This window comes from Platalea leucorodia (assembly GCF_965183815.1).
Source record: "Platalea leucorodia genome assembly, chromosome: 1".
Classification (NCBI taxonomy): Eukaryota; Metazoa; Chordata; class Aves; order Pelecaniformes; family Threskiornithidae; genus Platalea; species Platalea leucorodia.
In genome coordinates, this window is record NC_138823.1 from 38,595,653 (window position 1) to 38,656,821 (window position 61,169).

Genomic DNA, 61,169 nt, shown 5'->3' on the forward strand with positions numbered 1-61,169 from the left:
CTGTCAAATTACTCGCATCACGTGCTGTGGTATTTATACTGCCTCCATCTTCTGTGCCAGCTTTAGGGGGAACAGATGATACCCAGAGCAGCACAAACCCCGCTGGTACAAAATTAACTTGCTTTTGAAGAATTTTGATTCAGCAGCACTTTGTACCAGGTGGCTGCAGCACTTTTGATCCAATACTGCCAGGCGCCAGGTCAGATTTGCAGTACTGAGTACTCGGAGCTGTGTGCCCAGAGCTTGCTCTGATCATGTCATGAGTTTTTCTTTCTCAGCAGCTTTAATCTTCTCAGCCCCTTTCAGATGGATAGCCTTCCAAAAACAACATCAAATAAACTTCCCCTGCTAGTTATGCTGATGTGTGGCTTTATTGGTGACGTGTGTGCATTTTGGGGATAGAGAATAGTATCGTTTATTGTCTGATTCCCTAGAGTACTATAATTGATGCTTACATTTATCCCAAAATAGAAGGTGGCTGTTACATTCATTTGTTCCAAAGAAAATTGGTCTAGTGAATAACAATGCAATGTTATACAAATTATATAAGAATATAATAATGACAAATTATGTAATATCCTAGCATTTGAATCTGTTATCTCAGTATGCTCTTTTTATGATGAAATAAAACCAAGTTTATTCATGAGCAGCTTCCTTACAAAAATTTTACTTCAAGTGCTCTATCAGCTAATTGTTTAGGAGCTCTTCAAGAAATTCCCTAACCATTGATCGTGATGCTACAATTTATTAGCTACCTGTTGTTGATTCTGAAGTAACAGTCTTTAGTGGGCTGTTTTCGTAGAATAAATGAAGTTGATGAAAGAGGCTTAATTGTCCAGATTTTAATGGAGATAAATATAGAAGACACACTGGAAGCTACAACAGGAGGGTTCTTCTGGAGGCCTTTTAAAATCACCTGCTAAAGGGTGGTGCAGGTAACAAGTGATAAGTACTGCTAGCTGATAATAAAAATGGTTATTCACTGCTCTCGTGGTCTCTGTTTAGTTTGATTTGGAAAGGTTTACGCTGCAAAACTGCCACTGAAACCTCTCAGTGTGGTTCTCTCAGCAGAGAGGTACCTGCTCTTCCTAACATTGCTCAAATTTCCACTGGCAGCACCAAAATTTCCCTTTGAAGATGGCTGCATAGAGGGAACAATTCCCAGGGGATTGGTTTCCCAGTTCAGCCATACACCAGCAGGGCAAGAAAAGCCCCAGCTATGGCAGATGCTCCTGTTAGTGATGCTGTAAGTATCATCTCCAGTGTTGTTCTTGCTTTCTTACTCAAGGCCCTTAACCCAAAATGTAGAAATGTAGTGCGATTTGCTGTCACTGAAAGTGCTTCTGGTAATTCACCCCCAAAGTAGGACGTTTGTCACTGGTGAAAGGCCTGGTGTTAGTTTTAAGCATGATTTGACTCAGGCATATTTGGTAGTGTGTTGCTCTAGTGCTCAATTTAGGGACAATGAGACGAGATTAACTCATGAATATTTGCATCTGAGGTAGTTGTTCTCATTATATTGATAAAGAGTGCTTCTGGATGTAGCCAGGAGTGAACAGTTTCAAGAACTCTAGGAAGCGAGCAGGAAGAATTGAGGATGATTGCTTTCCAGAACAGCTAGCCCCTAAAACTACAAAACAAGTTATACTCTTCCTAACAGCACAGACAGCTGAGAGAGACTAAACAACATAGGCTGGAAATATTACAAAGCGCAGTGAGCGCAGCCATCTTTTACATCTTTCCACCTGAAAACCAGATGGAACAGAGTTTGCTGGGTACAAGATAGCTGAGTTCTAGCACCACCTCTTGGCTCCCACCTGTACGTATGGGACGATTCAAGCTAAATAAATGAATAATGGGGAATCAGGAAGCTTAGCCTTTTTGGCTAAAGATCATTCCATTCTTCTCCTCGGACAGATGTTATTTCCTCAGCTAAAGGCACAAAGCAAGCAATCTACCAGCCTTTCAAAGCAGTGCTGGAATTTTTGGTATTTCCAGTGGAAACCTGAGCTGTGGGCGATCACCTGCATTGTTTATGTTGTAGAAGAATCAGGACTTCTACAGTCAATTATAAAATCGATTCCTTCCTTTTCCAGTGTAAGGGCAGCAATGTCAAATGCAAAGATATCTTTCCTAGGAAAAGCAGAATCTCCCCAGTTTTACGGATGGGTTGTATAACTGAAGTTCTCTTTTTCCTATCACAGTCACGTTACATGTTAGGATCTGTTATGGGCCTTGTTTATTTTTAATGCAGATGTCATTCACAGACAGAGCACTTCTCAATCAATCTTTGTTGAGACAGATTTACGAAAGAAAATTCTATATTATTCTATTAAAATTCTATTCTATTAAACACAAAGCCTGTCACTGGATCACAAAGTCCATAAGCTGCAGACCACGTCCCATCAGAGCCTCTGCGCACAGAGCTGCGTGATCAGGCCCTAGTACGTGGAGCAGAGGGCAGAGAGCACTGTTGGACTGAAGGCTCAATCAAATGAATGACAGGTCCATGCCGTATTCGTGAAGTATGGAAGCACTGTAATAGTTGTTACTTCTTCAGCACTTAGAAAGTTAAGCACAGTTAAAGACACAGCTAGTTTATGGCTAGTAAGTGAAGCATCTGTTAGTTCCCAAGGGAAAATGAACTCAGTATGAGTACAGTGAGGAGATACAGTCTGAGACTGGCATCCTGGATAGCAGCATGATACTGATGCTGTGCCTGGCAAACTGGAGAAGGCCAGTGCCCCATCAGAAACAGTGCTATCAAAATATCAAAATATTACTTTATTTCTCCAAAACCACCAGGAGTTATACATGCCATGAGTTCATAACAACCTAGTTCATTCACTGTCAGAAGAGACAAGCCACTGCAAGATGTACTTCAGTTTAGATTCTTGAAAACATCTTAGTCTGTCTCAAGGTACATCCTAGCCATAACTGAAGGCTGAAGGATAAGTAGACTGTCTGGTTTTGGTAATAAACAGAGATTGGTTATCACTAGGTGACAATGAGCGTGAAAAGATTCACCAGACTCTTGTCTGCGACTCATCTGCAGTTGGCATTGTTCATGTCCAATTCTTAGAAGACAAAAGTCAAACTGAATAGGATCTCTGTGATACTGTGGTGGAAATACACACAGATGGAAAACTTATTCCTTGTGGCTCCAGTCATAATGACAGATAGCATGTAAAGACAGTTAAGCTACGGCATTCGTTCTTTGGAGCATGAGGCAGCTCTACCTCAAGCTCTGTGTAGTATCTCAAGCAGAATCATGCAGAGAGACAAGGTTGCACTTCAGGATGGTGTTCCAGATTTGAAATCCGGCCTTGATCCCAAACTCGGACTTCGTTTACATTGTCTACAAAAGAAAAGTCAAATAACGCCTTTTTTTCCATCAGCTGATTTTGAGTCTGCTTGGTGTTGACTTTAATGGATTTTTGAAGGGATTATCATGTAGCTCATTTTTTGAAATGAAGACCTGTTCTGAGGGGCCAAAACTGGGATATTTACCCCTTAGATAGGTATCTAGGATGTGTTGTTTATTAGAAGTTTGTCCTCACATGTCGCTAAGCAGCTGAAGGAGGGAGGATAGTCCTGTGCCTGCGGCAAGAGACACAGTTCCCAGCTACAACAAAAAAAACATACGCCACAATTCCTTCACTCTCAGAATGGTTTAATATCTCCTTTCCTTGCTCCCTGAAGGACCTACTTGAGTGTTTCTTGGGTCTAGAAAGAGCTGTGCTGGAAATGTGGGTTGGTTGTGAAATGCACAATATTCCTTCTTGCTCATTTCTTTAATTTGAGGTTTGTTAATAGAAATAGCAAAAGGATCCAGAAAGAAATTCCACCTCTTAGGCACAGTCACTGTAGTAGCGAAATTGGAGGGTGTCTTGAATGACACATATGTACCTACTGTCATTGTTCTTGCTGACATGATAAAGACATGATGGTGCAGTTCAATCACCTATCGGTGTGTAGAAGCCAGTTCACTTACCGCTGCCCTTCTCTTCCAGTTCACCAGTTTCCTGTTATTGGCATCTCCTTTCCATTCCTGTTCTGCAACAGTCAGCCAGCCTCCATCACACAGCTCTGCCAAAAGCTCTGCCAAGACAAATAGGAAGAAAGTGTGTGCTTTTCAGTTTGGGGCCAAAACAAGTTTAATGACAGTCAGTGTCAAAACCTTAGATTTCAGAATGCACAATTTCATTCCCTCTGAGTCAAAACCAGTACCTTTTCCCCCTCAGGATCATCAACACAGGTCGGACAAGCGAGGGACTGAGATGTACTCCCCACATTACACCCAGGGACCCTATTCCTTCTCCTACTAGCAGAGCGAGAGGCCTTTCTTAGTCTGAAGCCTAACAGCAATTCAGACTAAGCTCTCAGTGCTTTTGTGTCAACCCTTTTACTAGATGTGTTCCCGGGTTCCTCTGAATCCATCTCTCATGGTAGAGGCCTTGCTGAGCAGACTTCCTGGGGTGGCATCTCATGGAGGTTCAGATGAGCTGCCTGGTTGAGCCAAGGATTTTTAAAACCTTCCCTGAGCACAAGATGCTTGTAGAAAACTGAAGAGAGACAACCTCAGGGAGTTTATTATTATTCACGCTGCTGTCTTACAGCAACACCTAAAGGTCAATGGCACTCACTGTTAACACCTTAAATTTGGCTGCTCTAAAATTATTTTTCACACAGCCTTCACTAAGGGAACTGAAAAAGCCTTATAGGGACATTCCCAACCTTTGTATGCCCATATATGTGACTGCCTCAGAAGAGACACTATCAACTCAAGTATTGCTTAAAATTAGACTTTATTTACTGATTACAGTTCTGATGTTATTTTTTAAGTTTAAAAAAGGTTTGGCCCTTCTGATAGCAGCTGTCTTCTCCTGTTTGAAAGCATCCTAGGAGGAGCTGTGAACTTGTAGCTCTTTGAGGTCACCCTATGCCTCTCTGCTTTAGTTGTTCACTCCTAAAATCTCATCCTTCCTCTGTCATTTGGTAAAAACTTCATCCGGATGAGCCAGGTTACGTCAGAGATGGGTGCTGAAGAGCTCTTGGCATTTACCCAGATGGTTTTAGCCAAGTTGCAGTTTAACTGTCGATCCAAGGGCATGTACAGCAGAGCACAGTGAGAGAGCGCTGAGCTACTGCTGCTCCGAACCCATGTGCCTGTTCTTGCAAAGAAAAGCGAGGAGCCACCAGCTCTCAGCAAGACTCTTACATGAGATGCGGCATTGCATTGCCAGAGCGGCATGACGCAAGCTTGGGTAGTCCAAGCATCTCTGCACCCATTACATGAGGTAGGCTTGCCCATAACACACCCATCTTGCAGCCTTGCTTGGATCCAGTATCCATACACGTGTCCTGGTGCTAGTTTTAGCCCAGTCTGTGGGCCTTGATTCTGGATGGTGTTGGACTATCTCAGTACAGAATGCATTTTACTGCTAAACAAAATTAGTTACATATGGCTATTCATTAACTTCATTAAATTCAGAGGTAGAATTTGCAAAGCAGTTTGAGATCTGTTTCTTATCAAGTGGCCTGATGTCAGGCCGCTGACACCGCTGTTTCCTGGTAAAGGAGAAATCAAAAACTTACTGCCCAGGAATATTCATAGTCCGTCTTTCTTGATTTTCATATTCACTAGCCTGGAACAGAGATAGCAGATACACCTGCTTCTAAGTTTATTGGAAGCTCCTAGTTGTAGACAAACAGCTACAATACCTCCATTGCCACTCATCTTTGCTCTCCCAGCATCAGGAGTTAAGAATAAAGACAGTATTTTCTTCCAGACTGAAATCTTCCTCTTTTGCTAAAAGAATAATACATGATGATGTGTGTGCGGCAGTGCCATCCGTAACCCTTGTCATTACATCCATAATGATGACAAAGCAGAAGAGAGATGAAGGAAACCAGTAACTAAATTCGTTAAGTATATACTTTGCAATAACAGTAACCCCTAGTGAGAATGGGAATGGTTGAGAAATCTGGAAATTTTGTCCAGTGGAGACTGATCATTTCTTCCATTTACTGGCTGGCATGATTTGTATTTTTATTCTGTACTTCAATTCCTTCACTCAGTCTTTCTTCTTGGCTATATCAAAACCCACTCCAGTGCTTCCAGACACTGCAGCCCTGAATTAGAGGAACCAGACAAAAAGTCCTGCCAAATTCCTGAGAGTAAGCTGTAGTTTTGTATCAGCATTGTCTTCTCCTCATAAAAATGAAGCGTTTTCAAACAAAACTCCATTGGCCTCTGGCTTAGAGAAATGTTTGTTGATCCTGTACATCAGAGATGCTGATGAAAACCACCTTCATGTTCCCAGCTAATTCAATACTACTATTTACTCTAATGTACTGCTTGAATTGCAGTAGCACTTAGGATTCCTAGTCACAGACTAGAGCGTCGCTGTGCTAGACACCAGGCAGGAACGGAACAAAAAAGAAAGTCCCTTCCCGAAAGAATTTGCAGTCTTTGGCATGAGTATGGTCATTATAAAGATAACAATCTTTTTTTCCAAGAAACGCCTCATCTTGTTCATTATCCCTTGCAATTAGTCTCATGGGGCTCCACTTCCAGCAACACGCACCTGTTGATAAGTGCAGCCTAGTCGGAGCTTAGAGCGACTTTGATTCTTCCATTTTTTAATGAACAAATGGTGCATTAGAGATGTTTGCTCCTTCAAATATGCAGACATCTGAATTTCTAATTGTTTAGCATTAGTCATAACTTAAGTAGGACAGAGCAGATTCTATATATAGCCCGTTGCCCAGCCATTCAAGACAGATAGTGTGTTTGTATTTCTTCCCATATTTCCTCACTTGAAAGGAGTGAGGAGGCAGTTGCAACATCTCTAGCCTCAGGTATTCCAAAATTGTGCTGCCCCCATCTCCTTCTCCCCCAGATATTGAGATTGTTTTCAGAATCATGAGATTTTTAAAGAAGATGACATTCTCAGCTCTTCTGGTGTTTATTTGGGGGTTCTCAGCCCTGACAGTATAGCTGGGTGATGTCTTTAAGCTTGAAGGCTGAACTTTTTTCTTTAGCAATAGTTGAGGTTGTAACAGGATTCCAGGAGCAGGAGTTGCCCTTGGTATCACAAGCCTCCTTTAAATTGCACTGATCATTTTCCCTCTCAGTTTTCATTTCTCAGTCTCATTCTTATGTTGTATATGCTCTTACATGTGAGTGTATCATGTGTCTTACCTTACGAAGGAAATCCTTGTTCACAACAAACACACATGGTGGATGTTTTGCCGCTGACTGAGGATTTTGCTTTCGGCAAATTCCAACTGCAACTTTTCTCCCATTATCTTCTCCTCCAGTGGGACAGCAGCGGGCTGGCCGCTGAAAAAACGTAGTCCAGCAATTTGCTCAAATCGCTTCTGCCTGGATGCTGGAAAATGCCACACCAGCCCAGCTGTGCTCAGATGTTTCTCTTGATTTTCATAGTGACGCCCAGATCCATCACCCCAGCAGCATGGTTTCTCCACGCTTGTGACATGGCTACAACTTTAGAGCTGAATGAACTAAATATTGCTGCTGACGCTAATGGCTAATGGCAGGCCTGGTGCTGCATGTGATGAGAGCAAGGCAAGGTCCCTGACGTCAAGCGTGTGTTCGACGGCTGAAGCCATCACTGGCTCAGTGGCCCTTTCAGTTGGGATGTCCTAGCTCGACAGACATGCTCTCATCTGCTCCTGGCTTTCGGTGGATGGTTCCTCACGGACTCCATGGATCAAGCCTGCAAGCAGCCGTCTGCAATACGGTCACAGCGTTGTGAGCTCCCCTCTGTGCCCCTCTCAGCGCCGAGTAAAGGGACAGCTCTGGGCTCTAACCTCCCAGGGGCAGGGACGTGCCTGGGGAGAGGCAATGTGGGCATTCCCACCTGCCCTTCCCTGCAGGCCTGCCCTGGTCTCCCCTACCTCCCCTTGGCCGGTGGCTTGGCCCGTGTGCCCGATGCCTGCCCTCCTCTGGTTCAGCATCCCCCCTCCTGCTCAGCCGAGCCCATACCCTGCTGCCCGTACAGGTTGTGTGCGTCCTTGTCTCTGCCACTGCGAACCAGGGTGAACCTGGCGATTTCAGTGGGTTGTTCCAGATGTGCGCGAGATGCAAACCCAAACCCTTGTTCTTGGCCCGGTGTGTGCCAAAGACAGATAGATCGGGTGCTCAGCTAACCTGCAAAATTTCTCACATGGCCAAATGTACCCAGACACCAAGACAACCAGGAATACCGATTGCTCGGTGCTCTCAGGGAGTGCTTGTTTGGTGGATTTCCTTGTTGCTACCAATAATTGTGAGATTAGGTCCCACAGCATTATCATTAACGGAATAGAGGGCTTGCACACATACCCATGCAGCCTTCTCCAGCCCTTATTCAAGAGCAAGAATAGCAACTGACAAGTCTTGTGAGGTAAATATAAAGGTCAGCTGTTGCCTCCCTGGATGAGGGCTGTCAGGAGGAGAGAGGCGCAGCCCTTGCTGCCTGCACGCTTGTCCCAGCCTGCGTCTGCAACTTTCCTTCGCTGCTCAGAAGGAGAAAGCGAGGCCATGAAGCCTCCAAAAGTGCTTTTTGATGATGTTCAAGAGGGTACGGGTGCAGCTCCTTTCCGCGTTACACGTGCTGGTGGGAATACCCCACCGGGTGCGCGGGGCTTTGGGCACAGGGAAGGTTCTTGCTGGGACAGAAGGTCCATGACTGAGATTCCTGAGCGGCGTGTGCTGGCCTCTGCTCAGCTGGGGGTCAGGCTTTGGGAGGAAAACCGTCCCTGCAAATCCGCCCGTGTGTGACCCGCTGTGAACGGCTGTGTTCTTCCCAGACACGGTGGAACCGAGAGGATATTCCCAAGGAATTTTTCCTTCTGCTGGGACCCCCAGCCCATAAAATTGTGTCTTGTGGGCAGCCGCCTGGGATCAGGAGCATAAACGTTGTCATGAATGCAAATAGTCCTCTGGTTGAGCTTATGAACTTGGTCTCAGAAAATGCAAGATTCAGTCCTGCCTCGTACACAAATCCTTGAGGGATACTGGATAAACCTCTTCACCATCTCGTGTTGTTTTTCCCCGCTGGAAAGTTTGGGAAGTTAAGGTGCTTTCCTCTCTCTCTCACAGGACCGTAGGAAAACCAGTTATAAGTTATAGGTGGAGATCTGATACGATGGTGAGATGTACCATAGAAAATCCCTGTGACATGAGCATGTGAGTCCCGTCCTGGGGTGAGGTCATTGAAAAATTGAAAGAGAAATTAGAACTGAATGGGATAATTTTGAAGACTTCTGGGGTCAGAAGAAAGGGCAGATAGCTGAGCTCCTTGTCAGTTTTGTTCTTTGTCCTGACCTAGAAGGTACTCTTTTGTATTTAATTGATTTATTTTTATTGATTTTTATAACTCACTTTAATTGAACTTCTCTATGATTAGTCTGGCAAATTCAGTCTGCTGAGGCATAATAGGCGAATGTATTTTGTTCTTAAAATGACTTATCACCTTCAGGTGCAGTAAGATACTGTGAATTTTTTTCTTTTTCTCTGGATTGCTCCAGAATCCATAGCATCTATGACCATCAGATTTAGATGTCTTAGTATCAGGAGTACCAAAGGGTGAAATGGAAATATAATGTATAGATGTGCCAGTGTATGACCGCTGGCACCTCAGAGTGGGCGAGATGCACTGAGTTCACCTGAAATAGTCACAGAATGTAAGATCGCATGTTAGAGAGCTGATCCCAGGGACCGAGTAACGATGGTGATCACATTAAGTGGTTATGCGAGATGACGTGGAAGTGTTTGCTGAACGCAACAGTACCAGAAATCCTTACCGCTTTCTGACAAAAGCCGGAGTGGTAATGGAATATTGCACCACGGTAGAAAGCTGATCTACATCTAGTGTGTGTTCTTCCATGTTTGCAGTTGGACATCTTCAAAAATACCTGCGGTAAGAGCCATGCCCTCAGTTTAACGTCATCACTCCTGTATTGCTGTTTTTAGAACTGCATGATCTCTCTGCTATGGTCAATCAGTGAGGAGGGGATTCTTCTCGCCTCACATTAGCTAGCTAAAAATTCAGTGAGTAGGCTAAGGTAGCTGTTTGCACTCCCTTTATAGACAAAGGAACGAGGTGAGCTTCTCCAGAAGCCTGAAGGTACTATTTTGTGAGGGGATGTATCATGCTCTGGGCATGCTCTTACTTTCCATTAGCTTCAGCAGAGTAGCTATAATTGCCTTTCAGTAGGTGCCTGAGTTTGAGATCACTAAGGCTAAAGGGCACGTGCACCCAGCCCAAGTCAACAGAGAGGAGATGGGCCTCGCTAACGCTTTTTATTTCTAGACAACGTTATTTTGTGATTCACTGCAAAAATTATACTTGTCCCTGGTGTTTGCAGAATGAGTCAAATATACAGACTTTTCTTATAAAGGGTATGCTAATCTCAAACTATATCACTAAACATAAAACTCTAACCCAGATATACCTGATATCTGCCTTGTCTCTCTCTTTCACCCCTCTGGTGAGAATCCAGGGTTTCTTCTGTTGTAATCTCCTTCAGGAGTAACAGCTGAGATTTCGCCCAGAAACTACTGACTCTTTGGAGAAAGGACTGCTGTGTTCCTGGGCAGCCAGTTCTGCATTTGAAGTGCTCAGGGAACTACTTTTTGTTTTGTGTATCTATCTGTGATATTTTATATTCCTCATTATCAGGACCTCCAAATGTCTCACAGTCTTCCCTGCATTTAAATTGTTGCAAGCCCTCTCACACATCACTCAGGATCTACAGGGAAAGTGGGGTAACATGACCGTGCTGGATTAGAAACAAGCATGTGTGAGGCGCTGCAGACGCTGCTCAGAGCCAGGGGTCAGGACAACGGGGAGAAGAACCTGGCAGGTTGTACAGCTCTTGTGAAGATCGCAGGAGCTCTCCTAGCCCACTCCGATGCTCTTATTTGCTACCCCTGTAACTCTTCAAGGGACGAAACCGTCTGCCTAAAGGGACCTAAATAATACTGTAAATGATGAAAAACAAAATAATCTGAGCCAATTCTCACTGGCATCAATCTTTTGGAGAGATGCAGCTCTATGTCTTATTCAGATCTCACCCACGACACTAAAAAAATGTATTTGGATCAGAATGCTGCCTTCTTTACATTTATGATCACATTATTTTAAGAGGTTTCGTGTCTTTAAAAGGTGTATGAAACCTAAAAATGGAGACACCGTGATAAAACCCACCCCGGAGCACATCTGGAGGGTTTGAGTTTAATAAGTGCCTCTTGCATTTTCCATCAACTGATTGAACTTAGCTCCTGTTTCTTTGAACCTCTTGTTCTTCTCACTGCAAGCTGTGCTGACATGCTTTAAAAGCATACAAATAGCTTCTGCTGTGACTATCTACACAATATATTCAGTTCTGTTTTCGTTGTAATATGCATTTCAGTTCATGAATGCCTGAGCTAACAGAGGTAATGCAGAGAGAAATCTCTGGTATTACTACTTGTTTTTCCATTTGTTTCTTTATGATGCACAAGATCTGATTCTTTGGCACTTCATCAACAGCATCCAAGGCTGGAGGTAGGTATAACAAAAATTAAAATGTATAGCATCCCTAAGGAGATGCTCAGAATTGGGCTGTGGCCAACCTCATATATTACATTGTTTGAACTTTGTTATTTTATTAAGAAAATGGATTTCAGATTCATCACTGGTTTAGCATCGATAGCATATGACCACCTCCCGTGGTCTGCTGAAACTCCTCACTGTGGTGGGAGGCATGCAAGTGCCTGACCCCAAGGATTTACAGTCTAGGCAGGATAAAACCAGTAGGTTTTCAGTACAATTTTCCAATTTAAAGTGAAGGACATGACATACATGATTCATGTTGCAACCGAGGCAGTGGAGAGGCAGGCCTGAGATGCGGTGGCAAAGCTGATGGGATGCAAAACCTGAACAACGCACATTACACATGGAATGGGTGTTGGGCAGAAGTTGTCTCTATAGGCAGCGCTACCTCCTGGAAGAGGAGATCTGAGGGTAAGCAACCCAGCTGGAGACATCGGTGGAACACGGTCTGGAGCCTGCGAGCATAATGGAGGCGGGAGAGCAGTTCAGAGGGAGCTCAACATGGGATTAGGACGCCCTGGAGGGCAGGGCTTTAGCTGAGGTGGGCAAACAGGGAAACACATGGCCATGGGGGTGAAGAGGTGAGGAAGATCGGCTAGTTGTGTCGAGGAGGGGGGAAAAAAAAAAAGAAAAAAGACCGGTTGCTACCTCCACGCAAGAAGTGGGAAGACAATGGAGAGAAGCGAGGGCCAGAAGGCGGGAGTGGGAGCCGGCAGCGCGGCGGCAGGGCCGGGGGGAGCGGGGGGCGGCCCGGGCGGGCGGAGCGGCGCGCCGGGCTGCGGTCCCCGCCCGGCCGATGCTCCCGGGGCGGCCCCGGCGGCGGCACCCCCGGCCCCGGGGGAAGCTCACCGAGGGCTTTCCGCCCCCTTTCCCGGCGGCGGGGCCCCGGGCAGCCCCTGCGACCTGACGGTGTCAGCGGTGCCGCCGGTCCCTCCCGGCCCCGGCCCCGGCCCCGGCCCCGGCCCCGGCCCTGCCCCGCGGGGCTCGGCCGCGCTCCTCTCCGCTTTGCAGGGGGAAGCGCTGCCCCGCCCCGGGCTGGCCCCGGGTGCGGAGCAAAGACGGGATCCACGCAAAACCCGCGTCCCGCGGAGCCTCCCGCGCCGGCCGGCCGCGGCGGGGAGCGAGGTCCGGGGAGCTCCGGGGGTGGGGGAAGGACGCCGCCCGGGACGGCAGCCCTGGTCCCGGGTGGGTCGCGTCCCTCCCCGCGGGCCGGTCCGCGAGTGGAAAGTTTCCCCCGGAGTGACCTCTCATAGTACGCGCCCGCTAGGAAATCTCATTCAAGTATTTTTGTCAATGGGGTGGGGGGGGCACCCTGCTCCCCGGCCCCCGGCCCGGCTGACGTCACCGCAGAGGCGATAAATATCTGTTGATATAATTGGACGTGAGATTTGGGGTTGCGATAGCGAAACTCGGCCCATCGCCGCTCCGACGGGCCCCCATGATTTATTCAGCAGTGGATCGGGGCACGCAATCGGGCTGTCAGGAGAGCGTCAGCTTATTAGGCAAGTTCTGCGTGATTCCAGGAGAGGGTCTAAGCTATAAAAATCCCGCGCCCCGGCTCTGATTAGGACCAAATCTGATCCCAAGTTCGCCAGGAGCCGGCTCCGAGGGAGAGCGAGAGGAAGGGACGCCGGGCACCGCCGAGCCCCGCCGCCTGCCCTGCCGCCGCCGCCGCCGCCCCAGGTAGGTGCGGGGCCGCGCCCGGGCGCGGAGCGGGCTGCGGTGCTGTGCGGTGCGGTGCGGGGGGCTGAGCCCGGTGTCCGGCGGGAGGCGGGGAGCTCCCCCGGCCGGGCGGGGAGCGGGGGAGCCGGGCGCTCGCACCCCGCAGCTCCTGGGGACGGCCGCCCCGCCGCAGGCACCCCACGCACCCTCCCGCCCCCCGGGTGGGATAAGAGGCGCGGGGCTGCGCACGGTGGTGGGGCTCCGCAGGGGCTCAGGCCGGTCCCGTCCCCGGGCTGTTCGGCGGGGGGCGGCCGCCCCGACGGCGGGGAGCGGCCGGGCCGGGGCTGGGCGCGGAGCGGCGCGGTTCAGCAGCGGGGCCGCGGCGGCGGGCTGCGCCCCCTCCCCGGCCCCGCGCTGCCCTCCCCGCCGCCGCGGCTCGGCTGTGTAACCCCCACCTCCCCCGCCACCCCCCGTCTGCCCCCGCAGGTTTGGGCCCCGACCATGAAGATCCCGCTGCTGGTCTCCACGGGAATCCTGCTGGTCGCCCTCCTGCCCTGCCAGGAGTGCAGAGCCCTCAGCAAGAGCCCGGTAGCCGCCCGCGGGGCTCTGCACCCGCCAGATTTCTTGCAGCAGCAGCGGCAGCGGCAGCAGCAGCAGCAGCAAACTCTGCCCGTCCTGCTCCGCATGGGAGAAGAGTATTTCCTGCGCCTGGGCAACCTCAACAAGAGACCCGCTGGCTCTTTCTCCGCCTCCTCCGGCAGCACCAGCCACCTACAGCCCGCAGCCGCCGCCAGCAACTTTGTCCGGGCGGCGGTGCAACAGCTGGAGCAGCTGCCCGAGCGCTCGCCGGGGAGCCCCGCGGAGGCCGACGCCGAGGGCGAGGCCGTGGAGAGGGAGAAGCGGTCCGAGGAGCCCCCTATTTCCCTGGATCTGACTTTCCACCTCCTGCGAGAAGTCTTGGAGATGGCCCGAGCCGAGCAGTTGGCGCAGCAAGCTCACAGCAACAGGAAACTGATGGAGATAATCGGGAAGTGAAGCGGCCCCTCCCCGCCTTGCCAAAGAGATTCCGCAGTTAGCACAAGAATAATTACACCGTCCGATGTACCATAGTGCTGCTCTGATGTCATCTCTTTATTTTTATATAGCTTTAAACCTAGAAGGGTGTACTCCGAACAGCCTCTGTCCCTTGACTAGCATGCACAACCGTGTACCAAGTGCAGAAACACGAGTGTCGTCCGTAACCTCCCCTACCTTTATTTATTTCTCCATTTCCCAGTTATTCTAGTGCCATCGCTACGTAGGGATGTGTGAGCATTGGAAGCAATGGTGCCAAGAAGACAGGTAACTTTTCTGCTGGGGGCAGGGAGGTGGGAGGGGGAATCTCTGTAAGCTACTTTAAAGCCACTTTTTTCCTGTAAACATTTTCACAATAAAACATCTTTTCAGCGCTCGGTCGATTTTGTTGTGTAAGAGAATGTTTAATATTTATATTTTTAATAAAAGCTGCAAAGTAACCATGGCTGGATAGACTTTCTTGCCTAGGTGCCTGAGGGCTGCTCCCCCTCCCTCAGCGCTACCGGGGCGGGGGGGGGGGCACCCCCGGCCGCAGACACCCAGAGCCGCCGGGACCCCTAAATCACCCCGGGGGATGTTTTTCCCCTCCCCGCCCCGTCTTTTTCCCCTCCTGGCCCCGGGGACCCCCCTCCCTGTCCCTGCAGGCTCTCCCGGAGCCGTGCCCCGACCTCTTTTGTCTTTTCTTTCTGGCTCTGCTCGTCCTCCCCGCACCCCAAAAAGGGCAGGGTCCTCCCCGCTTCGGCTGCCCCCGGCCCAGCGGCGGTGGCCAAGCCAGGTCCCTCCCGGGTTGCTGGGGAGGTGGCTGGTGGTGCCTGTGGAGAAACTTCCCGGGAGGAACTGGGGGGAAATCCTCCAGGGCGAGCGGGAGAAAATAGGAAATCCCTCACCCCAAACCACATCCCAGGGAAAAGCTGCTCCAGCAGCCAGAGGCGATGCGGTGGCAGTACTGGTGTGGAGTGGCGCTCGCTCTGGGCTGAGTCTCAAAGCTTTGTCCAGACCTCACCTACTCAGCCCTCCAAAACTTCTCCCGCCGGAGCGTTTTCCAGGGGAAACGGAGACAAATGAGGGTTGATGTGACTCAGCCCTGCAGCGAGGGCTGCCCGGGAGCGGGGCTGACCCCTCACAGCCTGCTAACGGGGCGCTGCGCCGTGTCTGCACTGCCCGCTCACCCGTCCTGCTGGCGCGCGGCACAGCCCCACGGCCTGGCACGGTCCCCTGCCGAAACGGTGTGCTTAGGGCCTGGCTCCGGCGTCCTGGAGAGATCCACACTTAACCCTAGCACGGAGCTTGACACCTGGTCCCCCGTGGCACCGAGCACTCCCGGCAACCCACCAGTCTCTCTTAAACACTACTGAGTGCTGACACCCTGTCCCCAGTGACAAAACTTGCAGAGTGTCACCTTCGGTACATCTTGCAGAGCTTCTTTTAAGACACAAATTTGATTTCATTAGACAGCTCCACATCTGCCGGGCACACAAAGAGGACATTCGTCATTTGCCTTTTCTACAGCGCACCACAGGGCCTTCAAATTAAACCTTGAATTATTATCGGTGACCACCTCACTGCATCCTGGTTTCATGCAAGAACATGCCCCTTTTCCTACACGCACTGGTGACTGAGAAGACGTAGACACAGATTATGGCTGGACAGAGGCGGGCAGCGCTCTAGCATCTGCCCCACACGCTCAGAGCTGCGTCTCACATCCACACGCAGGGGGTGGCCAGTGCTTTTGGCGTGTGCATCTTCCTCCTCCCGGCCGCCGGGCACCTTCCCTACAAATAACCTGTTGTTGTGGCTTAGCAGGAAGGGCGAGTGCAAAGGAAGGGATGGCAGCTTCCCTCTCCCCTCCCGCGTTCAGCCTCTGCAGCCGGGGAGGCACCGGTACCGTGGGGACCAGGAGTGGCTGCAGGGAGGTGCTCAGACACAACCCCGACTTGGGGCTGCCAAGGGCGCGATAGTGTCACCGAAGTCACCAGCACCGACGAGCTGGGACGCAGGAGGGTACTGAGGAGAAACACTGTCTTGGCAGAGGATGCTTCTAGTGAATATCTTACCAGCATTTTAGCTAACAACATTGGTGAAGCATTTACACCTACACGGGGACACGCCAAAAAGTGAATAACAAAACATTAGCGGTGCTCAGCCTACAGCTGTAGTGATGCTATTTTCCCCTTGGAAACAAGAAATTATTGGAAAACACTCTGACTACGATACAGTATAGCAATATGTCCCCACGCTCCCATCCCTTTTAGGACTCTGTCATCTCAAGGGCTGGGTACGATGTGGAGGTCAACTGAGTTCCTGGGAATGAAACCTGCTCGGATGTCCCTTTCCAGGCCAGTTTCTTTGTTGATTGCAGCTAGGCTGCCTGCGCTCGCGGTCCCTCCGAGGAGAAGCACACCAGAAGCCAGCCGGAGTGAGTCATCATTCATTCAGTGAGTTCAACCAGGAGAAGGAGAAGACATGACGAGCCGGCTCGTCACCCCTCTCGTTGCTCACGGGAGTTTCCTCCACTCGTCCTTGAGGGGATGGTTCAGAACCAGTCTGTAAAGGAAGGAAAGGTTGACAAATGGAAGAGGAAAAGACGAATTGCATTAAAATCTGTAAGACTTCACAACACGCAGAAAACCAGAATGAAGTGGGAAAGAGGGGGAAAGGCAGGGAGCATGAACATTTGGGGAGGCCAGCCAGACTTCTAACGCCAGAGAAGTCGGAGGGACTTTTGCCATGGACAACGGCGGAGGCAGGGTTATGCCGGGTGAGCGTCTCGCACCTGTGCAAAGGGCTTAGTCCTGACTTGGACCTCTGGAATATCACCGAAGGTGATAACTGCCTGTTTAGAAGCGATCCTGAGCCAGCTTGGCTTGTGTAGCCGGGCCTCCAGATTGATGTGGACCGAAGCCAAACGTTATTGTCAGTGCATTGCCACTCAAAATGATACTTGTTCTGCTGTCAGGAAATCTGCCTTGGATGTGGTGTTTTTTTTTTTTCCTTTAAAATCTTTTGATATTTATTTCACTTCAATTTCACTCAGCCCAAGAACAGGAAATAAATAATACAGAGATATAAGCTTCTGCTTATATCCCAGGCCAAATTTTGCTTTTGTTTGCAGAGGTATCCTACGCTTACAGTAAAAAGAGGAATCTGGGCATGATATGCTGCAGCTGCTAATCACAGGAATTATTACTATTTTTTTAAATTAGCTGAATATTTAGCAGGGCAGTATGATATACAGAAATATTTTTACTAGTTCCAGTGTTTTCAGATCCCTTCGGCAAAGAATGAAGACTACAGCTTTGTGATAGTATCAGAAATCCTGTTAAAGATAAAATATACAAAAACGGGTGATTTGGTAGCTAAGGGATGCCTTGTGTCTTCACCATTAAAATCACAATTTAACGTGCAATAGACGGGATTTTTTTCCCTCTATATTCCTAGATATGCACATACAGTATTGTACATTCTTAAAATGAAAATAGCCAATGCTGCCAGCCTTCTCTGTGCAGGGTTTCACCTTACTTTGGGAACTTCATCGTGATCTCAGGAGAACTATTTGATGTCAAGATGCTATACTTGACAGAGGGAAAATGACAAAGCATGAAAACGACAAGGTCCTCTGAACTTTACCACATCTCAATCATTTATAATACTGTCCTAAAATGGGAAGTTACCAAAGCAGTGATGCTAAAAGACATATCCAGGAACAAACAAGGAAGCAGGGATGCTTGTGAGGAACTGAAGCACGGGATGGATGATTTTCCTAAGCATTTTTGTAAGCGCTTAAAGTTAAAGTTTACCACAGGAATTAGTAAGAACTAATGGTATGTTAAGTATAAATTGGCTACTGGGCTTCATTCCAGTTACTACCTATTTGAGTGTCATGACACCAACAGACAAGACAGCATGGAGGTATGAAAAAAGTAGCTCCCTATTTCTTTATATCTAATTAGAGTTCATAGCTCCTTTTTTAGATGCAGACCCTCAATTGCTCTAGACTGGAACAGCCCTACTTGTTCCAATGACATACTATCTGAGAATCTGCTTTAATATTTGAAATGTGGACTAATCGTTGACTTAGATTCATATTTTCAAAGCAAGGCCCTCACTGCTCCTCACTGCAAAATAGAGGGCTCAGAAAGGATTTTTATGGACAAGGATCTTGCAGAAGAGTATAGCTTTTGCTTGCTAACTTTGTCATGTACTTTAATGAGAGCACAAGCCTGGTGAAAAATTTGGGAGAAACAGCTGCCTACTTGAATACAGAAGTCCATTTTCAGCAATGCTGGTGAGAAGGGTCATTTCCCAGGCTTATGCAAAAGTGTTGTAAAGAATTGGGCCCACGGGGCCAGATCTTCAGCTGAAAAGGCACGTAGCTAATTGAGTCCCGATTATAGAAGAGCTGCCTCTCTTTCAGCAAATCTTTCAGCTGACATGTTCCAACCCCGATTACAAAAGTCAGGTATCAGCAGTAAATACGTGGCTAGACTTTCTGAGTCGTAAGGGATCCTGCGCTTTCTTGATCTCAGTGGATGCAGGTGCGTAGGTGGTTTATTAGTCCTCTGTGATGTTGAAAATTTTGCCTTTTATTTTTGGAAGGACAGCCGGAGTGCCTGGACTAGCTAAAAGTCATTTTGAAATTGGTTGTGCAATTTTGTGCACGGAGCCCTCAGCAGTGTGTGTAAGCAGGCATTGGACAGCTCTCCTCGCTTCTCCTCACCCTGCAAAGGAATAGGACTGGCAAGAGGTTTAAAAAAATCATTTCCTGTACTTTTATCCTTTTTTACTTAAAACCACACCAGCACCTTGTCGTTTCTCTTCCTGTGCAAGACGGGCTTCCTTTAGCACTTCCACTTGCTATTTCAACCAGCCATTATCCAGGCATATCCATTAAACTAAACCTTAATTTGAAGAAAAGAACTATCTATGGGCTTAAAGTTAAGTAGCTTGTTTCATAGGATTTGGACCTAACACTTTAGAAACATAAAGCACAATGTAATGACTGGGACTGGCCAGGTGACTGCATTACCTTGTTAACCAACACTGCTGGTACTGCATTTCAAACAAAACAATCTTTGTCTGCATCCCTGCCAAAACTGTGTTTCATAATGCGTTAACTCCTTCATATTCTGCTGTGATGACACCTTCCTCTGTCAGCAAAACAATGTTGGAGCTCCAACGTATTCCCACTGGGTTTGGCTGGATGAAGCATTTAGTCCACGCACCTTGGTGGACTCAGCAGGCTGCCAGTCTGCAACACCTCCGTGTGCCTTTCCAAGAGCAATCATTTGCTATCACACCCATCCGGGAGTGAAGCAAGCACAAAACTGAAAATAGGGCCATTCCTTGGCTTTTAAACTTGTGTTTTCACACTTGTGACACTTTAGTATTTGTGCTCTAAGTCATACAGCGACTGAGGTACGCTATCCTTGTGCGAGGCAAGAGACCATCAAAAGGTGCCAGGAGCAACTCTGTCCACGTTATTAAGTCTGTTCCCCTCTTCCAACGGCAGCCCACACAACTCAGAGTTGTACAGTGCGCTGGGATTGTCTGAGACAAAGATTTCAGCTGCAGATATTTACGGAAAACAACTTTTTTGAACCAGGAGGTGATTCTGAAAGGTAGAAAGCAGCAGTAGGTCCCCTCAGTGTCAATGGCATTTGGGCATCCGACCCCCCTGTAGATGCTTGCAATCTCATCCCGGATTACCTCGCTCTCCCTGTTACCGCAGCCCTACTCCACTGCCAGAGAAAAGCTTTCTGCTGAGCATGGCACAGCCCTTGCCACATGCCTTTCAGACGGTTCAGATTCAACACTTCATTGTGTCTCTTCATTGCTATTAGGTAACTGTTGTTAAGCTTCTACCCAAGCTTTATCTTAGTCTTGGAGATCTCATGGGTAGGGCTTGTTTTTTCACATTACCTAGAATAACAAGTCCCAACCCTTGATTTGGGTCCCTAACAGTAATAAGGAATAACTAAAGTGTTTACCTCAGATTACATTAATCGCATTAGGCCAATGCTGAGAGAGTGCTGAATACTTACACTTTGATTTATATTTTCCCCTGTGGTGTCGAGTGACATCAGATGATGCTTTCAATAAGCACCAGGAATTTTCACCAGGCCAGCTCATGAAGCGGGGAGGGAAGCACACCCTGCATGACTGATGGTTGGATTTGTTTTTCCCATAAGTGAAGTCCAGGCTGGAGTTTACATGCCAATTCTTTGGAGGTGCTGAGCAACCACAACTCCCACTGAACAGCTATTCAGCACTCCTCAACATCTGAAATACTAGAATTTGCATGAATAAACAGTATAAGGATCTCAGTGTTTAACCTGATGAGTCGTATCAAAGTTGCAGGTATTCAGCATCTTTCAGCATTTGCTTCCTTTGACAGAGCACTACTTAAATCTGTATAAGGTGCTTGTAAAGGGTGTGGAGGGGAGGAAAGGGGTGAGTGGGATGGCTTTGTCATAATGTTTTCATTTATTAGGGCCCAGCAATTATCCTATTTATGCTGGGGAAAATAGGCAGTCTAGGCCTTCTAGATATTTGAAACACAATGAAGTCCACACGCTGTTTTCTGCTTTACCACCGCTAATCTCCATAGCCTTTAGGTACTGTCCTGGTTTCAGCTGGGATAGAGTTAATTTTCGTCTTGGTAGCCGGTATGGGGCTGTGTTTTGGGTTTAGGATGAGAACAATGTCGATGATACACTGATGCTTTGGTTCTTGCTAAGTAGGGCTAAGCTGTCTCTAAATAGGTGCTAAGTGGCGCTCACACTGGTCAAGGACTTTTCAGCTTCCCCTGCTCTGCCGGGGGCACAAGAAGCTGGGAGGGGGCACAGCCAGGGGGAGGGCTGGCCCAGACTGGCCCAAGGGCTATTCCATACCATATGACGTCATGCTCAGTATATAAGCTGGGGGAAGAAGAAGGAAGGGGGGGACGTTCGGAGTGATGGCGTTTGTCTTCCCAAGTAACCATTACGCGTGATGGAGCCCTGCTTTCCTGGGGATGGCTGAACACCTGCCTGCCGATGGGAAGTAGTGAATGAATTCCTTGTTCTGTTTTGTTTGCGTGCACGGTTTTTTGCTTTGCCTATTTAACTGTTCTAATTTATTTTACTTCAATTATTAAACTGTTCTTATCTCAACCCACGAGTTTTCTCCCTTTTACCCTTCTGATTCTCTCCCCCATCCCACTGGGGGGGAGCGAGCGAGCGGCTGCGTGGTGCTTAGTTGCCGGCTGGGGTTAAAGCACGACAGGTACAAAGACTGGGATCCATGTTACCAAACTTTGGTCATCCAGAAATAAGATACCCACTCAAGAAAACTGCATTCATCCCCTCTAATGGGAGTGATGAGAGAAAGGCACCACCAGAGGGTGATTTGTCCCACCCTAAAAGAAGTGTCTATAGGGTGGATTGCCCTCTGGAGGTACCTGTTTCTCTCTGCTAACTCTAGAGACACTCTTGGTGACTGGGTTAGACTGAATTTGGCTTTTAAGTAATTACACAAGAAAGATTCCAGCCAAATACTTCAGGATATCAGAAAACTGCTTGATAGGAATTGAGAACTTTGACTGCACTATTACTTTTTACAATATCAGTAACTCTTAAATTTAGAATCATAGAAGAATCATAGAATCATTAAGGTTGGAAAGTACCTCTGAGATCATCGAGCCCAACCTGTTAACCTAACTGCCCGGTCCACCTCTAAACCATGTCCCTAAGCACCACAAAAGTGGAAAGGAAAGGTGAAGGGTGTTCATAGTCTTTTTCAGTTTGGTTTTTGTTTTGGCCATTTTTTGCTTATTTTTGATGACTTCTGGTAAGGTAGAATCTGGAGAAACCATTGTTATAATGGCCCTCTCAGAGGTTATATCACACCAACTTGCAAGGAGATGTGAGAAATACAAGAAATGAGGGCTGAAATGGTTGTTTCCTCCAGGGCTGTAGATCACCCACCAGTATATTTTATCCAGATTGAGCATGACTAAACGATCACAATTTTTTGTAATTAATCAGAAAACAAAAATTGTTGCTGGTTTTATACTGGCTGCAGGAAAATAGATTATGCCTTTGTTGGCAAAGCAAAAATGACCTCTTCACATTTTTTGAACAAATATGGTTCTACCTAGTGAATTTGTAGTAATTGAACACTTTGTGTCACCTAAGTATGTTATTTCTGACCTAGTGCTGAATTCTCCAAAACTGTATTTACCATCTTGTGGAATCATGGTCTCGGTTTTGACTGAATTAATGAGAAAGGTCTAGATTTACAGTGAAATAAGTGAGAAAAGAATGCATGTCGTTTACTAGAAGGCAGTATGGCCTAGGAAAGGGGGTTATCTCTTACAGCTATCCACATGGATGCACTGGTTGGTTATAAATAGCCCTCTTGTGCAGTTATATGAATGTTTTCTGGACCAACAACACTAACCAAAGAAGATCCTGCCCTTTGGCTCCCCATCCACCTCTTCCCACTTTGCTTCTGTGGTTCACTCTCCATTTGCATTGCTGCAGCTGTTTGCAGGGCTGTGCTAAGAATGGGAATGTCACTGGAATTACATCAATTTTATGTTGTTTTTTTGAGGTGAAGGAAGATATTTTTAAACCTGGACCATTTGACTGATTTGATTCCAACACAGCCCAACAAACAGCTGCCTCAGCACAAATGCCATGTGACTGGTGGCACCTGGGTAGGAAGAAGAAGCAGGACCATTTGGCAAGAAACTCCTAAAGCACCTTTGCTGCCAGAGAAAAAAATGGATCTACACCCTTAGGGGCATGTGAACTACCCAATGCCTTTGCTGCCTCCTCTTGATCCAGCAGGAGAGCAAGAGTGTGAATTTGTTAGAAAACGTAGGTTTGGAGAGAGAAGCAGTGAAAATAGAAGCTTCTTGCTTCTACAGTTTCTGTAGCCTCAGAAAGTGAGCGAAAAATTAAAGTTAATTCCCATATTTTAGCTGGCTTGTTTAGAAACAACCCTCAGTGTTGACAAGAACAGGCATGATTAAAAAATGCTAGCTGGTCGCAAAGCCATCACAGAATTTGTAGGCTGTGTTTGTCTGCCTCAAATGTCAAGTGTTACACTTCTGGCACTCAACACTTCCAGGCAGCAGAAACAAAGGGAGCACAACAGGTTATTTTTAAATAGTTTAAACTTTAGTTCAAGCATTTTGTTTTCATATTTTTATGCAGTCTAGCTCCTTCAGCATAACATCTGGCAGCTGTCACATATACCACAACAATATTGTTTCAAGCTAAGAGGCTGCTTATTTTGTATGGATCTTTTCTTTTTATTAGCGGGAACCAACAGAATATTATCTGAAATAATTGCTACAATTACCTGCCATGGAAATACATATGGTGGCAGACAAAATAATATGCACAGACAAGCTCCATCAGTGACAGTACTAGATATGACACTCTCTTAATAGTGGTCAGTAATGAATTTTAAAAGTCCATTGGGAGGAAATGCCTTTCTTCAATAGATTTTCATTACATTGCAATTAACATTATGTGGTTAATGTCTAACGCAATGTCTAACGCAATGTCTCACATAATGACCTTAAAGAGACCAAATATAGTTCAGAAGATAACAGCTCAGCTACCTTATTTTGGTATAGGATCTGCCCATCTTCCATGGGATCCAAAGGTCCAGACACTTGAACCAGTGGTGAAAACAGTTTTAGAGAATGGTCCAAGGGAGCAGCTTTCTTCTGTTACTCGGACAAAGGAAATAAAGTTCCCATATTTATGTCACCTATCTTTTCCATGGCTCAAACAAAAAAGCCAGAAATAAGATACTTTTTCAATATTTCACCCATTGCTGCATCTCACGGGCATTACTTTTTGTTGAGAGTGATTAACTACAGATTTGCATAAAACCTAGTCCTGCATTCCTAGTCCAGGAAAATGAAGGAAACCCAAGAGGAGAGCCTTACAAACACGTGAATGTTAAGGCTGCTTGATCAGAACAGTCTTTCCTGGATCTATCCACACGTCATTCTTCGTTCCTCTCAGAGTGAAGTTTTTGAGGACCTCTTGATCAATGAACAATCTTTCACTTCTGCTCCCTTCCAGCCCTGCTGGAGAACTGTCTAGCAGAGGAAGGATCATCTTGAGAGGGTGTAGAAGTAAGTGGTATGCACTGGCCACCAGTGCCAGAAAGCTACTCATGGCTACCAGTTCTCCCCTCTTCCCCCTAATTCTGCTTCATCGGACAAGTAGATCAACAAGTTAAACGTGAAGTAAAGACCTTCCAAGAACTTCTCTGTGGCAGTAACCCATCTAGTCCATGTCAGAGAAACTTCGCTATTAGCTTTCAGAGAGAAGCAGCAAACCTAGTAATGGTTTAACGTCATGTTTGTCTCTGTCATGTAGTCTTTCCTTTGAGTAATACGGAGTGTTGTAAATGAAAGCTTTTTCTTTCTCTGCAAATGGTATTTTTGCAAATCCAATGAATGAGACAGAGTGCCAGTTCAGACTGTGACTCACCCCAGAGCTCCATTCACAGGATCAGATAGTGGAGCCAGCATAGCTGGGAGGTGTGTAGACACATACCATGCTTTGGAGGTTGGAGCACTGCTCACATCTGAGTGACTGACTTAGCTGGGCTGTTGTAAGTATGCGGGGGGTGGTATATGCGAGCTGTGGACAAAGCACAGCTTCTCTGAGAGACAAAAGCACACTGATGGAGATGCAGGAAGAAAAGCTGGAATGTCAGCTAAAGCAACAGGTTGCCATTCTTTAAAGCCATGACGTAACAGAAAAAAGAAAGTCTTGGCCACAGTTAAAACATTTTTTCCGTCATCACCTGTGCTGCTGCCCCTTTTCCTTTGTATGTTCATTTTACCATGTCTTCAGTTGCCTGAATCTTCTCCTAACTACGATCACAGCAAATGAAGCTGGTAGCCAAGGAATGAGTCTACTTTAACAATAATACATTGCTCAGTGAGCAGCACCGTGACTTCCTGGACAGACGGCTGCTGTATCACGTCTACACATTGTAATCTCTGCTCACCCATTAGCAATGCTGGCTTGCTTGCACAGCACTCAGCCAGCCGATGAGCAAGATATTAAATCAAGTTTCCTTCTGCCCATCTTGCACTGTTCCCAGGTGAAGTCCAAGGAAGCTGTGATAAATACTGCTCTTAAAGTCCCTGATTCAATCACAGTTATTGACCGGGTTTTTACGGAATATAGAGCACAGATCACAGGCAACTGACCCCAGAGACAAGCTTGGCACTGACCTGCATCTGGGTGGGCACCAATTCCACTTTTAAAAAAAAGGAATCTTATAAAATTAAATTACGAAATTGTGCATAATTATAAAAATGAATGCATTTAAAAAAATAAATCTAGTGCCAGATGTTGAAAAGCCTGACCAGCACTGGTGGGGGCAACAACAGCTACCTTTCCTCAGTAAGGCATTTTGTAATAGAGCAAGTCATACAGCAAGTGTTTCATCATGAAAAATAGCCACTTCTTCTGTGTGCAGAAGTGCTGAGCCAGGAGTGCTCTGAGAGATTGGGTCTGTATTTCAATCACCACCTTTGGTGGTTGAGATAGACTCAGGCGGATTTTATAGGGTGCTCTCTAAATTAAAAAGAGCAATGAGAAATCCAGATCACTTATTCTCTGGGACTGTAAGATCCTCATTCTCTGCTCAGTCAAAGGTGTGACATCTATGTTGGCTATCTGCATCATGGTTTGAACATCACAGCACCGATCTGTCTCCATTGGCCAGTAGCCTGGGATAACAGGTTTTCTGAATTAGTCACTCATCTCTTACTTAGTGACCTGGAGATTATTGTAAAGATGTTAGGAATACATGTCAACTGAGAAGGGATCTAAGACTGCATCAGCACTGTTTGATATGTCCCTCTCTTTTTTCTGTTTAATTTTGGCTATACATGCAGCTCCCAACCTGTGTCTCCATTTCAAACGCCAGGTAGGTAGGCACCAAATCCTGCAGGGTGCTCCGGTCCAGCCCCTTGCCTGCTCACAAGTCTGGAAAGCCTAGAAGTGGCATGATACAATATCCAAAGGACTCAGCCCCAGTTTACTAATTACTGCCAGTGGGATTTCAATCACATAGGCTGGTATTTAAATATTGATCCATCTCTAATTATTATAGGATTACAAACACTGCTTTCCATAGACGAGTGTACAGCTACACTGAAAGCCTGAGCTGTCTCAAGGCAATAGGATGACAACTAACCAAGTATTTTACGAACAGATGGCTTATGTTGTTGTGACATAAATCTACTGTAAAGCGATGTAAACCAGCAAGAGTTCATCCATGATTAAGAAGTATTTTTTGTTTACACTCTATTTCCCTTTCCGAACGCCCTAACAATGAGCAGAACGAGTGATGCTTGGAGGAGGAGGTCAAGTGGAGGTAGGATTCAGTATTTAAATAAGCTAGTTGCAGAAAGACAACATCTAGGTGAGCGTGGCTTTGTATTAATTTGAACAGGAGAAATAATTTTGTCCACGCTGTCATTGTGGAGGTCCTTTTGCTAGTAATGGATTGAAATAAATGAAACACACATAAATCAGATGGTATCTATGACTCACCAGACAAATCACAGAGCAGACTATCTGAGGTAAAACTTCAGGTGAAGTATTTGCCACTTATATTAATTATGAGAAACTGTTGTCTGAAAGCCGGTCTTAATGCAGTGCCCTCACGACTCATCACTGCTGCCTCTGAATCACTCAGATAATTCTCAGAAGGGAGAGAGAGGTGTTAAAAGAGGAACAATCAAGACTTTCCTGATTTTCTCTGCATGTATTTGCTAAACTGAGGGGAAAAAAAATCTCACCTGAACCACAAAGTCAAGATGCAAAATGGAAATTTACAGGCAGAATTTGCCATCAACTAAACATCAGCCTGAGTGGCCTCAGACCCTGCCGCTATAACTGACTCCCAACTCACTAAGTCCAATTACAGAGAAGAAAAGGCAGAATTTTTGGACCGTTAACTGAGATTCTTGCATCTAGCATTTGCCCTGTATTTCAGCTACAGGCTGAACACTTTTTTTTTCCTGAGTGAAATTTAAGAGATGTTCAGGAAGAAGCTTCAAACAGAATTTAATTTGGGCTTGCATACTAGCTGATTCATGGGTCTCCTACAAAAGGCTCAGCTTCGTGGAGGATAGATGACCCATTTTTCATTCTGTCAAAATTTGCAGATTTTTTATCTGAACATAAATAAACCCATCCAGTTTTCTACCTAAGGAAAGATATAGTACAAATATATCCAGATGTAGGTGGTAAATATCAAGTTGACTTTTGCTCTCCACATTCCCAGATCTTTCATTAGCACTACACACAGGAGTTGCAGGGAGCAGAGAGCCTTCAGAGCAGCAGCTGGCTTTCTGAGAGAGAGCTGCCTGGGCTGCGCCTGCTGCTGATGCTAACAAACTTCTTGTCCCGCTCTGGAGGCAAACTGTGGGAAGGCCGTGTCAGGTGGGCCGGAGGGGAGGGAGACCCTCGCTTAGCATCGTTCCCACAAGATCCAGCCTTGCAAGACTCCCTTCTCTCAAGCAAGCAATCCCCTCTCTTGGAGTAGTTGGCTTGAAGAGGGAGACTTAGCTTCCTTACCTGAGCAGATTGGCAAGACTGAGTTTCCAATTCGGAGAAGAGAAAGGCAATTATTTTTTGCGTATCACCGCCACGCTCATGCAATCATTCCAGAGCAGCACTGCACTAAAATGTGGGACCGTACCTTTTATAGAGTGATGGAAAAGCAGAGGTACACGGACAACGAGCACAGTGTGATCTCTCTTGGGCTTATTTTGGTTTCAAATGATCTTATTTTGTCCGTGTTGTCTGCATATTGACGTGACAACCAATCAGCTAAAACTTAGCTGAGTACTGACCTCTCTGACATGTGATTTAAAGCTGTCTCATGGAAAAATATTTGAAGGATCATGAGCTGAAATTGAAGTATTCAGCAGCAGGGCAAAGAGAACTACAGTACCTGAATACAGAGAGGACTGTCCCTATGGTAATTCGGGCAGATGGCATAAGGTTGCAAGCAGGTAAAAGAAAATTTAAAAACTAATGAAACAAGATTAACATAGGCCACTCCATTAGTATTTCTCCTCCCAAAGAGCTCAGTCCTGATTATATTTTATATCCTCATGGAATTAAAGCACCGTACTTACTGGCAGCAAAGGGAAATTAGATCAGAATACTGTTTGTGGATGATTAACTTGCATTTCCTTTCAAACTAAATGTATGCGCTTCAGTCCTTTGGAGCCACAGACAGCCACTTCTCTGACAGGGAATGTGAGGAACAGAATACAAGGTCCAGTACTTCATCTTAGGTGAGATAAACTGGATAACCAGAGACCCAGGTGAATACAAGACTTTCATAAACTCTCACAAATTTATATGGTGTCATTGTATGAGAGATGTTACCTACAAAAATCTGATTAGGGGAAAAAAATTAACAAACTTTTCCTTATGCATCCATTGCCCTCTGTATTTTAACCAAACTGAAATAATTTGAGCAGATGTAAGGGATTTTGTGATCTCCCTTCCTCCAGTGACAACACAAGAGGGTTTTATTATAAAATACTCGTCACTGCTCATTTTTGGGATTCCTCTGTTACAAAGTGTGGGATAGAGTGGTTCTGAATGTGAAGATATTTTTAAGGACTACACATTTCCGGAAAGTGGTTTTACTGTTCTTGAAGTGCATGGATTTCTCTAGCTATCAGAGGTCTGCACAAGGGAATTAAAAGGCAGAACTTAGGGCCGGCTTTTCACATTTGGTTGCCTAAAGCTGGGCAGCAAGAAGGGCTTACAGACCTGGCTTGATAGCTATCAGTATTGAGCATTTGCACTGTTAGAAGTGACAGATAGATGTTCAGCACTCCTGAAAACTAATCTTACTACTAAGGATGACTCAATGCATATTCAGAAGTCAGATTTCCAAGAGACTGCAGGGCCATATACCCCTTCAGGTGCGCCAGTCCAACAGTTAGATGCCACGAGCATTTACAAACATACACACCGTTCTTCATATGCCTAAAGCTCCACACCTATATGCCTTGGTAGCATCCTCCAGATATAAAGAGTACAAAAACACATGCCTGAGTCCTGAAATGCCAAATGGGTGAACGAGTTTCTGAAGTCTAATGCACAAAATATGTATTCTTCTTCCTAGCTCACTCAGTGTGTCTTCTGAGACCAAACACAAGACAACTTAAGACTTGGTGAAGGCTTGCTTCACGTCCTTCTGTAACTCATCACACAGTCTGTCTCTAACCTCTCTAACTTTTTGTTTTGGATCCAAGATCTGTTTCTCCCAAGCACTGGAAAGGGCTGCTTGTTAATGTCTATGTCACCCTTCACTAATACATTACTCCCCATGGTGGCAAGGCAGCTCATTGATGCTATTTCCGTGCCCTGTGTTTCAATCGTTCACTCCCAGTTGTCATCCACAGAGGCTGAGATTCACTTCAAAAGCCTCCCCCCAACTTTAGACGCTGCGGCACCTGCGTTAGGAGCGATGTCACCTTACACACAGCAGGCAGATGTGAAGATGTGCCAAGTGAGAACCAGCAGCAGCTGGTGAAATGTCTCTCACTGGAGATGCCTCCTGTCCTCTGTCAGCCACAGAAGCAGCCTGCGGTGACTATACTTCTGACTTAGGCACTCCTTGAAGCGGGACACAGCTCTCTAGTGCAGAGTTATCTATTTTGTTCACGCTGAATCATCTCCTTCCCTCCCTTCTTAGACCAAGCAATCTGTACACCTGTGGGCTGCACCTCCTGTTCCCATATCCCTGCCGATACACCCTCCTGCACTGTGGAGGAAATTTCTTTATGCATCGATACAATTTCTTAGAGTGCAGTGGCCTTTAAACAAAGTAAATTTTGGGAATTAATAGGTGGAACTGACCTCTTTTTGTGGCTGAAAAAGACGGAAATCCCTATCAGTGCATTCTATTAAAATAGCCTGAAAATAAATTATATGCTGCTTTTATAATGACAGTCATGCAGATTTATATTATTATTATAAATTATTATCACAGTTATTTAAAGTAATTTTATTATTTGGCTTTCAGAGGCTTATCACACAAGAAGAAAAAAGGGCAGTGACCTGATATCTCACATGAAAGATAAAGACACATGAACTGTCTAAACAGCCACCTCACTACAAACAGAGAAAATCATTTTTATGCGAATAGAGTCTGAGACCAAAATGCCTTTCTCCCTCACCTCCTTTCTATTTCGTGATTAAATAAATCATAAAGCTGTCACTAGAGACCACATAGAAAGAGGTCTCAAATGGTAGAAATGAGAGCTTTCTCCATTTGTCTATTTTTAATTTCAAAAGGTATTTTGAATTAAAAAAGAAAGAGAGGGAAAAAAAGAGCATAATGCTATTCGCATGCCTGATTTCCCAGGAGTACAAACAAGCTCTATGTCCTCTTGTAATAAAACAACGAATTTTCAAAACCAAAGACAAATAAATGAAAATTAAACTATGATCTGTAAATTTAATTGAGATTCACAGTGTCTGATGCTTTTCAAATTCAAATGGCCATCAGACAGGGCATCTTTTTGCATAACTTATGCAGCTAAAGCACAGGTGTAGCTTCTCCCCTCTCCCTTTTTTATGGAGAGATATACTTCAGTCATAGTGCTGGAATTTTTGCACATAAAAGCTGAATAATAATTTATCATTTTTCATAGATGCACCATATTGTGTTGTACAATGCTTAGAGCGCAGTACAGAAAGTGAGCAGGGAAAACCAAACATTTTTGTGTTGAAGAATAGACCAAAATTGAATTCTTCTTTCATTAGGGCAAATACACAAAGGTAACTACAGTTGTTTTGCATCAGATGTTTTTGGTCTTCAGAAAATAAGATTAAATGCCCCAGTGGTAACACAGGATTCTCCACAGATCAGCCATATCACTTTGGAAATTGAATATACATATGTGTTACCTAAGAGGGGTGTGAATTTGGAGCTGGAAGAACTAAATCATGGACAGTATCTACCAAAAGAGCTACTCCAGAAGAGATGTTACGGAATAGTTAAGGTTTAATTTACAGTATTTGCATTCAGGACAACTTCACTGGGTAGTGAAGTTCTTAGTCCTTGATCTTTTAGATATTTCAGCTCTTAATTAGTGTGACCTAAGGAAAAAAAGCCTTTGCCTTCAGAAAAATGTTTTTTAAGCACAGATATTTAAAAACACACACACACAGTCTTGGGTGTCTAAAGGGTTGTGATCACCTCCAGCTGCATGGGGATGCATTTCAGGGCCATGTTTGGTACTCCACTCTCACTGGGAATGTAGGAGAGATGGCTTCATATGCTTTTTGGTGGAGAAAGGACCTGAAGAGGAGTCCCCAATGTGTGGGGTGTGCTGTGTGGGCTGGGGTGTGAGGGGACTCTCTCCACGATGGTGCTCCCTTGGAGGGATGGCTTGAGCCCTGATTCATGGGGACCTCCAGGGAGCAGGGCTTGAGCCATCCCCCAAGGGACCCCTGGCAGTTTGCTCATAATGGGAATCCCAACAGCATGATTATTCACTGAATTTTTCTTCCTGACGTTTACCCCTCTGATGACAACCATTGCTCTCCAGATGTTCCTCCCCCATTTGTTGGACTGAACAAACTCAGGGTTCTTCACATCTCCTGTCGACCCACAGGTTCTCCATCCTGCTAGTCATCTGAACAGCAACTGAAATATAAGCCCATATATCTGAGGGAGTGAATGTCTCTTCATTCTGAACCAGGGAGAGGCAATGTTTAACCATGCAGGAGTAAGCTGAAGGGTGGCGTTTGGAAGGTGCGAGGAAGAAATGTGGAAGTACTGTGAACTAGCATGATGTTTTTGGATGGGAAGAAAGGGAAAAAAACCTTTAAAACCATGTAGGAACATCACCAGAGACACTATTTTAACTGTTAGTTAATGGTAAAACAAAATATTTCCTACCCATGAAAGTACAAATCATGTATTGAATCAGATTCCAAAGATGATGTAGTATGATAAGAAATGCCAAAAGTGATATGCAGAATGCTAACTCCTGTGAGAAAATAAGAAGAGTGCTTCACCAGTGTTGTCATGACACGAACTAGTCATTATCACTACGTTCAGTGAAAAAGCTCTGTTTCCACAGCACTTTTCTATGATATCCTTTAATTGGAGGAAGGGAGCAGAAACAATGATGTAATTGGAGGAAGGGTATAGAAACAATGATGTGAGGAACATCAGCCGGGGTTTTAAAAAAATAAACAAATATGGCATTTCAGAGTGGGTTGTGCAAAAATCACATGCAAGAAAAAAACAGAGTTGAAGTTCACATACATAAAAATGCTCACTGCCACACGACAGAGGCCATTTTGTTCGTGACAGAGACACATTTCAGCTCAGATCTGCAAATCTGACCATGGTGTAATGTTGCGGCATCACCGTTCCTAGCTTGGTCACTCTGCTTTTTCTGTTCTTCAGCACACTCTGCACCTTTCTGCTTTCCGAGCTTTCCTATCCCTTCCTCTGTCTCCAGCCCAGGGGCAACTCTATCCTCAGCTGTGTCCCCTACTCCTTCCTCCCCCTGTCCCCAGAACGACGTGCTACTCTTCTCAACATCCTCCTCCTCCCAACATGTCAGTGTCGCTCATGATCCGGGAAAATATTGAAACCCAGCACCCCCAAATTCACACGTCAACAGGAATTGACATCTTTCCCATGTGCCTGTTGTTATTCCCGGTACCTGATGATGAAGACAGCTGGGTACCAGGTTGCTGCTTCGGTGTGACTGAAAATCATTGCCACTGTTTTTTCAGACAGTTGGCCACATCAAATCTTAATTTTCCTCCTTTATTTGCTACTGGTAAATTAGGACCCAGGGAAGCAGACCACAGTCAGGCAAGTTCCCAGGGAATTTACCCATAAGAATTTTACCTGCCTATGGTGAGGCTTGGCTGTCCAGTCATTAGTGGAACTGATACGAAGAAATAGCAGCAATTAATTTCACTTTGAATTTACCTGCTTTTGCCAGCTCGTTTGGAATATGCTTAAGAAGATAAGGTCATAGCAGATTTGGTAATTTCAAAATACTCTTTTTTTGTCTTTTTTATTCCACTCAAATACTCTCAAATCAAACCCTGACTTGAAAAATAGCTACTGAAATTTGGGGGTCAAACATTGCTTTTGTTAAGACTGAAGCTGGCGAGGATCATTGCACCAAATTCAAGTGTCACTGACTAAAGCCTCCAGCTAAAAGTTAAGTGCCTATTTTATCCTATCTCTCTGTGTGAATTCCTTCTTCTTCTAACTTTTTGCCCGCCACGTGAGGGTTTGTCATGGTAGGGCTGCTTATGTATGCTGAATGGTCGACTCCAACTTTAAAGGAAACTGCATGAAATACTTACTACCCACTTGTGCTTTTTCACACACACACGCAATCTCCTCTTGTTGCACACATACAGGTAATTGCTTTTTTAAAACATATGGCTTAAGCCTGTAAATCAGGATGGTCTAATTTAGAGAGTGCTGCTCATGGGCTGGTAGCCAGGCACCGGAGCAGGAGCAGGTGTAGTGTGCAAATCTCCCATGCACAGCTCCCTCAGCTCTGTTTCTTGGATCTTTGACCCATGTGGAGTTTGTACACGTATGGAGAAGAAGATATATTCAAATTCAGGTTATCCCAACTCTAAAATTGTCATTTTAAGAGAAACGCCCTCCCATACCCAACACATCAGTTTCTGTTATCCCATCATGCTGCTGGTAGTCTAACACAGAACTGGAATATATTATCTTCCTGCTCTCCTTTAATCAAGTCCCAGTAATCCTTGGAGGAAATCCTGTTCAACAGATCTGAACCCAGGAAATCACACTGCTTACTGAGAGGCAATCAAACACACAAGAAGGCTTTGGGTATTTGCATAGCTTCATGTTCACATGGGGAAGCCGTATGCTCCAGGTGCAGTCAGAGAGCTGCAGAAGGCAAAGCCAAGCCATAGCTGCTCTACCAGTGGTGGTAGGATGGCATATGATGTACCTAGGCTTTCAACAGGTGACGAGAGTAATCTCATGCACAGGATTTGTCTGCTACTAATGCATGCAAATATCTGATTGCGCAGAGGCATCACCAGCCTCTCTGACAGCTCCTAAGCGTGTGCGTGAGCAACTCGGATAACAGCTCGCACAAGCGAGGTGCACTGGCAGTTAAGCACAAGCAACCGTCGGCATGCTACTCTGAAGCTGAAAAGTCAGCCTGTCACATATTGAAACCATCTGTAAATCCAGTGGATTTGCTGAAATGACAATTTATACTGTTTCCATATTTCTGAAATTATTCTTATTCCTTAGCATGCAGAGGAAAATTAAGTCACATTTTCCTTAACAACTGCTGTTCCCGCCTTGCTGCACATCACAGCCCACTGGGGTGACTTCGGTAGCACTGACCTTGGACGTTGCTGCAGTGGCATTACTTTCCTTACCACTCCCCGGTGCGTTCTCCTCGATCGCTGATGGTGCTGGGGCTTCTGCCTTCTTTGCACTTGTTTCCAGAGAAACGGGAGGCCCTACTTTCCCCAACCCACTCACCGGGGTTGAGCTTGGACTGCTTGGTTGCCGCGACTGAGCCTTATACCAGCTAGGGTAAAACAAGGGATCGATGGTTTCTGCTGTGGCTGGCACTTGACTGTCAGACTCTGGGGTCTGTTGAGAACCACTTGGTGTCACAATCTCATCCTTAATCAGGACAGATAAAGAGAAGAACAAGCAGAGTGCACCACGTTACCTTCCTGCTGTAGCCACGCTGCTCTGCATGCCGTGTTTGTTATATCTCACTGCAAGGAATAGCTTTGTTCTAATATATGGTCTGAAAGAATTGCAATCAAAATGCAAAGCAAAAGCAACTATCATTTGAATAACACAGATATGGGAAAGAAAATAAGTTACCCAAAAAATAGAATAGAAGGGTAGAATTAGCTGGGAAGGGGATGCTGACTGAGAAAGGAATGAGCAAGCGGTTCATTAATTCAGATAAACACCCAATTCAACCCTAAAAATATAAGAAATTCTGCCTAAGAGCCCCATGAACCGGTACCAGCCATGAACAATGGGTGTAGGTACATTTGAATGGCTTGTTGGATTTTGGGTTAAGAATGACACATTTGCCAATGAGTCTGTTGATATGAGCAGTCAGAATGAGGGGAATACAAAGATACTGGGGAGAAACATTTGCCCACCAGCCTTGCTATCAATGCTATAAGCCAAGCACAGTTGCTCTGCCAGGAAGAGGAGCAGCCGGCTGAACTGCACCTCTCTACCTGCATCAGGCTCTTGGGGCTCGCCCACACAGTACCTGCTATCACCACAGCATTTCTGCTTTGCCTTTCTTACACCTGAAGGCAAAAGCTGAAATACAGGTATCCTACACACTGCAACACCCATGTGCCATGTCTGACTCCACATCCGACCGTCTCCTAATGGCATTTTACAATTGCTACAGCAGCATGCTGTACCTTTCCCATTTTAGCCTTAGAAGTGAGCGACTTCACGTTAGTGGGCAGAATTGCTTATGTCTCGTTCTTGTTTGCATAAAAACCTACATCAGTTAGGCGACATAAGTTTAGTTAAGTCAGTGCAAATCCTCAAAAGGCAAACTTAAAGGTTAAATCAATAAAGCCTGATTTAAGAGCATCTTCACACAACTAGTGCAAACTCACGTATTTTTTTAAATCAAAGCAAGAATGAATCTATAGTGTTTATTTTCCCTTGATTTATGTGGGGAGCTTGCTACAATCAAAGATTCTTTATGTGCTCTCTTGTTTTCACACTGGCCTCCTCAAATATCTTCACAGCAGCCTTTACCCACTCAGCAACTTCACTGGGTAAATTGCATAAGAGGAGAATTTGCTAATTGAATTGTATGTATGGCCAGCTAAAGTAACTCATGAAGTATATTTTTTTTATGTAGGTCTTTTAGAGTATGTGGCAATTATCGTCTCATTCTAATCGCATTCCTTAAGAAAAACTGCTGGCCTAAATTATTCACACCCTGAATCTGTTTGCTGCTAAGTTGTAAGAGGCAGTTTCCTCTCCTGTTTGGTGTATGATATCCCTGCATCCACCTGGACAATATCCCTAGGATGACCAGAGCAGAAGGCGGCAAATGCCATTCACAGAAAGCAGATTAGAAGTACAATCTAAAAATTGGTGGTGGAAAGCTCACTAAATCCAGAGGGAATGCCAAATTCTCTTAGTATCAATATTTTACCAGCCATTTCATTTATAATAGTTAGTCTGAGTTAAATCACAGCAAGCAGAACATCCATTGTAATGCACTTAACTCCCAAACTGAACCTCTTATTTGTATCTTATGTATTCCATATATGTCTCAATTTGTCCATCAGTGTAATTTTTTGCCTACCAAGTGATATATATGCAGGTCACAGGGACAGGGTACAGTTGTGTATATGTGTACAAGGGCAATAAACAATTTTGCTCTCCAGCGCATCGACTCCCTTAGCTGCGTTCCTGACGTATGGTGCCTACAGGCCACAGGGAAGCATTTTCTTACTCTGCCAGGGCGCGCTCGGCATAGCTGGCAGGGCAGCGGGGCACTGGGGCCACTTACCTGACCAGCCGGGGCAGCGGGCAGCGGCATCGGAGTGGGTTCGGTGGGGGGCTCTCCCGCTGCGCTCTGCGGTTCAGGGTCCTGCTGAGGTGGCTGTGGTGCTCTCTCAGCCCCTTCCTCCACCTCTTCCTGCTCATCCTCTCCGGATGACTCTGTGTGGACTTCATCCAAATCTTCACCATCCACCGTCTCCTCCTCTTCCTCTTCTCCCTCCTCCTCTGATAGGATACATGTAGAAGTACAGGGTTGAGCACCACATGAAGATGGCTACAGTCTTTATGTAATTAAAAAGCCATTTACAATTGCATGGCAAAGCTACTGATAGTCTGCTGCCTGGCAGAGGACACAGGCTGGAGGGAGGGCATTGGTGAGGAGCCTGCTCCCACCAGCCTGGACTGGGCACTACCATGGAGCTGCTGGCAGGTACTTTGCAGCAGGGAGGACACCGAACACACACGCTTGTTAAAATCTTAAGCTGGCCCTTTCCATGGGAAAAGGACAGAAAGTCCCGCCAACGCAGTTATCCTCATGAGGGATGGGCAGCACGGCCCTGCACTTTTTTGGGAGAGGATAACTGGTCTGGCACAACCTGCCAGGAAAAAAAGTCCCTCCTGCAATTTTAGGTATATGTTTGTTTTAAACACCATGGAAGCCATCATAATTAATCTTTACCAGGTCAGTGCTTTGCAATATGTGACTGGAGGTTTGGGATATCAACCTCCCTAAAACCAGACTGTCAAACTTGGTCAAACTATTGCTTTTGCATCATCTGACACATCCTGTTGTCAGCACTCGTGGCTTGGCTTTTTTCCAGAGGGAGCCCTCTAACAATGCATTTTCTTTTGCATAATCACACTATTCATCCTCACAAACCTTGCATGTTGTACAGAGCCATCCTACCACTTCAGAGAAATAAACTTAGATGGATGCATTAACCCAAGCTCCAAATTGGCTGCGCATTTTGCACAGGTTATGGTTCTGCCTGAGTATGTAGAAGGAATATAGATCTGCAAAATAACACCCTCATAATGGAGAAATGTTTCTGCAGACAAATACACTCCTATAAGCAGAGTGCTGAATCTCTGCTTCCACGTCCCCTACCTCATTGACTGTGGTAGGAGTGTCAAATGCAGGACTGAACTCCTGATTGCCAAAGCCCTTGCTAATGCCTTGTCCCCAAGAGGTGGGTGTCACATTCCTCATCACATGGTGGGGGTGTGTGCCCGGAGCAGGAGGTCACAATCCTGGCAGATGAATGTGTGTGGCCGGGATGTGGCAGCTGTGGCTGATCGCAGGGACGAACTGGGCACGAGGCTGTGACTAGGGATTGTCCCTCCCAGGACAAATCCCTGGAGGTTCATGGCCCTGCAAGATGGCACCTGCTCCTCTGCTGCTGACTGGTGCCACAGCTGCTGTCCCACTACACGGACCCCTGTGCCAAGCATAGCTAGTCCATGGATCCCAACCAACAGACTGCACGGCAGGCACGCAAGGTCCCTTGCAGGGAGCAGCCACGCACTCTCAAGTTAATATAAGTTGTGGCAGGGGAGTAAGCGATGGGTGGCATCTGCATGAGACTTAACCGGGCTGAAAAAGCTAAATGTAAATGTACTAGCAGAATCCAGCTTTAGCAAGAAAATCAGAGATACCCAGATGACTGTTACTGCCACCTTTTAATAGGAGAGATCTGCTTATTTGAAACATTTATCTCCATTAACTTCTTGTGGCTTACTCTGTAAGGTGACGAATAGATGAGCCTAGATTTCAGGCTACTTTGGTAAATGTAGAATTACAACTTTGCATTATTATATAGACATATTAAGTATGTTTAGTCATGATGTCATGACAAAGGACATGACACAATGTTAAATGCATGAAAGACGACAATTTTTGCTTCCCTCTATAACTGCAATTTTGAATTTTGATTATGTTTCTGTTAAATTTCTCAATTATTATAAAGAAAGAGTTAAAAAAAGTATCTTTCATAAGTACTTCTTATAGCAGTAAACTTTCTGTTTCTTTAATGACTTTCTAGAGCAAACAGGCCATACAATAATGGCATCTTTTAGGGAAAAAAGGACTTTACAGACAGAGATAAAAGCTTAATTTTGTGGTCCCTTCACATGAGGAGTCAGTAAAGATCATGGGCTTAGGAAAGTGTTGCGGCCACATAAAAGGTAAGATTAATGATGTCAACAGGTTATGTGATTTTTTGACTGTGATGGATTTTGCTTTTGATTATGATTGATACAAAGTGGTCTAGTTACACTTTGAGACGGAGAGAAATATCTGATTCAAGTTTTCCTACTCAGTAGCATCATGTAAATTACACACAGCTGCAATTTATGAAAGCAATTGAGGTGAAATAAGTGACATACCTCTGTCAAAATCAATTTCTCGTATTATCTTTTCTTCTCTGCTGAGGTTCACTGTGAACTGGTTCATATTTTCATACCCATCCTCTATTTTTTCCATTTGAAATCCTTTAGATGCTTCAGTAATTCTAAAACAGAGAGATTGGTTATTGGCCTTTGGATTTGCAGATAAATTTGTAATTTGTAATTCATTATAAAGATCAAGAGTCTCAAGTTTAAATACTTACTTTTGTAGCAATGTTTTGGCATTCTGTGAAAACAAAAAGGAAATAACTGACTTCTTAAATGGTTCCGTTTTTTCAGAGATTTTATGCATTGAGATCTAATTCTTACACTGGCTGCTTCTAAATGCACTAATATGGATCTCATAAATGTCAACCATGAGATCTATGAATGAGATCAAATTTGGATGGTAATTAGTATACAGCTGAGTAAACTTTTTAGTTCATTGAAGGCTTTTTAATTAAAATCTGAATATGATGGGAAATAGGTACAATTTCTACAAAAATGAAATGGAAATATTTTTGCTCTTTTTTTTGTGTGTGTATTTGTGGTGAAAACCAATTGTTCTGTTACCATCTTTAGTCACAGTAACTATATCTTTGACTATCCATAAGGGCATACTTCTGGAGCCACAAAATTTTATTTATCCCAAAAGAACATTGTACTCTTCAAAGGCAACTATTTAATGAAAATAAGGGTTTTTTTGGTAGAAAACACCCTTCCAGCCTTTAATATAGAGAAATTGTAAACTTGCAGGACAGAAATTCTACACCAATGAATTCAGTGGATAGGCTGCTAATGGTTTCCTAATCAGCTCTCCTAAGTTTATAGTAAGAAACCAGAGGGAAAGAAAATGAAGTAAAGGCATAAAAATGTGACTTAGAACATAAATATTTAATTCTTGGAAAGTTAATCACTCTCTCAATATGCAAATGAAACCTATAACTCACAGAAGTTCATATACATATATATTATAGTGGTGGGACAATAAAGATATGTTGGAAAATGTTAAAATTCCTGTTTCTTCTTTGGGGACCAGAAATTCATACACAGGATAGTATATTTTCGTGCAAATAGCAAATACTCACGTTCTTGGTTTGGATACTATTCACAAGAAGACTAGTCATTTGTCTGTGCTGATGCAAGTGTTTAAAAAATGAGTTTGTATAAATGTTCACTCAAAGATGACCAAACTCTGAATGTGCCTAAAATTGAGAAATGCTTAAATAGTATTTTGACAAACCCATCATTGTTTTTCTATCTCTATTTATAGACTTCATACCTGCAAAAACACGGCCATTTCTGGTTCTTCCATGAACTGGATTCCTGATTCAACCAGCTTTGACACAGCTTCCAAATGATCTGCATACTTCTTCATCAGGGATCGGACATGTTCCAGTTTCTCCTCTTGGGTTCTAGTGATTATTTGTGTCATCTCATTTTTTCTTTCTTCCAGTACAGAATAGAGATAATCAAATTTTTCACACAGCTGCTCTTTCTGTCGTCTGCAGCATTCCTGTGAATCATTTGGTTTATGTTAAACATGTTATGTTCTTAAAAGAGTTTCTATTTTTACAGTTACTTGGAAGCATTTTCATCAAAGAAATTCCTCTTTCTGAACAGTGCAAAGGATTCTGAATGACCCCAGAGACTTTTATAATTTTCAAAGTCCAAGCTATTGGAACAAAAGTTTTAAAACTGTTCTGAAACTCTGAGTTTCAAGCCACTGAAAGCCCCCAAACAGGTTATTGTATAACTTGTCAGGCTGCTAAAAAATTGTGAAAGGTATTTATGATGTCTGTAGTGACACATCAAAGTCTGCAGAAAAAGTAAAAAACCCCCACCATATTAGCAGCTGGGTTCATTTGCACTAACAGAATGGTTTTTAAAGGAGTGATCATCTCAGACCAGCTCTGGAGGATTTTCTTTTTCTGCCAGAGGACCTGGAACTATCCTGGCTGGGCTTGATTTTCACATACACCCTCTTAGACACTATTTTGACAATAGGTGTCCATTATATTCCATTTACTGTGCAGTGAATGAGGTAGAGGTACCATGAAGAAAACAGTGTGTGACAAAAGCACAAAGACAAGAAAGAGGAATCAGGTTCCAACCCTACCTTCAGACACTGATTTTCACATCATTTTTTGAGACACTTCTATTGTCCTTCCAAGCAGACAACATAGCATGTTTCACTGAGGAAGGAGGATGGGTTTGATGACTGCTTCATCGAGCGCTCTCTAACAAGAACACGCTGCACTTGCAAGGGAGGATTTATGAGGAGGAAATCGGAGACAGGCTATCTATAATGTCTGAGGTCTACCAAATAGAAGTACTTGAGTCATCTGTGTGCCCCAGGGCACACAGATGGGCATAACCTTATTGCGGTTATATCTGGTTGCGCATGGTGGCGATTATTTAAATCTCTTTCCTGGGAACTGAGGCTGAATCAATTCCTCATCTTCGTCCCTTGAGGCATAATGCTGAGATCCTGGCAGCACAGGATTATTAACAGTCCCACAGTACTTTTGGAAGTGATAAGACTGATTATTCATAGCACTTGGCCAGAGAGAATCCAACTTTTTTCTTGACTTTCAGCCAGAGCTCTTTCCTATGAGTGGTGACAGTCTGCTCTGTATCATTCAAAGGAGAAAGCCTTTTGAAGATGGATGTGTGGCTAAAAATCACTGTCTACGCTGAGGGGTGGGGAGCGAATGCTTGTTGCATTGACCCAAGTATCCACCTCTGCTTCCCAATGAGGAAGACTAGACTAAGCAGGCACTCCTAATTTAAAACTCCTTGCCGGGGGGCAGGCTTGACCTGCCCTTCTGGAGGTCCTTGCCACTTCCCAGAAATTCCTGATTAGTGAATTATAGGGTGGAGATAAGGAAGCTTTTGAACCAAGTGAGTCATGGTTCTATTGTTCAGACCTCAAATAATCTTCCTCTCCTCTTTCACTCCTCTCCTAGCTTTCTCCCAGTGTTTCCTGCACTTCTGCTTGCTCCAGATTCCTCTTCGGTTTAGTCTACAATGACCTCCTCTGAAATGTCATTCAGATCACTTGTAAAACAACCTTAATTTCAGGACGGGTATGTGCTATCTTTGCCATTTGACACAGGACAAGTGTTAGGGGAAGAAGAGCAAGAGAGTGATAGCAGAGTGCCCTGAGAGATCTTTCCCTATCTCTAAGCTCTAATATATAATATTTCAGAGATATTACAGAGTTGTGAACCTCAAGAGTGAGAGTGCAAAACAGGTTCCTAACTGCAAACGCTCAAATATTTCTGAAATATTCTCTTTCTGTATAAAATGTTCCCATACAAAGTCTCTGCCTGATGGAATTACCCTAATCAGATTTTGAGTAATGAAAAAGGTTAACAAATACATGACTTTCCATTCAAAAAAGTTCTCAGCCTATTCGTTTTTTAAAGCATGGCTACAGCAAAAGGAAAGGAGTCCTTGCCACTGAGCATGAGTTGCGCTGCTTGTTCTGAGGTGTCTGTATTGACTGGCCTACACTATTAGCATTTGAAAGAAACACTGTAATTTTTCCTTCATTATTTGACTCGTATTGTTTACAGGGCTAAACAGTACTTAATTATTTGTTATTGTTTTCCAGTATTTAGCATTTTATATTCCCTGTTTTTATTTTCAGTATAATATGTGAATTTGGTCTGGCTTTCAATCACTTAAAAGGTATACAAGTATTAATCAGGTTTTTTTTTGTTTGTTTTTCTCTTTTTTATGTTTGGATAGGAGCAATAGCTAAATATAGAACTGTAGGCTATTGCTTACTCCAGCTAACAGGAAAATGATCCTGTATTTTCTGCTAAAGCAGATATTTATTGTTCTCTGCAAAGAGTTAAGCAGAGAGAAGAGACAATCCTGGATTATAAGCATTATTTCCATGTTTGCACATTTCTCATCTCCAGCTGTAGCTTTTCATCTTCAAGGGCAAACTAATGTCAATTCAGACAAAGCTCTTGTATGATAGGAAATGTGATTTGCTTGAAATGTAACATGGACGTGCCAAGGTAAGCTCTAGGATCTATTTTCTGCAATCTCTGGCTTTAAAGGTGAAAAGCCTGTTAAAACATCTGAAGGTAAAATGGCTGTACTTTCTTTGGACTTTGAGTTTAAAGGTTAGACTTTAAACTGAGTGGATGATTCTGAGGAAGCTAGTTTCTGAAACTGTTGTATTTACTAAGGTATTTTTAGCACAATGTTTTCTCCATACTTCAGACTAGATGTTTGAAGTTTTGTTTCTGGTTCAGCTATTTCAACTTAAATGAGTATAAGCTTTTGCTTTTGTATCATTCAAATTTCTGCAGTTAACCTACTTGAAAGGCTTGCTTCTGTCTGCGAAGTCCTGATAGCAGCCAATTTCATCCTTGCGACGTGAAGGCTTCCTGACTACAAAGTTCTGACTGCTGCTAACGTGCTCTCTCATTTACTTGGGCTAATGGTTTTATGTTCTTTGAACCAAACTTGGCCATTTTCTGTTCTTCCTTGCCTTGAGGAAATAGGAGCCTTGGGCAATTGTGTAGGTAGATTGTGGAATCAATTTTTCTTACCAATTAGAATCTATACATCTTAGATTAACTTCTTTTTCTCTGCAGTTTCTCTTTTCTGCTCCAGCTCTGAAGAGTCAATATAATTCTAACTGGGCTGAGAGGGATGCGATTCCTTCACTAGATACTTCATCAAACTCTGATCATAAAATCAATTGATATGAGCTCCTTTCAGCCTATTGCTCTGTGGTGCTCAAACTGGTCAGAGCTCATATTTATATTTGCTTTGCTGGTGCAAACCTCTTGGAGGAAATGAAAACCACTTCTGCTTTTGAATGACACAAAACCAATTCCAGCTTTGTCAGAGCAAGACCTTTACCAGAAAATCCAGACTCACAGTAAGAACCCAATTGCCTCACATGAGCAACAAACCAAGACTCCTTAAAGAACAACATAAGTATATTAAATAACTACTTTGTACAGGACGCAAAGTAACCAAAGACAGAGTTCAATGGCATACTTGGGAGCCACGCTGTGGCTACCCTGTGACTGAGACTAAGACTCTGTTCACAGGACCAGTCAGGCCTTAGACTAATACTGGTCTTTTACAGCTTTAGCACCTGATCTTAGATGTTAAATCAACTGGGAGTTGTTGGCATTTTGTTGGATCTGCTTTTAATTTCACTGTTATCCTGTGCCACTAAGAATAATGAGCAAGCTGTGTTGATGTGGATTATCCTTACTCTGTTCTCAACCACATGGCCAATGTCAGAGGCAGGGTGCAGAGCAGGACGTATCCTTTGGTTGAGGCAGTACAGCTGACACTGTACAACGCCACAGGTAATGGTTTAGCAAAGCGTTGTGGGAATGCACGTGGGTAAAGTGAGGTCTGTTAAAGAATGATCATTGCCATCAGTTTAAAAGATGCGACTTCACACTGAAATATCTTCATTTAAAGGGGTGGTACCTACCTCAACCGTCTTGCAGGTCTCCTCCAGCTGCGTGACTATCCCTTGCACTCTGTCATTGCTCCCCACCAGGACTGCAATGCCATCACTCAGCTCGGACTAGGCAGTAAGGGGAGAGCAAGCAGTAGAGGGTTAGACACCATCCCATTTCAGGGTGGCATATCTAACTGTGGGGAGCAGGGGACGAATGAGCCATACAAGGGTATTAGCTCTTCTTTCCACCAGAACCGAGGAAAACTGGAGCTTTACCTGCCCAAAAGTTATCCACTAGTACTTTGACATTTGTTTCCTCTCCCAAAATACTATGAAAACATTGATGTTTTGAAACTTGCCATGGAATAGAAACTGTGGTTTGGAAAGGAGGAAGCACTTTGTTCTAGGAGGCTCTTCTTGATCCTTTTGTCTGAAGCGCTATGTTTCAACAGCTCCAAAATAGTCCCTTTGGGTTTGTTGAGAGAAAAGTCTTTGTCTCTTGAGGGACTGGTTTTCTTAGTGTCTGGGCCTAGCCACACCACTGTAGTATTTCCCTGGTGACTGTAGCTCTTGGATCTGGAGAGAAGAGATGGCCCATGGACCTGGAGGGACCAGGGTGCTACAGAGCCCCTGGCATAAGGGTAGTGGGGCTGGGGCTGTGGTGAGAAGGGAAGGGAGAAAAAACAAGGAAAAAGCAAAGACCGAGCCACTGGCATGAGGAAAACGAGTGGAAGAGGGGAATGGCCTAAGTGTGGGGAGGGAGACGACTGTGGGGTGTCCTTAGAAGAGGAGAGACAGAGAAGCTAGTCCCTAGGGGACTTGGTGAGGGTGCTGGGCAGGGCAAGGGCCCTTGGCACACTGCTGTAGTGACAGTGGCAACCGTGTCTGTGGCCTCCACAGGTTTGTAAAGGATCCTTTGAAGCAGGCATCCTGCAGCCTCCAGGTTAGGCCTCCAGTCTTGGGCATGGCAGCCCCTTTCCCCAGGCACGCTGGGCGGGAAACCACCGCTTGCAAATCTCCACGCAAAGGGAATGATCGGGGGCATGGATTTGGTCCAAGAAACTTCTCCCCCTTCTCCCTCCCTTTTTGACTGAAAAGAATGTTTGTAACTACTTTCCTAAAGTGACTTCTCATTTGTAGTTTCCACACACAAGCATCTGTGTGACAAAGTTGGAGGCTGGGATTGCAAACTTGGCCTGTCTGATTGCTTGCCCCACTGGGGCCCTCCAGAAAAATGAGCTGTTTATCTCAGGAGGATAACCCAGTGAGTCAGGTTTTAAATTAATACTGTATTAAAAATAAACAAGTCTTTTACTGGTGACAGCAAGGGCAGAGGATGTTAGGTACATCCTGTGCTGCCAACTACCGAATATTCCTGCATTCACTTGCAGAAGGTTTTTCACTTAGCTTTTCTTAAAAGTGGGATGCTTAAAGGCAAAAGTGCCTGATAGATAACTATTTGATTTGTAATGGACTGCTCTCTTTCCAGTTCATGTGTTGGAAATCCAACTTGTTTTTCTGATCTAAAGGCACTGAAAAAAAGAGATTAGGAACCTCGAAAGAGAGATCCTCAGCTTCACATCAAATTCCTGTCTAAAATGTTTACTCACTATACTAACAAAAATTGGGACACTATAATATCTTTCTGTATGATTTCTAATAAATTTATTTTGCTCTGTTTCTAAACAGTTCCTACAGAGTTGTGTAAGCCTTTCACTCACACACAGGAATGGCAAAGGCACCCCCAGGCCCCTTTGGAAACTCGCAGGAAGCTCATGGGAATACTTTCCTGTCAATCGTCCTGTCAGATCCTGGGAGGACTATGAGATACAAAAAGATATTTACCTTCTGTCGCTGGTAAACATTTGTGAGAGGAGCAACTTGACAGTCTTTGTGGGCACCAAAGACTTTGCACAAGGAGCAGGTGGGCATTTCACAGTTCAAACAATAGATATTAATTCTCTCATCTTCGTGCTCTTCACACATTGGCTGGTCACACTTCCTCTCGGGTCTGCAAAAGAAAACACGTTTAAAACAAACTTGGTGCTCACAAGTTTCTGATGACAGCACTGAGGGTATCATCATGAAACAGGATACATTTGTATAGCAGTGCCCAAGGCTGACCTGAAGACACAGAGTAGACTTACACCTGCCACACAGGATGACTAAATAGACAGCGGTACAGCTTAATGTCCTGACACAACAGGATGTGATGACAATATAGCAACATGACTTCATACGGGGATTCCAGCTGGGAGTGTGACAGAACCCTCGCTCATATTTAAAAATGTAAATAACCTCACTAAGACTGATCTCAGACTACCCGTGTACTTTAATTAGCATCTTATCCAACATCTGTCTGAAATATGAAACATATGTAATCCCTTTAGAGTTCATCATGCAAAATGTTGGGCATTTGGCCTTAATGCAGCAAAGCTCTTATTCAGGGGGCTAATTTTAAGTGAGAGTTGTAGGTATTGGTGGACCTTCATGCTCTTAACTCTATATCTCTGCTGATGAGCTTTGTGAGGCCCAGGTCAGGACTGTCAGTATCAAACAGAACTGGGTCCTTACAGCCTTTACACTAGGCCAGCAACCAAAATAAGATCTCACACAAATTAATTTTAGCTGGGTGGCACATGTTTAGCTTGTACAGTGTTGAACTTTTTAACAGTAGCTACTCAATTGTATCAGCTGTCAAGGGCACGGGCTACACAAGAAGAGTTCCCCTCCTGTGCTAAGCCAGGAGCTGTCACCAGACTATAGCTCAGTCCTGATCGTCTCTTCACCAATATGATTTAGCCATATACACACAAGTCAATCCCTGCTATTTTAGCAACTAATTTAGTTGTAGCTTCCTTTAAATGAGCCACTTAACTGACATTCCCAGTGTAAATGAAAGCTCTGGTCCAGTCCGTGTGGGCAGGCTGATGCTTTTCTAAGCCCACGCTTCAGGCTTAGCACCCTGAGCATGTCTGCAACAAGCACGTGAGTGTGTGAGGATGTAGTACTGGAGCATAGAGTTAGCAGATCGATGGAGGGAGTGTGCCTGGAGGTTCAAGCCTCCAAGGGTTACCACTCCTACTGTGGCAACATTAAATCTTTCCAATATAAGCCATTATCCCCTTCTGCTACCATTTGGAAGGCGAACTGTGACTATGACCAGTAGCAAGTGGAGCAATGGCATCATAGAAATATATATCTTCATTATTAGATAGAAAATATTTTCCAAAACTATAGAATATAATGGAATTAAATGGCAACAGCTTTTTAAAAGCCATTCTACAGAGGTCTGTAGCAAGGAGGCAACCACTCATTCTATTACAAGTTTAAAAATTTATGGAAAGCTAATTATTTTACATTATATTACAATAGAGTTTTTCCATACAGTTTTGTAGAGTGGACATGGCATTTATTTTTTAATGACAAAGTACAGGTTTTCTCTTCTGAAGGGAATGCAATGTGATCAATTAGATGTGTTTAAAAAACGATCTAGCACCAAAGAAAATGTCTCATGCATTCATATTTTTTCATTGCAGGAGGGCACTGGGATTTAAAGGGTTCATAAGGAAAATCTGTAATCTGCAATATCACATGATATACCAGAAAAAACCAAGATGGACACTTCTGAAGGAAGCCTGTATTATTTGGATGAAATTTCCAGCGTACATTTACATAAGGCACTCACTGTGTCAAATCCAGCATCACTTAAAAGCTAGTCAAAAGAGGTGTGTCTCCACTATAAGGAATGCTTTACATTGTTTGCAGATGACTGCAAGCAATCCGTAATATATTCATGCTATAGTGCACCCGTGGCAGGGCCTGCATGCGAGGGCAATAACAGACAATGAATTTCAAAGTGATTAATTAAGCCTGAAACAGCTGCTCTTCCTGCAGATATTTACAAGACCAGAACCAGAAACTACTAGAATGTTATATGACACTGGAATGGTGCCACTAGCATGAAAGACACATCGCACAGGGCAAAAAGGCAATGGTGTCAAGCAAGTTCAGCCAGAAGTAGCCAACCCTCAAAGGTGCCGCAAAGAGCAGGAAGAAACCTGGCAGAACTCCCTGAACTAGCGGGGCCCTGAAGACAGTAGCTGAAGGCTAGAAGTAAACAGATCTATAATCTCCTCCCTAGGCTTTGCAAAAGGAGAGATTTTTAGCAGAACATTTCCTGACTTCGGAGGAGATCCTCTAGGTCTGTGTAGATGTAGCAAAAGCCAAAACACAACCCATAAGTTTAAAATGGTGGCTGCTCCTGAAATGGAAGATTAAAGAGTAGCCAGTAGGAAAATGACAGCATGGCTTTAGTAGAACAGTTTTGTCATAAATGTGCTCATGACCAAAGAAGTGGCAGGTAGCTGAAATGGCCTAATAACTTTGTGCTTTTGTTCTCTGACTCTGCCCTTTGAGATGCTAAGCCTGTGTTTGACTGCTACAGGCTTATTCTTTTCCATTAAAATGGGATTTAGACCTTAATGTGCAGAGCGTTGTGCATGTTTTATGGAGAGGAGGATTGTCAGCGCTGGTGAGGCCATACCTGGAGTACTAGGTCCAGTTCTGGGCTCCCCGGTACATGAGAGACATGGACATACCAGAGAAAGTCTAACAAAGGGCCTTGAAGATGACTAAGGGTACAGACCATCTCTGCTATGAGGAAAGGCTGAGAGAGAGCTGGGACTTTCAGCCTGGATAAGAGAAGGTTCAGGAGGATCTTAACAATGACCTTGATCTTATCAATACCTTCAGGTATCTAAATACGTGAAAGGAGGGTGTAATGAGGATGGAGCCAGGGTCTTTGCAATGGTGCCCAGTGACAGAACCAGAGGCAATGAGCACAAATTGAAACACAGGAGGTTCCCTCTGAACATCAGGAAACACTTTTTCACTGTGAGGGTGACCGAGCACTGGCACAGGTTGTCCAGAGAGGCTGTAGAGTCTCCATCCTTGGAAATACTCAAAAGCCATCTGGACATGGTCCTGGGCAACTGGCTCTGGGTGGCCCTCCTTGAGCAGAGAGGTTGGACTAGATGACCTCCAGAGGTCCTAGTCAACCTCAGCCATTTTGTGATTCTGTGATTTGGTAAGAAAACGCAAAGTTGCTGGGCACATAAAAGAGCACACTTTAATTAAGGACATAATAAGACCTTTGCAAAACCGCTGTTTAACTAGAAGGCATGTTTTCCTTAGGATTTCTACAAATCCAGAAAGGTCTCTACTGAAATCCTGAATCCAACTTTCATAGTGTTTTTACTGAGTATCTTAAGATAGCTGTAGCCCTTCCTGTATCATCAAATCACCTAGTGCCTGCGCCTGGTCAGGGGATGGAGAGAATCTGCATGACTGTATGAGGCACAGTTAGGTCATTAGTGAAGATATTAAACTGTATTGGCCCCAGTCAATCTTGGACATACACCACTAATGACTGACCTCCACCTGACTTCATGCTGCTCACCATATGCCTTTGAGTCTGGCAGTTCAGCCAGTTTTCAGTCCACCTCACTGTCCACTCTAGACCTTATTTCATCAGTTTGTCAATAAAGATGTAACAGGAGACAGTGTCAAGTCTAGATAAACAACATCCACTGCTTTCCTCTCATTCACTGAGTTAGTCATCTCCCTATAAAAGGCTATCAGGTTGGTCAGGCATGATTTCCCCTTCATAAATCCATACTATTTCTAATCACCTTCTTGTCTTTTATGTGTTTGAAAATGGTTTCCAGGAGGGTTTGCTCCAACAGCTTTCCAGGGACCAGTGTGAAGATGACCAGCCTGTAGTTCCCCGGATTCTCCTCCTTGGACTTCTTGAAGATTGGAGTAATATTTGCTTTCTTCCAGCCCAGCCCTCAGGAACGTATCCCGATTACCACGACCTTTCAAAGATTGTTGATAGTGGCCTTGCAATGACATCAGCCAGCTCCCTCACCACTCATGAGTGCCTCCCATCAGGATGCCCAGTTTTTTTTTAATATTCCCTAACCTCATCTCCCTCCATTGAGGGTAAGTCTTCCTTGCTCTAGACTTTCCTGCTGGTCTTCTCAACCATCCTTAATCAGGAGTTAGCTGGTAACAAAGCCCAAAGCACCTTTTGATCGGGAATAGCGAGCCAAGCTCGTTAGAGGCTGCCAGAGCTTGCAAGAAGTCAGAGCCTCTTGTTGCTACCCTTTCCTGGTGGCAGCAGGCACCCTGATGTTCCTCACATAGTTCAGGTAATCAGTGGCCTACAGACTTTCAAACACTGGTTTAATATTTTAGCCAACTCTGTTTCCACTGGGTTCAGTCCTTTGCCCTCCTTTAAAGCTTTGTAGGAGCCACGTCCTGCTTGAAGATTTCTTTCCTTGCGTTGTTAATAGATTCTAAAATGGGCAACAGGCTACACTGCCGTCAGCTGGAATTTGATGAGCAATGGGATAAAAGACCATATGATGTGATTTTTAGTAATAGGAGGGGCTGCATGTGAGGGCTTGGACAGACCCTCCCAACCCCCTAGTCCAGCTCCTGCCCAAGCTCTCATTTAAAAAAAACCAATTCCTTAATTCAAATAGAAACTCAAATTTAAAAAAAATATTTTTGAAATAAATTATTTTTGCCTAAGCAGGAGACAAAGCTTCCTCCCTAGCTGAATTCCCCTCACTCTCCTAAGTTCACGTGAAATGCAGCTGGGAGCTGGCATCATTCTGGCACAGACAGTTATGGTGAATTTTACACACAGGAGGACTTGAGGGGAAGAGGCTCCTGCCTGGAAATCACAGGTGCTGCCAGTTTGAAGGGTTGTCTTGGGAAGAACCAAGGAGGCAAAGGTCACATCTCACTCTTCTGTACCTCTGCCAGAGCCCAGCCTCAGTTTGGAAGAGACTGGTACAAAAGGAAGAAGTGGAGAAGACTTGACTTCCCTTGACTTTTTGGTTTCAGCAGGACAGCACGGGCTATAAAGCCATGGCAGATCTTGCTCACACTCTCATGGGAGCCTGAGGAACGTTAGGCAGAGGGAGATAAGCAGCTGAGGCCTACAAAGTGCCGAATAGTTTAGATAATGCTGCTATGCATTGCTGCTGCTATGTAACACAGATGATAACTTTCATTCTAAGGACATATATGAAGGTTAAATAAGCGCCTTAACAGACTAAATAAATGAACCTTTTTGACAAATATCTAAGCAAATATATGTTCATATTTATATTTTTTTCTGTTCTCCCCTTTTATTCATCATGTTATGTTTTACTTTCATGGAATTTAAAAAAAAATCTACTAAATCTCTTACATTTCTGTTTAACTGAATTTTGTTCCAATTGCCCATGAACTACATGGGAAAAGGAGATTTCTTTATTTTTTAAGTTATATACAACTGTGAGCTGAAAAAACCCACAACCAAGACAGACATGAGGTCACACATGTCCAGCTTATTTGGTCAAAAGCAAAGTCCACCACCGTAGCTTTGCTGATTCATTTCCTCCGAGATTTTCCTGACTAAAATAATATTTGGGTATCAATGACACATACAAGGGTAGCTGACCTTCCCTTGGCACTGAGCATGAAGGGCAGCAGAAAGGACAATTTTAAGCCAACTTCGTGCTCTCTGAAGCTTTGGAGCTCCAACCTATGCTCAGCTACAACAGTCCCTGAAAAGATTCAAACAAACAGCTGAGAATAGCCAAAACCACCACCGGGCTCTGAAAAGTCTGCTCTGCTGGTGACTGCCCTCCACTGCCGGAGGAGGGTAGAAGTGCCCTAAGCCACCTAAGGCACCGGGCTCCGACGGTTGTGTCCACCTGCTCTAGTGATATCACCTCTTTGCCCCTGTGAAACTCAGCTTCTTGTTGGGGTGGGATGGGCAGACTGTCAGGGAGCAGGGCCAGGATTTCACCTTCCTTCAGGTGTACAAAACACCTTGCCATACAAAACTGACCCTACGGATGCACACTGGTGACAACAGGCAGCTTCCCTGGGTGAGATCTGCTTGCTTGGCAGGCTGGGACCAGGTTTAGCTTCCCCCCTACTAAATTCCTCAAGGTGGTACCATGCATCTGACCCATCCCAGGGCAAGAGAGATGAGAAACCCATTCCTCTGCCCTGGGGTCCTGATTCTTGTGTGCAGCCACACAGCACTGTTACGTATTATTTCTGGCTGTTCCTTCTCTTTTATGGAATTCTAAATAAGACTTGACTTCATGAGTTCACATCCCAAGCTGACAGGAATGGAGATTTTTTAATTGAGTTTTGATTTGACATTATGATGCAGGATATCTTCTGTGTGAAATTCAGTTTTCTTCTTCTTTGCGCTGTCTGTACCTCAGGATTTTCTAACATGATTTGAAATTTCTTTCCCTTCTTTAGCATGAGAACACACAGGTTAAAGACAAATAAGATTTGTCTGAACTGTTTTTAAAATAAACGAGGTGAACCTAGCTACTTTTCCCTTATTCATGTGAACTAATGTCATGGGCTTTGCTTGCACGGGTAAGTGTTGCCCATGTGAATAAGCATAGCACAAGCCTCTGCTGTAAGTGGAAGCAGGGAAATTCAGCATCTAGTTGGATACAGTTTTCTGTGTTCAGTGAGAGCTGACTCCATTGCACAGCAAACAGACAGGCATGCACGGCAGCACGGTCCCTTTCCGCATTTCCAAGAGAAAAAACAAGTACATCATTTTGCGCGACAAACAGAAAGCCCACAAGGCCACTGCAGTCTCCTAAGCCATTTCTGCTTTTGTGGCAAACCTCCTCTGAAGGGTACACATTCACCCATTACCTTGTGGACTCCTGCTTGTAGATGTCGATGATGTTCTCCACCAGCAGGTTCCTCTGCAGCCCGTAGACGCCGTGCCGGTCGAGGACCACTTCGTGCCTGCAGGAGGGACAGCGAAAGCGACCTCCCGACGCCACGGTTGTGCCTCCCCTGGTCGGCAGGTAGGGGTTGGAGGCCTGCTCTTGCCAAGCAGCACAAGGAGAGGTGAGTAAGGCCATGCAAAACCATGAAAAACCTCTTTCAAAAGCACCGGGGCAAAAACATGCTTGTAGCAAACCATCTGTCAGCATGCCCAAGGAGAGGGCAGGTGTGACAAACTGCCCTCAGGAAAGCGCTTGGCGACCGCAGGGTGAGGGGCCGGTTCCTCGGCTCACGCAGGCGGCCATGTCCCCGCAGCTAGCAGGGGACACGCTAATCTGCTACGAGCTCAGCCCTGGCTCCCAGGGACGCTCAACTTCTGCTTTAAATCACTCCCCCCCCGCCTGTTAAAAGCAATTCACCGAAACATGTGAAAATCTGCTCTTCCATTAATTTCAGCCAGTGCTGCTTGGGAAGCGGAACTTTCTGCGGGAAGAAACCTACCTGGAAAATGTCGCTGGCGCATTTCCGACAGAGGTTGTGCTGACAGGGCAGGATGACCACAGGCTTGGTGAACATCTCCAGGCAGATGGGGCAAATCAGCTGTTTCTCCAGGTTATCCATGGTTTGCTGCTCTTTGGAGAAGGACTTGTAGTTCAGGGAGGTGCTCATCCCTAGCTTTTCCAGGGGCATATGCTCAGGATCACGGCCTCGTGGAGGGGTTTCCAGGTTAATTTCCCTTGAAATAGGTCCAAGGCTGTGCTGTGATCAGAGGCGCTCTGGGTTGCTCTGGCCGGAGGACATTGTTTAAACGAGGGGCCGAAGGGAGCCGGGGCTGTTTTTAGCAGCGCGGCGTCACGAGATGCCACCCTGCCGTGCCCATATAAGCGCGTGAGAGGAGGACAGGCTGGGACAGGTGACGGCCGGCGGGGGGACGGGGGGGCGGCCGGCGGGGCCCTGGCTCTCCTCACTCGCACATGGCGGCCTTCACCCCTTGAGGAGGAGGGCGAGCGATAAGCAAACGCGATCCGCTATCCCCTTATCTCTGCACGGCGGCCGAGAGCGCGGGGCTGCCCCAATCTGCCCAGCCACACGCTGCAGCCTAACAAATACTCAGCTTTGAGCAAGCAGCCGTGGCCATGCGATGCAGGATGTAATTTTGCCCGTGTGTTTTGGCTCCAGGGTCTTGCCTTTCCAAGGTGTGCAGCACACGCGGTTGCTGGAGAAGACAATAGGAGCGATGGCTGCGCCGGAGCTCAGGCACTTCAGGGTGTAAACATGTCACCACCTTGAAAATCATTTAGAAAAAATTGCCTGCCTATAACTGTGCTTAAGTTTCTTCCGGTATGATTTTTTTTTTTTTAGGAGATGTAACATAAGAATCTAGCATAACTATTCAAGCCATTAACTCCACAGCGGCTTAAATATGCACCAAAAACATTATTTGAATTTCCTGATGAGAAGGAGACAGAAGAAATACAGTATGAAAAGCTTTCATTTGTACTGCTAGAGAATAGGTGCTAATTGTAGATGCTCTCTCTCCACATAGTTTAATTCAAATAGATTTTAGTTTGGGGCACTGCTGTGTTTATATCTGTTTATTAGACACTGATATCCCTCTCAGCTTGGCACTTGTTCCAGAGTTATTTTTAAAATGACAATTTCCCAGATAATTTGTGGCATGTGATGCCTGATCTTAAGGGAAAGCCATCTGTGCTTCTACTTGCCAATAATTTATCACACAACTGTACAAGCAGTAAATATCTCATCCTCAAATTTAAGCCAGAGTCCCTGCATGTACTGTATAAAATCACTTTGCTACTGTACTGTACGTGTAATCAGAATATTGTCTTCTCTTTTAATCAATAACTACAATGCTTTCTCTGCTAAGTGTCTCGTAGAAAGCTCTCATGTTTATTCTGCCTCATGACTGTGTAGGGCTTGTATCTGAAATATGCTACAGAGCGGCTGAGTGAGTCCCCTGCACGTCCTGGGGCAGACCCTGACTCCAATTCAGGGCCCTTTATCTGCATGCAACACCAGTCTGGAAACTGTGCACTTCAGGGAAACATAAAAGTGAAGATTTTCATTGATTTCTGCATGAAAATGAATACTATTCTCTGCATGCAATGGCAATGAATCACATTAAATTGTGTATTATTGACTATTTTATTTTCAATGCCTCGCATACTTTTTATGTGTTTGGGTGAAATCCTGTACCCGTTTGCAGCCCACCGAACTGGAATTTCCCCTACGTAAACATACACATTTGTCAGCAGCCACATAAAAACAAACAGATTTTTCTGAAGTCTTGCATTCACGGGAAATTTGTGATAGCTTAGTTAAACTCATTTGAAATCACACCTTTGCTTTGACTGCCTGGTGCAGACAAGAGCCTGGAGCTGAGCAGGAGAAGCTGCTCCAGCAGCTGAGCCGCGGACAGCTGGGGCTTTGGCAGGGCTGGTGGGGAGCCTTTCCTGGCAGCAGCGAGAAGATATTTCTCTTCTTCCCCTCCCCTCTGTGGCCGGGTCAGAGGTGACTTTCACGTCTGGAGGAATTTGAACGCCTCATTCCTACCCTTCTAACTCTGAGTCAGCTGCCCCTTGCGCATCAAAACCTGCTTTAATAAGGGGCTTTGAATTAGATGAGGAAAGCCTTCCTCGCCTGGCGAGGCAGGCACTTCCACCTTGCTGCACAGGCAGAAACAGAGAAAGTCTGGGAGGAAAAGCTGAAGGTTAGAAATGCCAGTGCACAGAAAGACCTACGTAAGGTGATGTAGGGAAGGGGGTCTTCACGGCATGGAAAAAACCTGGGGGATCGTGCTGCAGTGCCGGCCCTTTGGACGATGAACTGAGGCACCTCTCAGGGTGTAACGTGCCTCTGGGGTGTAATTCTGGTGGATTTATACTTACCTGTGGTAGCCCACAAAAGCCTTCTGTTAACAGGCTGAGTGTGACACCTGATGCATCTGCAGAGGACACCTCATGGCAACAAGGGGAGGGACAGTCTGCTGCTGGTTTTCCCCTTTCTGTGTGCTGAAGCACGCTAACACAGAACAGATAATAAACAGCACAACACAAAAAGGAGCCAACAAAACAAAGACAGACCCCCCTCCTGCAGCCAGGCCTAAGCTGAAATATTTTTCTGGCAGGAATATGTAGTTCAGACACGTGAAAAATTAGCACAGGCTTTTCTGTCAAAATATTACGAACCACAGCAGCGATTGCTAGGTAAAGAAAGGCGAAGGCTCAGCTGCCCTTGCAAAGGCTGGATGAGAAGTGCCAGGAAAGCCACATGTTGTATGACCGCGCTGCAACAAGGAAGATGAGAAGAGCAAAGCACAAGAGGGTGCAGAGCCACGGGACAGTCCTGCAGCCAGTCTTCAGCAGGGATTGCTTAGGCTGGACTTCGAAGACCTCGCACTGAGAAAGAGCCCGGCACACTCTTGTCTCTCCCTGGCAGCCCTGTCACCCTCCTCTTCCTCCCCTTCCACACCCACAAGGGAAGACCACCAGCACGCACAGCTGTCCACCTTCAAAGAGTCACCAAGCCAAGCCGTCTCTCAAGGGACTAACAAAGGGCAAGAGGACCTGCTTTAACCCCCGCTCCTGGACAGAAACTCTGGATGTCTGCCAGCCATCACCAAGAAGAAAATATCATTTTCTTATCATATTTTCTTGCAGTATTGCTTGCCTGGGAATGTTACCTGGCTTTGTTGATACAACCAGAATGCTAGTTCCTAAAGATATGCTTGCTTTTACAGACATTGCTTCTAACTCCTCCATTTTTGCAGCTGAATAACAGCTTGCAGGCTGTGGACTGACAGCCAGGAGAGCCTGGAAGGCTGGCTGCAAAGCAGTGGGTTTAGGAGAGGGATTTAGAGGAGGAGGGAGAGGTTGAGAGATGTCCAGGTTCAGGTTTCAATGCCTGTGACGGTTTTGGCTGGGATCGAGTTAATGACATCCCTGGGTTTTGCATTCACAGAATTCCCCTCTGCAACCTCTTATCTTGTACCAGTGCTGTGAAGCTCTCCTGTGTCAGTCACAGAAAATCTGCCCTGTGGCTCTCTTGCACGATGGCAAAACAAAGAGAAAAAGCATATTTTTGCCAGAGGGTAGCTCCCGTGTGACTTACCTCCCCACTGAGCCCAGCAGAGACAAATCCCGCTCTGCAAGCACCAGGCTCCTTGCCCAGGCATCCTCACCCGGACATGGTGGGTGGCATGGAGCATCCCAGTCCATGGGGCGACGGTGCCCTGGCCTGCCACCACCCCACCTCCTGCCTGATCTCGGGGACGAGCGAGCACCCTGCCACCCAGCCTGGGGGCAGGCAGACGCCTCCGACAGGCAGCTGCCTAAAGCAGGTGGGCAGCTGCCCATCGTCCCCTGAGCAGAGATTGACACCCGTTCCCACCCTGCTGCCTCCAGCAGCTCCCTGCCCTCCTGAGGCCGGCGGGGCTCACCTGAGGGCTTTGTGCGAGAGCTCAGCTGCTGGAAGACGACAAGGCTGGCAGGCACCCGTGTGGGGCAAGAGAGGGGACCCCTGGACCCACCTGCCTGTCTCCCCCCAGCTTTGCTCTGCCTTGCTGACCTCTGGCGAGAAGTCCTGGCTGCCCGAGCCATACAACATCCTAACAAAAATGAGGCTGCTACCTCCATTTCTGCCCACCCGAATGTGAGATTTTTGACTGTAAATACTTGCATTTTTAGCCAAGCATCCCTCGGGGGGCAGCGGGGAGGGTCTCCACCCATCTCACCATTTGTCTGTGCCCATTTACCCTGCAGCGTGCAGTCCTCAGCGGTGGATGGGGAGCACCGGCATTCCCACCTACAGCAGGCATGTTGCAGAAACTCACATTTCACTTACATTTGCAACAACTTACTAAGCAGATGAGCCAGCTATAAGATGAAGCCCTCCTACCTATGCAAGTGCAAACTGCAAACGACTTCTTGCATTTCATGATTTTATTGTGATCCCTAAACATCCCACGATAAAGACCAAAAGTACCCTTGTACGTGACTCAATTTACGCAGCAGAAGAGCCTTTGCAACAGAGACAAATGCTTTCAAAAACAGTTGCCTTTTGAGACTGACATTTTTCCACTCAACATGTATATTCGCCTTTGTGTTCCTCGTATGTGATGATAGGACGTATGCAGTCAGTATTTGAACACCTTCTAAAAACAATCTGAGGGACGGTTTCCGATCTCCAGGAAAACAAGGACCAGCACAGGAGCTAATGACGTCTTCTGAAACTTCCTTTTGCCCATACAAAATCACAGCAGCAGGGACAAGCTCAAAGCATTTCTAAGGGTGAGTCACTGGAAGCACATCAAATGTGCAGGAGCACAGGACTTCAGGGACAAGCTACAAAGACCAGTCAGAGGTATGATGTCTGCCCTTTTCTTTTGAATAGGGGATGGACATTGACCTGAGCTGAATCGTGCTCAAAAGCAGCCTTCTCTGGGCTTATCCATGCTCAAGGAGCTTCCACGGTTTGCAGCAAACAGACAGAAACATGGGATAAATGGGCAGGTGAACTGCATTATCATTTCTGTTCCAGAATCATCAGCAGTACCAACAAAAATTATAGCAGACAAACCTCATAGATTTGGATTAACAGACCCTGAAATAGGCAGAGTCCATGGATGAACTCCATCGGGGAATCACCTCCACGCGCTGTGGCTCTGCTGCCGGCAGAACACCGAGCCGTGGTGTTGCTGCTGCTGGCTGCCTGCCTGGGAGAAGAAGGGTCCTGTGGCTTCCTGCTGTCCTCCAGCAATGCCAGCAGGCCAGCGTGGACCCGAGTGTCACCTGGTTTTAGGGGCCACAGGGAAATAGAAAGCCCTCCCAACAGAAAGTCCTGGTTTCCTCACAGTCCTCAAGATTAGGATGAGAAATGGTGGTTGGGCCATACCCTTCAGGGAGGCAGGGCAACCCCGAATGGTGATGAAGATGAGGTGTTCATCATCTTCCCTGCAATTACCTGTATTCTCAAAATCAGTGAGCCTGAAAAGACAGCTACCGGTGCTGCGGAATAACAAACATGTGATTAGTGGTTCAGCATCTCCCCGATCAATACACAACTTTACAAGCCCAGAGGTTCCCAAACCCTCATCCCCTCAACACATTCCTGCTAAAAGGAGATCTACATTTCACATGCAAGGCATGAAAGTATGTCCAAAGCACTGCATGGAGGAAGTACAGCATGTGGGGAAGAAATAGCCCCGCACTACTGCCTACCTAAAAATAGGTCCTCTCCAGGGCTAGGGAGAAGTTTCAGAGATAACAGGCACAGGCTTGCTTTTCCACACCCCCAAATATGCCCTGCAGTGAGAATGAGACATGAAGGAAGAAAGGATATAAATAAACCAAAACCAGTTGGAAAAACAGGAGAACACACCAGTTAGAAAGGTGGGAGAATCCCGCTTCCTGTTGGAGAGTAAGCGACCAAGTGCTTTACTACTTTAGCACAGTTCCCCGCTTTTCAAATGCAGCCCTGACCCTTTCCCCTCTACTTTGCTATCACAGCATCCCATGGGAGCCTGTTTGTAAATCATCGCTACGTCTCCCCTGCTAGCAGAGAAGAAGGAATGACGGCTTCTCCCCGAGTTCCCGCATGTTGTGGAATAACAAGGGTATTTAGTGCTGGGTTAGCAGCGGAGGAGTCGGTGCTGTGACAGCGGGGCTGGACACAGGTGGCACAGCTGGGGCAGTGCTAGAGGGCCTCCCGACCATAGCAGAATTTAAGGAAAAGGCGATTGCAGAATTTTAACAGTAGGAATTTTGACTGGAGGACAGATCTGATTTCTGCTCTGGCCTTAACAGGTCATAGCACTCCTCTTTAAACCCCGCTGCCGCAACCCCAGCTCTGTCGTTAGGAAAGGAGAGTGATGTTCAATAGAGAAGCGACTTGTGTTTCACAGCACAGATCCAGCTCAGGCTTCCCAGCTGGTGTCAGCTCATCACTTCGCAGAGATACAGCCCTGTCCCAGTGTCACGTTTCTCCCCAGCCTTGGTCTCCTCAATATAAGCCACTCTTGATGCTATTTCAGTATGTCCCCTCCATAGCTCAGCTGGCAGAGCAGAGGAGCGCGGGTATTTTTTTTTCTCCAGGACAATGCTGAGGTCTGGAGTTCAAAGGAGGGACTGTTTTTAAGGTTATACTCAGCACATGACTTTACACCACATCAGAGACTTGCTGAGACTGCATCCCAGCTCCCTAGGCTGGTCTAGGTTATGTTTTCATCCATCCCCATCTTGAGGGTCATTCCTCTAGGACAGAATAGAGGTTTGGCGCTGGAAGATAAAGGATTGAACATTACGGTATTACAGCTAAACAAAAATAGTGTGTGTGGGGGCAGGAAGGTTTTCACACAGCGAGGCATTACCTGAACCAGTCAGGCGCTTGCTCAGCACATGACTGGTGACAGAGATGGTACCTCTGTCCTTTACCTTTTTTTCAAACAACTCCTATGTTTTCCTTTCATGTGTTTCTTTGCCCTGTAAATGCTCTTTAGGCATATAGCAAAACCAGCA

At 45.4% G+C, this 61,169-nt stretch overlaps 2 protein-coding genes across 3 annotated transcripts; one reads left to right on the forward strand and one right to left on the reverse strand.

Annotated features, from left to right (window-relative positions):
- Nucleotides 1–13,772: 13,772 nt before the first annotated feature.
- Nucleotides 13,773–14,306, forward strand: CRH (corticotropin releasing hormone; the record flags this gene model as incomplete). Its single annotated transcript, XM_082311464.1, has 1 exon — nt 13,773–14,306. The coding sequence occupies one exon, from the start codon at nt 13,773–13,775 to the stop codon at nt 14,304–14,306; it is 534 nt and encodes a 177-aa protein (XP_082167590.1).
- Nucleotides 14,307–16,378: 2,072 nt separating this feature from the next.
- TRIM55 (tripartite motif containing 55) lies at nt 16,379–54,318 on the reverse strand (the record flags this gene model as incomplete). Of its 2 annotated transcripts, none has more annotated exons than XM_082328562.1 (10): nt 16,379–16,889; nt 34,794–35,081; nt 36,973–37,190; nt 39,351–39,475; nt 39,575–39,597; nt 40,633–40,866; nt 44,833–44,928; nt 46,648–46,813; nt 53,557–53,729; nt 54,136–54,318. In XM_082328562.1, 10 exons carry the CDS (start codon nt 54,301–54,303, stop codon nt 16,770–16,772), a joined length of 1,611 nt encoding a protein of 536 aa, XP_082184688.1. The 2 variants fall into 2 exon arrangements, with proteins under 2 accessions (XP_082184688.1, XP_082184687.1); XM_082328561.1 differs by lacking the exon at nt 16,379–16,889 and adding an exon at nt 32,281–32,409 and having other exon boundaries at nt 54,136–54,303.
- Between the last annotated feature and the right edge of the window lie 6,851 nt (nt 54,319–61,169).